A 68,908-nucleotide genomic window follows, 5' to 3' on the forward strand; every position below is an offset into this window, starting at 1 on the left:
CAAACCTACAAACGCAGGGAGGACGAACACTAAAAGAGGGCAGTGTTTTCCCAGTTGCGGAAAGGTGTTAGAACAAAGGCGGTCTCTAAGGCAGGTTGGAGACTCTGAGTGAAGTGCTCGCCAATGCGCCTCTACGCCAAGTTGCAAGCTCTGAGTAAAGTGCAGGCTAAGGCCCTTCTGCTTCCAAAACGTAGAAACGCTCTGAAGGCCAAGAGGCCTATGCGGCCGTGTGTTCCCATTACAGGAAAGAACTTAGAACCAAGGCCGACTAGAAGGCAGTTGGAGCTTCTGAGTTAAGTTGCCCGTCCAGTCCCTTGGGCTGCAAAGCGTGTCATCGCGCTTCAGGTGAAGTCTCCTCAGTGGCAGTGTGTTCCCAAGTGAAGGGAAGACTTGAGAAGAAGGGCGTACTAGAAGCTTGTTGAATACTCCGAGATAAGGGCACGCAAAGACGCTGCAGCTTCCAAAACGTGAACGAGACCTTCAAGGGAGGATTCCCAAATGGCAGTTTGCTCCCGGCTGTGGAAAGAAGTTGGAACCTGGGGCGCACCCTAGGCAAGTTGCACACTGCGATTTAAGTGCAGGCCCAGACCCTTAGGCTTCCACAACGGAAACTCGACCTGAAGTCAAGTTTCTTATGGGGCAGCGTGTTCCCTGCTGCGGAAAGAAGTTAGAGCAAGGCCGCACTGGAGGCAAGTTGGACACTCTCAGGGCAGGGCACCCCAGGTCCCCTTTTGCTTCCAAAACGTATCATCGCTCCTAAGGTGACGTCTCCTGGGGATGGGGGGGCGTGAGATCCCAGGGGAGGAAAGACCTTAGAACAGGGGCGGACTAGAGGCCTGTTGGCTACACCGAGTTGAGTTCCAGGGAAGGCCCTTAGGCTCCCCAAACCTACAAACGCAGCGAAGACGAACACTACAAAAGGGCAGTATTTTCCCAGTTGCGGAAAGGTGTTAGAACAAAGGGGGACTCTAAGGCAGGTTGGAGACTCTGAGTGAAGTGCTCGCCAATGCGCCTCTACGCCAAGTTGCAAGCTCTGAGTAAAGTGCAGGCTAAGGCCCTTCTGCTTCCAAAACGTAGAAACGCTCCGAAGGCCAAGAGGCCTATGCGGCCATGTGTTCCCATTGCAGGAAAGAACTTAGAAACAAGGCCGACTAGAAGGCAGTTGGAGCTTCTGAGTTAAGTTGCCCGTCCAGTCCCTTGGGCTGTAAAGCGTGTCATCGCGCTTCAGGTGAAGTCTCCTCAGTGGCAGTGTGTTCCCAAGTGAAGGGAAGACTTGAGAAGAAGGGCGTACTAGAAGCTTGTTGGATACTCCGAGTTAAGGGCGCGCAAAGACGCTGCGGCTTCCAAAACGTGAACGCGACCTTCAAGGGAGGATTCCCAAAGGGCAGTTTGCTCCCGGCTGTGGAAAGAAGTTGGAACCTGGGGCGCACCCTAGGCAAGTTGCACACTGCGAGTTAAGTGCAGGCCCAGACCCTTAGGCTTCCACAACGTAAACTCGACCTGAAGTCAAGTTTCCAATGGGGCAGCGTGTTCCCTGCTGTGGAAAGAAGTTAGAACAAGGCCGCACTGGAGGCAAGTTGGACACTCTCAGGGCAGGGCACCCCAGGTCCCCTTTTGCTTCCAAAACGTATCATCGCTCCTAAGGTGACGTCTCCCTGGGGGGGGGCGTGAGATCTCAGGGGAGGAAAGACCTTAGAACAGGGGCGGACTAGAGGCCTGTTGGCTACACCGAGTTGAATTCCAGCGAAGCCCCTTAGGCTCCCCAAACCTACAAACGCAGCGAGGACGAACACTACAAGAGGGCAGTGTTTTCCCAGTTGCGGAAAGGTGTTAGAACAAAGGCGTACTCTAAGGCAGGTTGGAGACTCTGAGTGAAGAGCTCGCCAATGCGCCTCTACGCCAAGTTGCAAGCTCTGAGTAAAGTGCAGGCTAAGGCCCTTCTGCTTCCAAAACGTAGAAACGCTCTGAAGGCCAAGAGGCCTATGCGGCCGTGTGTTCCCATTGCAGGAAAGAACTGAGAACCAAGGCCGACTAGAAGGCAGTTGGAGCTTCTGAGTTAAGTTGCCCGTCCAGTCCCTTGGGCTGCAAAGCGTGTCATCGCGCTTCAGGTGAAGTCTCCTCAGTGGCAGTGTGTTCCCAAGTTAAGGGAAGACTTGAGAAGAAGGGCGTATTAGAAGCTTGTTGGATATTCCGAGTAAAGGGTACGCAAAGACGCTGCGGCTTCCAAAACGTGAACGCGACCTTCAAGGGAGGATTCCCAAAGGGCAGTTTGCTCCCGGCTGTGGAAAGAAGTTGGAACCTGGGGCGCACCCTAGGCAAGTTGCACACTCCGAGTTAAGTGCGGGCCCAGACCCTTAGGCTTCCACAACGTAAACTCGACCTGAAGTCAAGTTTCCTATGGGGCAGCGTGTTCCCTGCTGTGGAAAGAAGTTAGAACAAGGCCACACAGGAGGCAAGTTGGACACTCTCAGGGCAGGGCACCCCAGGTCCCCTTTTGCTTCCAAAAGGTATCATCGCTCCTAAGGTGACGTCTCCTGGGGGGGGCGTGAGATCCCAGGGGAGGAAAGACCTTAGAACATGGGCGGACTAGAGGCCTGTTGGGTACACTGAGTTGAGTTCCAGGGAAGCCCCTTAGGCTCCCCAAACCTACAAACGCAGTGAAGACGAACACTACTAGAGGGCAGTGTTTCCCCAGTGGCGGAAAGGTGTTACAACAAAGGCGGACTCTAAGGCAGGTTGGAGACTCTGAGTGAAGTGCTCGCCAATGCGCCTCTACGCCAAGTTGCAAGCTCTGAATAAAGTGCAGGCTAAGGCCCTTCTGCTTCCAAAACGTAGAAACGCTCTGAAGGCCAAGAGGCCTATGCGGCCGTGTGTTCCCATTGCAGGAAAGAACTGAGAACCAAGGCCGACTAGAAGGCAGTTGGAGCTTCTGAGTTAAGTTGCCCGTCCAGTCCCTTGGGCTGCAAAGCGTGTCATCGCGCTTCAGGTGAAGTCTCCTCAGTGGCAGTGTGTTCCCAAGTGAAGGGAAGACTTGAGAAGAAGGGCGTACTAGAAGCTTGTTGGATACTCCGAGTTCAGGGCACGCAAAGACGCTGCGGCTTCCAAAACGTGAACGCGACCTTCAAGGGAGGATTCCCAAAGGGCAGTTTGCTCCCGGCTGTGGAAAGAAGTTGGAACCTGGGGCGCACCCTAGGCAAGTTGCACACTGCGAGTTAAGTGCAGGCCCAGACCCTTAGGCTTCCACAACGTAAACTCGACCTGAAGTCAAGTTTCCTATGGGGCAGCGTGTTCCCTGCTGTGGAAAGAAGTTAGAACAAGGCCGCACTGGAGGCAAGTTGGACACTCTCAGGGCAGGGCACCCCAGGTCCCCTTTTGCTTCCAAAACGTATCATCGCTCCTAAGGTGACGTCTCCTGGGGGGGGGGCGTGAGATCCCAGGGGAGGAAAGACCTTAGAACAGGGGCGGACTAGAGGCCTGTTGGCTACACCGAGTTGAATTCCAGCGAAGCCCCTTAGGCTCCCCAAACCTACAAACGCAGCGAGGACGAACACTACTAGAGGGCAGTGTTTTCCCAGTTGCGGAAAGGTGTTAGAACAAAGGCGGACTCTAAGGCAGGTTGGAGACTCTGAGTGAAGTGCTCGCCAATGCGCCTCTACGCCAAGTTGCAAGCTGTGAGTAAAGTGCAGGCTAAGGCCCTTCTGCTTCCAAAACGCAGAAACGCTCTGAAGGCCAAGAGGCCTATGCGGCCGTGTGTTCCCATTGCAGGAAAGAACTTAGAACCAAGGCCGACTAGAAGGCAGTTGGAGCTTCTGAGTTAAGTTGTCCGTCCAGTCCCTTGGGCTGCAAAGCGTGTCATCGCGCTTCAGGTGAAGTCTCCTCAGTGGCAGTGTGTTCCCAAGTGAAGGGAAGACTTGAGAAGAAGAGCGTACTAGAAGCTTGTTGGATACTCCGAGTTAAGGGCACGCAAAGACGCTGCGGCTTCCAAAACGTGAACGCGACCTTCAAAGGGAGGATTCCCAAAGGGCAGTTTGCTCCCAGCTGTGGAAAGAAGTTGGAACCTGGGGCGCACCCTAGGCAAGATGCACACTGCGAGTTAAGTGCAGGCCCAGACCCTTAGGCTTCCACAACGTAAACTCGACCTGAAGTCAAGTTTCCTATGGGGCAGCGTGTTCCCTGCTGTGGAAAGAAGTTAGAACAAGGCCGCACTGGAGGCAAGTTGGACACTCTCAGGGCAGGGCACCCCAGGTCCCCTTTTGCTTCCAAAACGTATCATCGCTCCTAAGTTGACGTCTCCTGGGGGGGGGGGCGTGAGATCCCAGGGGAGGAAAGACCTTAGAACAAGGGCGGACTAGAGGCCTGTTGGCTACACCGAGTTGAATTCCAGCGAAGCCCCTTAGGCTCCCCAAACCTACAAACGCAGCGAGGACGAACACTACAAGAGGGCAGTGTTTTCCCAGTTGCGGAAAGGTATTAGAACAAAGGCGTACTCTAAGGCAGTTGGAGACTCTGAGTGAAGTGCTCGCCAATGCGCCTCTACGCCAAGTTGCAAGCTCTGAGTAAAGTGCAGGCTAAGGCCCTTCTGCTTCCAAAACGCAGAAACGCTCTGAAGGCCAAGAGGCCTATGCGGCCGTGTGTTCCCATTGCAGGAAAGAACTTAGAACCAAGGCCGACTAGAAGGCAGTTGGAGCTTCTGAGTTAAGTTGCCCGTCCAGTCCCTTGGGCTGCAAAGCGTGTCATCGCGCTTCAGGTGAAGTCTCCTCAGTGGCAGTGTGTTCCCAAGTGAAGGGAAAACTTGAGAAGAAGGGCGTACTAGAAGCTTGTTGGATACTCCGAGTTAAGGGCACGCAAAGACGCTGCGGCTTCCAAAACGTGAACGCGACCTTCAAGGGAGGATTCCCAAAGGGCAGTTTGCTCCCGGCTGTGGAAAGAAGTTGGAACCTGGGGCGCACCGTAGGCAAGTTGCACACTGCGAGTTAAGTGCAGGCCCAGACCCTTAGGCTTCCACAACGTAAACTCGACCTGAAGTCAAGTTTCCTATGGGGCAGCGTGTTCCCTGCTGTGGAAAGAAGTTAGAACAAGGCCGCACTGGAGGCAAGTTGGACACTCTCAGGGCAGGGCACCCCAGGTCCCCTTTTGCTTCCAAAACGTATCATCGCTCCTAAGGTGACGTCTCCTGGGGGGGGGCGTGAGATCCCAGGGGAGGAAAGACCTTAGAACAGGGGCGGACTAGAGGCCTGTTGGCTACACCGAGTTGAATTCCAGCGAAGCCCCTTAGGCTCCCCAAACCTACAAACGCAGCGAGGACGAACACTACAAGAGGGCAGTGTTTTCCCAGTTGCGGAAAGGTGTTAGAACAAAGGCGTACTCTAAGGCAGGTTGGAGACTCTGAGTGAAGTGCTCGCCAATGCGCCTCTACGCCAAGTTGCAAGCTCTGAGTAAAGTGCAGGCTAAGGCCCTTCTGCTTCCAAAACGCAGAAACGCTCTGAAGGCCAAGAGGCCTATGCGGCCGTGTGTTCCCATTGCAGGAAAGAACTGAGAACCAAGGCCGACTAGAAGGCAGTTGGAGCTTCTGAGTTAAGTTGCCCGTCCAGTCCCTTGGGCTGCAAAGCGTGTCATCGCGCTTCAGGTGAAGTCTCCTCAGTGGCAGTGTGTTCCCAAGTGAAGGGAAGACTTGAGAAGAAGGGCGTACTAGAAGCTTGTTGGATACTCCGAGTTAAGGGCACGCAAAGACGCTGCGGCTTCCAAAACGTGAACGCGACCTTCAACGGAGGATTCCCAAAGGGCAGTTTGCTCCCGGCTGTGGAAAGAAGTTGGAACCTGGGGCGCACCCTAGGCAAGTTGCACACTGCGAGTTAAGTGCAGGCCCAGACCCTTAGGCTTCCACAACGTAAACTCGACCTGAAGTCAAGTTTCCTATGGGGCAGCGTGTTCCCTGCTGTGGAAAGAAGTTAGAACAAGGCCGCACTGGAGGCAAGTTGGACACTCTCAGGGCAGGGCACCCCAGGTCCCCTTTTGCTTCCAAAACGTATCATCGCTCCTAAGGTGACGTCTCCTGGGGGGGGGGCGTGAGATCCCAGGGGAGGAAAGACCTTAGAACAGGGGCGGACTAGAGACCTGTTGGCTACACCGAGTTGAATTCCAGCGAAGCCCCTTAGGCTCCCCAAACCTACAAACGCAGCGAGGACGAACACTACAAGAGGGCAGTGTTTTCCCAGTGGCGGAAAGGTATTAGAACAAAGGCGTACTCTAAGGCAGGTTGGAGACTCTGAGTGAAGTGCTCGCAAATGCGCCTCTACGCCAAGTTGCAAGCTCTGAGTAAAGTGCAGGCTAAGGCCCTTCTGCTTCCAAAACGCAGAAACGCTCTGAAGGCCAAGAGGCCTATGCGGCCGTGTGTTCCCATTGCAGGAAAGAACTTAGAACCAAGGCCGACTAGAAGGCAGTTGGAGCTTCTGAGTTAAGTTGCCCGTCCAGTCCCTTGGGCTGCAAAGCGTGTCATCGCGCTTCAGGTGAAGTCTCCTCAGTGGCAGTGTGTTCCCAAGTGAAGGGAAGACTTGAGAAGAAGGGCGTACTAGGAGCTTGTTGGATACTCCGAGTTAAGGGCACGCAAAGACGCTGCGGCTTCCAAAACGTGAACGCGACCTTCAAGGGAGGATTCCCAAAGGGCAGTTTGCTCCCGGCTGTGGAAAGAAGTTGGAACCTGGGGCGCACCCTAGGCAAGTTGCACACTGCGAGTTAAGTGCAGGCCCAGACCCTTAGGCTTCCACAACGTAAACTCGACCTGAAGTCAAGTTTCCAATGGGGCAGCGTGTTCCCTGCTGTGGAAAGAAGTTAGAACAAGGCCGCACTGGAGGCAAGTTGGACACTCTCAGGGCAGGGCACCCCAGGTCCCCTTTTGCTTCCAAAACGTATCATCGCTCCTAAGGTGACGTCTCCTGGGGGGGGCGTGAGATCTCAGGGGAGGAAAGACCTTAGAACAGGGGCGGACTAGAGGCCTGTTGGCTACACCGAGTTGAATTCCAGCGAAGCCCCTTAGGCTCCCCAAACCTACAAACGCAGCGAGGACGAACACTACAAGAGGGCAGTGTTTTCCCAGTTGCGGAAAGGTGTTAGAACAAAGGCGTACTCTAAGGCAGGTTGGAGACTCTGAGTGAAGTGCTCGCCAATGCGCCTCTACGCCAAGTTGCAAGCTGTGAGTAAAGTGCAGGCTAAGGCCCTTCTGCTTCCAAAACGCAGAAACGCTCTGAAGGCCAAGAGGCCTATGCGGCCGTGTGTTCCCATTGCAGGAAAGAACTTAGAACCAAGGCCGACTAGAAGGTAGTTGGAGCTTCTGAGTTAAGTTGTCCGTCCAGTCCCTTGGGCTGCAAAGCGTGTCATCGCGCTTCAGGTGAAGTCTCCTCAGTGGCAGTGTGTTCCCAAGTGAAGGGAAGACTTGAGAAGAAGGGCGTACTAGAAGCTTGTTGGATACTCCGAGTTAAGGGCACGCAAAGACGCTGCGGCTTCCAAAACGTGAACGCGACCTTCAAAGGGAGGATTCCCAAAGGGCAGTTTGCTCCCAGCTGTGGAAAGAAGTTGGAACCTGGGGCGCACCCTAGGCAAGTTGCACACTGCGAGTTAAGTGCAGGCCCAGACCCTTAGGCTTCCACAACGTAAACTCGACCTGAAGTCAAGTTTCCTATGGGGCAGCGTGTTCCCTGCTGTGGAAAGAAGTTAGAACAAGGCCGCACTGGAGGCAAGTTGGACACTCTCAGGGCAGGGCACCCCAGGTCCCCTTTTGCTTCCAAAACGTATCATCGCTCCTAAGTTGACGTCTCCTGGGGGGGGGCGTGAGATCCCAGGGGAGGAAAGACCTTAGAACAGGGGCGGACTAGAGGCCTGTTGGCTACACCGAGTTGAATTCCAGCGAAGCCCCTTAGGCTCCCCAAACCTACAAACGCAGCGAGGACGAACACTACAAGAGGGCAGTGTTTTCCCAGTTGCGGAAAGGTATTAGAACAAAGGCGTACTCTAAGGCAGTTGGAGACTCTGAGTGAAGTGCTCGCCAATGCGCCTCTACGCCAAGTTGCAAGCTCTGAGTAAAGTGCAGGCTAAGGCCCTTCTGCTTCCAAAACGCAGAAACGCTCTGAAGGCCAAGAGGCCTATGCGGCCGTGTGTTCCCATTGCAGGAAAGAACTTAGAACCAAGGCCGACTAGAAGGCAGTTGGAGCTTCTGAGTTAAGTTGCCCGTCCAGTCCCTTGGGCTGCAAAGCGTGTCATCGCGCTTCAGGTGAAGTCTCCTCAGTGGCAGTGTGTTCCCAAGTGAAGGGAAGACTTGAGAAGAAGGGCGTACTAGAAGCTTGTTGGATACTCCGAGTTAAGGGCACGCAAAGACGCTGCGGCTTCCAAAACGTGAACGCGACCTTCAAGGGAGGATTCCCAAAGGGCAGTTTGCTCCCGGCTGTGGAAAGAAGTTGGAACCTGGGGCGCACCCTAGGCAAGTTGCACACTGCGAGTTAAGTGCAGGCCCAGACCCTTAGGCTTCCACAACGTAAACTCGACCTGAAGTCAAGTTTCCTATGGGGCAGGGTGTTCCCTGCTGTGGAAAGAAGTTAGAACAAGGCCACACAGGAGGCAATTTGGACACTCTCAGGGCAGGGCACCCCAGGTCCCCTTTTGCTTCCAAAACGTATCATCGCTCCTAAGGTGACGTCTCCTGGGGGGGGGGCGTGAGATCCCAGGGGAGGAAAGACCTTAGAACAGGGGCGGACTAGAGGCCTGTTGGGTACTCCGAGTTGAGTTCCAGGGAAGCCCCTTAGGCTCCCCAAACCTACAAACGCAGCGAGGACGAACACTACAAGAGGGCAGTGTTTTCCCAGTTGCAGAAAGGTGTTAGAACAAAGGCGGACTCTAAGGCAGGTTGGAGACTCTGAGTGAAGTGCTCGCCAATGCGCCTCTACGCCAAGTTGCAAGCTCTGAGTAAAGTGCAGGCTAAGGCCCTTCTGCTTCCAAAACGTAGAAACGCTCTGAAGGCCAAGAGGCCTATGCGGCCGTGTGTTCCCATTGCAGGAAGGAAAGAACTTAGAACCAAGGCCGACTAGAAGGCAGATGGAGCTTCTGAGATAAGTTGCCCGTCCAGTCCCTTGGGCTGCAAAGCGTGTCATCGCGCTTCAGGTGAAGTCTCCTCAGGGGCAGTGTGTTCCCAAGCGAAGGGAAGACTTGAGAAGAAGGGCGTACTAGAAGCTTGTTGGATACTCCGAGTTAAGGGCACGCAAAGACGCTGCGGCTTCCAAAACGTGAACGCGACCTTCAAAGGGAGGATTCCCAAGGGGCAGTTTGCTCCCGGCTGTGGAAAGCAGTTGGAACCTGGGGCGCACCGTAGGCAAGTTGCACACTGCGAGTTAAGTGCAGGCCCAGACCCTTAGGCTTCCACAACGTAAACTCGACCTGAAGTCAAGTTTCCTATGGGGCAGCGTGTTCCCTGCTGTGGAAAGAAGTTAGAACAAGGCCGCACTGGAGGCAAGTTGGACACTCTCAGGGCAGGGCACCCCAGGTCCACTTTTGCTTCCAAAACGTATCATCGCTCCTCAGGTGACGTCTCCTGGGGGGGTGGCGTGAGATCCCAGGGGAGGAAAGACCTTAGAACAGGGGCGGACTAGAGGCCTGTTGGCTACACCGAGTTGAATTCCAGGGAAGCCCCTTAGGCTCCCCAAACCTACAAACGCAGCGAGGACGAACACTACAAGAGGGCAGTGTTTTCCCAGTTGCGGAAAGGTGTTAGAACAAAGGCGGACTCTAAGGCAGGTTGGAGACTCTGAGTGAAGTGCTCGCCAATGCGCCTCTACGCCAAGTTGCAAGCTCTGAGTAAAGTGCAGGCTAAGGCCCTTCTGCTTCCAAAACGTAGAAACGCTCTGAAGGCCAAGAGGCCTATGCGGCCGTGTGTTCCCATTGCAGGAAGGAAAGAACTTAGAACCAAGGCCGACTAGAAGGCAGATGGAGCTTCTGAGATAAGTTGCCCGTCCAGTCCCTTGGGCTGCAAAGCGTGTCATCGCGCTTCAGGTGAAGTCTCCTCAGGGGCAGTGTGTTCCCAAGCGAAGGGAAGACTTGAGAAGAAGGGCGTACTAGAAGCTTGTTGGATACTCCGAGTTAAGGGCACGCAAAGACGCTGCGGCTTCCAAAACGTGAACGCGACCTTCAAAGGGAGGATTCCCAAGGGGCAGTTTGCTCCCGGCTGTGGAAAGCAGTTGGAACCTGGGGCGCACCGTAGGCAAGTTGCACACTGCGAGTTAAGTGCAGGCCCAGACCCTTAGGCTTCCACAACGTAAACTCGACCTGAAGTCAAGTTTCCTATGGGGCAGCGTGTTCCCTGCTGTGGAAAGAAGTTAGAACAAGGCCGCACTGGAGGCAAGTTGGACACTCTCAGGGCAGGGCACCCCAGGTCCACTTTTGCTTCCAAAACGTATCATCGCTCCTCAGGTGACGTCTCCTGGGGGGGTGGCGTGAGATCCCAGGGGAGGAAAGACCTTAGAACAGGGGCGGACTAGAGGCCTGTTGGCTACACCGAGTTGAATTCCAGGGAAGCCCCTTAGGCTCCCCAAACCTACAAACGCAGCGAGGACGAACACTACAAGAGGGCAGTGTTTTCCCAGTTGCGGAAAGGTGTTAGAACAAAGGCGGACTCTAAGGCAGGTTGGAGACTCTGAGTGAAGTGCTCGCCAATGCGCCTCTACGCCAAGTTGCAAGCTCTGAGTAAAGTGCAGGCTAAGGCCCTTCTGCTTCCAAAACGTAGAAACGCTCTGAAGGCCAAGAGGCCTATGCGGCCGTGTGTTCCCATTGCAGGAAAGAACTTAGAACCAAGGCCGACTAGAAGGCAGTTGGAGCTTCTGAGTTAAGTTGCCCGTCCAGTCCCTTGGGCTGCAAAGCGTGTCATCGCGCTTCAGGTGAAGTCTCCTCAGTGGCAGTGTGTTCCCAAGTGAAGGGAAGACTTGAGAAGAAGGGCGTACTAGAACCTTGTTGGATACTCCGAGTTCAGGGCACGCAAAGACGCTGCGGCTTCCAAAACGTGAACGCGACCTTCAAGGGAGGATTCCCAAAGGGCAGTTTGCTCCCGGCTGTGGAACGAAGTTGGAACCTGGGGCGCACCCTAGGGAAGTTGCACACTGCGAGTTAAGTGCAGGCCCAGACCCTTAGGCTTCCACAACGTAAACTCGACCTGAAGTCAAGTTTCCTATGGGGCAGCATGTTCCCTGCTGTGGAAAGAAGTTAGAACAAGGCCACACAGGAGGCAAGTTGGACACTCTCAGGGCAGGGCACCCCAGGTCCCCTTTTGCTTCCAAAAGGTATCATCGCTCCTAAGGTGACGTCTCCTGGGGGTGGCGTGAGATCCCAGGGGAGGAAATACCTTAGAACAGGGGCGGACTAGAGGCCTGTTGGGTACTCCGAGTTGAGTTCCAGGGAAGCCCCTTAGGCTCCCCAAACCTACAAACTCAGCGAAGACGAACACTACTAGAGGGCAGTGTTTTCCCAGTTGCGGAAAGGTGTTAGAACAAAGGCGGACTCTAAGGCAGGTTGGAGACTCTGAGTGAAGTGCTCGCCAATGCGCCTCTACGCCAAGTTGCAAGCTCTGAGTAAAGTGCAGGCTAAGGCGTTTCTGCTTCCAAAACGTAGAAACGCTCTGAAGGCCAAGAGGCCTATGCGGCCGTGTGTTCCCATTGCAGGAAAGAACTTAGAACCAAGGCCGACTAGAAGGCAGTTGGAGCTTCTGAGTTAAGTTGCCCGTCCAGTCCCTTGGGCTGCAAAGCGTGTCATCGCGCTTCAGGTGAAGTCTCCTCAGTGGCAGTGTGTTCCCAAGCGAAGGGAAGACTTGAGAAGGAGGGCGTACTAGAAGCTTGTTGGATACTCCCAGTAAAGGGCACGCAAAGACGCTGCAGCTTCCAAAACGTGAACGCGACCTTCAAGGGAGGATTCCCAAAGGGCAGTTTGCTCCCGGCTGTGGAAAGAAGTTGGAACATGGGGCGCACCCTAGGCAAGTTGCACACTGCGAGTTAAGTGCAGGCCCAGACCCTTAGGCTTCCACAACGTAAACTCGACCTGAAGTCAAGTTTCCTATGGGGCAGCGTGTTCCCTGCTGTGGAAAGAAGTTAGAACAAGGCCGCACTGGAGGCAAGTTGGACACTCTCAGGGCAGGGCACCCCAGGTCCTCTTTTGCTTCCAAAACGTATCATCGCTCCTAAGGTGACGTCTCCTGGGGGGGGGCGTGAGATCCCAGGGGAGGAAAGACCTTAGAACAGGGGCGGACTAGAGGCCTGTTGGGTACACCGAGTTGAGTTCCAGGGAAGCCCCTTAGGCTCCCCAAACCTACAAACGCAGTGAAGACGAACACTACTAGAGGGCAGTGTTTTCCCAGTTGCGGAAAGGTGTTAGAACAAAGGCGGACTCTAAGGCAGGTTGGAGACTCTGAGTGAAGTGCTCGCCAATGCGCCTCTACGCCAAGTTGCAAGCTCTGAGTAAAGTGCAGGCTAAGACCCTTCTGCTTCCAAAACGTAGAAACGCTCTGAAGGCCAAGAGGCCTATGCGGCCGTGTGTTCCCATTGCAGGAAAGAACTTAGAACCAAGGCCGACTAGAAGGCAGTTGGAGCTTCTGAGTTAGTTGCCAGTCCAGTCCCTTGGGCTGCAAAGCGTGTCATCGCGCTTCAGGTGAAGTCTCCTCAGTGGCAGTGTGTTCCCAAGTGAAGGGAAGACTTGAGAAGAAGGGCGTACTAGAACCTTGTTGGATACTCCGAGTTAAGGGCACGCAAAGACGCTGCGGCTTCCAAAACGTGAACGCGACCTTCAAGGGAGGATTCCCAAAGGGCAGTTTGCTCCCGGCTGTGGAAAGAAGTTGGAACCTGGGGCGCAACCTAGGCAAGTTGCACACTGCGAGTTAAGTGCAGGCCCAGACCCTTAGGCTTCCACAACGTAAACTCGACCTGAAGTCAAGTATCCTATGGGGCAGCGTGTTGCCTGCTGCGGAAAGAAGTTAGAACAAGGCCGCACTGGAGGCAAGTTGGACACTCTCAGGGCAGGGCACCCCAGGACCCCTTTTGCTTCCAAAAGGTATCATCGCTCCTAAGGTGACGTCTCCTGGGGGGGGCGTGAGATCCCAGTGGAGGAAAGACCTTAGAACAGGGGAGGACTAGAGGCCTGTTGGCTACACCGAGTTGAATTCCAGGGAAGCCCCTTAGGCTCCCCAAACCTACAAACGCAGCGAAGACGAACACTACTAGAGGGCAGTGTTTTCCCAGTTGCGGAAAGGTGTTAGAACAAAGGCGGACTCTAACGCAGGTTGGAGACTCTGAGTGAAGTGCTCGCCAATGCGCCTCTACGCCAAGTTGCAAGCTCTGAGTAAAGTGCAGGCTAAGGCCCTTCTGCTTCCAAAACGTAGAAACGCTCTGAAGGCCAAGAGGCCTATGCGGCCGTGTGTTCCCATTGCAGGAAAGAACTTAGAACCAAGGCCGACTAGAAGGCAGTTGGAGCTTCTGAGTTAGTTGCCAGTCCAGTCCCTTGGGCTGCAAAGCGTGTCATCGCGCTTCAGGTGAAGTCTCCTCAGTGGCAGTGTGTTCCCAAGTGAAGGGAAGACTTGAGAAGAAGGGCGTACTAGAAGCTTGTTGGATACTCCGAGTAAAGGGCACGCAAAGACGCTGCGGCTTCCAAAACGTGAACGCGACCTTCAAGGGAGGATTCCCAAAGGGCAGTTTGCTCCCGGCTGTGGAAAGAAGTTGGAACCTGGGGCGCAACCTAGGCAAGTTGCACACTGCGAGTTAAGTGCAGGCCCAGACCCTTAGGCTTCTACAACGTAAACTCGACCTGAAGTCAAGTTTCCTATGGGGCAGGGTGTTCCCTGCTGTGGAAAGAAGTTAGAACAAGGCCACACAGGAGGCAATTTGGACACTCTCAGGGCAGGGCACCCCAGGTCCCCTTTTGCTTCCAAAACGTATCATCGCTCCTAAGGTGACGTCTCCTGGGGGGGGGCGTGAGATCCCAGGGGAGGAAAGACCTTAGAACAGGGGCGGACTAGAGGCCTGTTGGGTACTCCGAGTTGAGTTCCAGGGAAGCCCATTAGGCTCCCCAAACCTACAAACGCAGCGAGGACGAACACTACAAGAGGGCAGTGTTTTCCCAGTTGCGGAAAGGTGTTAGAACAAAGGCGGACTCTAAGGCAGGTTGGAGACTCTGAGTGAAGTGCTCGCCAATGCGCCTCTACGCCAAGTTGCAAGCTCTGAGTAAAGTGCAGGCTAAGGCCCTTCTGCTTCCAAAACGTAGAAACGCTCTGAAGGCCAAGAGGCCTATGCGGCCGTGTGTTCCCATTGCAGGAAGGAAAGAACTTAGAACCAAGGCCGACTAGAAGGCAGATGGAGCTTCTGAGTTAAGTTGCCCGTCCAGTCCCTTGCGCTGCAAAGCGTGTCATCGCGCTTCAGGTGAAGTCTCCTCAGGGGCAGTGTGTTCCCAAGCGAAGGGAAGACTTGAGAAGAAGGGCGTACTAGAAACTTGTTGGATACTCCGAGTTAAGGGCACGCAAAGACGCTGCGGCTTCCAAACCGTGAACGCGACCTTCAAAGGGAGGATTCTCAAGGGGCAGTTTGCTCCCGGCTGTGGAAAGCAGTTGGAACCTGGGGCGCACCCTAGGCAAGTTGCACACTGCGAGTTAAGTGCAGGCCCAGACCCTTAGGCTTCCACAACGTAAACTCGACCTGAAGTCAAGTTTCCTATGGGGCAGCGTGTTCCCTGCTGTGGAAAGAAGTTAGAACAAGGCCGCACTGGAGGCAAGTTGGACACTCTCAGGGCAGGGCACCCCAGGTCCACTTTTGCTTCCAAAACGTATCATCGCTCCTCAGGTGACGTCTCCTGGGGGGGTGGCGTGAGATCCCAGGGGAGGAAAGACCTTAGAACAGGGGCGGACTAGAGGCCTGTTGGCTACACCGAGTTGAATTCCAGGGAAGCCCCTTAGGCTCCCCAAACCTACAAACGCAGCGAGGACGAACACTACAAGAGGGCAGTGTTTTCCCAGTTGCGGAAAGGTGTTAGAACAAAGGCGGACTCTAAGGCAGGTTGGAGACTCTGAGTGAAGTGCTCGCCAATGCGCCTCTACGCCAAGTTGCAAGCTCTGAGTAAAGTGCAGGCTAAGGCCCTTCTGCTTCCAAAACGTAGAAACGCTCTGAAGGCCAAGAGGCCTATGCGGCCGTGTGTTCCCATTGCAGGAAAGAACTTAGAACCAAGGCCGACTAGAAGGCAGTTGGAGCTTCTGAGTTAAGTTGCCCGTCCAGTCCCTTGGGCTGCAAAGCGTGTCATCGCGCTTCAGGTGAAGTCTCCTCAGTGGCAGTGTGTTCCCAAGTGAAGGGAAGACTTGAGAAGAAGGGCGTACTAGAACCTTGTTGGATACTCCGAGTTCAGGGCACGCAAAGACGCTGCGGCTTCCAAAACGTGAACGCGACCTTCAAGGGAGGATTCCCAAAGGGCAGTTTGCTCCCGGCTGTGGAACGAAGTTGGAACCTGGGGCGCACCCTAGGGAAGTTGCACACTGCGAGTTAAGTGCAGGCCCAGACCCTTAGGCTTCCACAACGTAAACTCGACCTGAAGTCAAGTTTCCTATGGGGCAGCATGTTCCCTGCTGTGGAAAGAAGTTAGAACAAGGCCACACAGGAGGCAAGTTGGACACTCTCAGGGCAGGGCACCCCAGGTCCCCTTTTGCTTCCAAAAGGTATCATCGCTCCTAAGGTGACGTCTCCTGGGGGTGGCGTGAGATCCCAGGGGAGGAAAGACCTTAGAACAGGGGCGGACTAGAGGCCTGTTGGGTACTCCGAGTTGAGTTCCAGGGAAGCCCCTTAGGCTCCCCAAACCTACAAACGCAGCGAAGACGAACACTACAAGAGGGCAGTGTTTTCCCAGTTGCGGAAAGGTGTTAGAACAAAGGCGGACTCTAAGGCAGGTTGGAGACTCTGAGTGAAGTGCTCGCCAATGCGCCTCTACGCCAAGTTGCAAGCTCTGAGTAAAGTGCAGGCTAAGGCGTTTCTGCTTCCAAAACGTAGAAACGCTCTGAAGGCCAAGAGGCCTATGCGGCCGTGTGTTCCCATTGCAGGAAAGAACTTAGAACCAAGGCCGACTAGAAGGCAGTTGGAGCTTCTGAGTTAAGTTGCCCGTCCAGTCCCTTGGGCTGCAAAGCGTGTCATCGCGCTTCAGGTGAAGTCTCCTCAGTGGCAGTGTGTTCCCAAGCGAAGGGAAGACTTGAGAAGAAGGGCGTACTAGAAGCTTGTTGGATACTCCGAGTAAAGGGCACGCAAAGACGCTGCAGCTTCCAAAACGTGAACGCGACCTTCAAGGGAGGATTCCCAAAGGGCAGTTTGCTCCCGGCTGTGGAAAGAAGTTGGAACATGGGGCGCACCCTAGGCAAGTTGCACACTGCGAGTTAAGTGCAGGCCCAGACCCTTAGGCTTCCACAACGTAAACTCGACCTGAAGTCAAGTTTCCTATGGGGCAGCGTGTTCCCTGCTGTGGAAAGAAGTTAGAACAAGGCCGCACTGGAGGCAAGTTGGACACTCTCAGGGCAGGGCACCCCAGGTCCCCTTTTGCTTCCAAAACGTATCATCGCTCCTAAGGTGACGTCTACTGGGGGGGGGCGTGAGATCCCAGGGGAGGAAAGACCTTAGAACAGGGGCGGACTAGAGGCCTGTTGGGTACACCGAGTTGAGTTCCAGGGAAGCCCCTTAGGCTCCCCAAACCTACAAAGGCAGTGAAGACGAACACTACTAGAGGGCAGTGTTTTCCCAGTTGCGGAAAGGTGTTAGAACAAAGGCGGACTATAAGGCAGGTTGGAGACTCTGAGTGAAGTGCTCGCCAATGCGCCTCTACGCCAAGTTGCAAGCTCTGAGTAAAGTGCAGGCTAAGGCCCTTCTGCTTCCAAAACGTAGAAACGCTCTGAAGGCCAAGAGGCCTATGCGGCCGTGTGTTCCCATTGCAGGAAAGAACTTAGAACCAAGGCCGACTAGAAGGCAGTTGGAGCTTCTGAGTTAGTTGCCAGTCCAGTCCCTTGGGCTGCAAAGCGTGTCATCGCGCTTCAGGTGAAGTCTCCTCAGTGGCAGTGTGTTCCCAAGTGAAGGGAAGACTTGAGAAGAAGGGCGTACTAGAACCTTGTTGGATACTCCGAGTAAAGGGCACGCAAAGACGCTGCGGCTTCCAAAACGTGAACGCGACCTTCAAGGGAGGATTCCCAAAGGGCAGTTTGCTCCCGGCTGTGGAAAGAAGTTGGAACCTGGGGCGCAACCTAGGCAAGTTGCACACTGCGAGTTAAGTGCAGGCCCAGACCCTTAGGCTTCTACAACGTAAACTCGACCTGAAGTCAAGTTTCCTATGGGGCAGCGTGTTCCCTGCTGTGGAAAGAAGTTAGAACAAGGCCACACAGGAGGCAAGTTGGACACTCTCAGGGCAGGGCACCCCAGGTCCCCTTTTGCTTCCAAAACGTATCATCGCTCCTAAGGTGACGTCTCCTGGGGGGGGCCGTGAGATCCCAGGGGAGGAAAGACCTTAGAACAGGGGCGGACTAGAGGCCTGTTGGGTACTCCGAGTTGAGTTCCAGGGAAGCCCCTTAGGCTCCCCAAACCTACAAACGCAGCGAGGACGGACACTACAAGAGGGCAGTGTTTTCCCAGTTGCGGAAAGGTGTTAGAACAAAGGCGGACTCTAAGGCAGGTTGGAGACTCTGAGTGAAGTGCTCGCCAATGCGCCTCTACGCCAAGTTGCAAGCTCTGAGTAAAGTGCAGGCTAAGGCCCTTCTGCTTCCAAAACGTAGAAACGCTCTGAAGGCCAAGAGGCCTATGCGGCCGTGTGTTCCCATTGCAGGAAGGAAAGAACTTAGAACCAAGGCCGACTAGAAGGCAGATGGAGCTTCTGAGTTAAGTTGCCCGTCCAGTCCCTTGGGCTGCAAAGCGTGTCATCGTGCTTCAGGTGAAGTCTCCTCAGGGGCAGTGTGTTCCCAAGCGAAGGGAAGACTTGAGAAGAAGGGCGTACTAGAAGCTTGTTGGATACTCCGAGTTAAGGGCACGCAAAGACGCTGCGGCTTCCAAAACGTGAACGCGACCTTCAAAGGGAGGATTCCCAAGGGGCAGTTTGCTCCCGGCTGTGGAAAGCAGTTGGAACCTGGGGCGCACCCTAGGCAAGTTGCACACTGCGAGTTAAGTGCAGGCCCAGACCCTTAGGCTTCCACAACGTAAACTCGACCTGAAGTCAAGTTTCCTATGGGGCAGCGTGTTCCCTGCTGTGGAAAGAAGTTAGAACAAGGCCGCACTGGAGGCAAGTTGGACACTCTCAGGGCAGGGCACCCCAGGTCCACTTTTGCTTCCAAAACGTATCATCGCTCCTCAGGTGACGTCTCCTGGGGGGGTGGCGTGAGATCCCAGGGGAGGAAAGACCTTAAAACAGGGGCGGACTAGAGGCCTGTTGGCTACACCGAGTTGAATTCCAGGGAAGCCCCTTAGGCTCCCCAAACCTACAAACGCAGCGAGGACGAACACTACAAGAGGGCAGTGTTTTCCCAGTTGCGGAAAGGTGTTAGAACAAAGGCGGACTCTAAGGCAGGTTGGAGACTCTGAGTGAAGTGCTGCCAATGCGCCTCTACACCAAGTTGCAAGCTCTGAGTAAAGTGCAGGCTAAGGCCCTTCTGCTTCCAAAACGTAGAAACGCTCTGAAGGCCAAGAGGCCTATGCGGCCGTGTGTTCCCATTGCAGGAAAGAACTTAGAACCAAGGCCGACTAGAAGGCAGATGGAGCTTCTGAGTTAAGTTGCCCGTCCAATCCCTTGGGCTGCAAAGCGTGTCATCGCGCTTCAGGTGAAGTCTCCTCAGGGGCAGTGTGTTCCCAAGCGAAGGGAAGACTTGAGAAGAAGGGCGTACTAGAAGCTTGTTGGATACTCCGAGTTAAGGGCACGCAAAGACGCTGCGGCTTCCAAAACGTGAACGCGACCTTCAAAGGGAGGATTCCCAAGGGGCAGTTTGCTCCCGGCTGTGGAAAGCAGTTGGAACCTGGGGCGCACCCTAGGCAAGTTGCACACTGCGAGTTAAGTGCAGGCCCAGACCCTTAGGCTTCCACAACGTAAACTCGACCTGAAGTCAAGTTTCCTATGGGGCAGCGTGTTCCCTGCTGTGGAAAGAAGTTAGAACAAGGCCGCACTGGAGGCAAGTTGGACACTCTCAGGGCAGGGCACCCCAGGTCCACTTTTGCTTCCAAAACGTATCATCGCTCCTCAGGTGACGTCTCCTGGGGGGGTGGCGTGAGATCCCAGGGGAGGAAAGACCTTAGAACAGGGGCGGACTAGAGGCCTGTTGGCTACACCGAGTTGAATTCCAGGGAAGCCCCTTAGGCTCCCCAAACCTACAAACGCAGCGAGGACGAACACTACAAGAGGGCAGTGTTTTCCCAGTTGCGGAAAGGTGTTAGAACAAAGGCGGACTCTAAGGCAGGTTGGAGACTCTGAGTGAAGTGCTCGCCAATGCGCCTCTACGCCAAGTTGCAAGCTCTGAGTAAAGTGCAGGCTAAGGCCCTTCTGCTTCCAAAACGTAGAAACGCTCTGAAGGCCAAGAGGCCTATGCGGCCGTGTGTTCCCATTGCAGGAAAGAACTTAGAACCAAGGCCGACTAGAAGGCAGTTGGAGCTTCTGAGTTAAGTTGCCCGTCCAGTCCCTTGGGCTGCAAAGCGTGTCATCGCGCTTCAGGTGAAGTCTCCTCAGTGGCAGTGTGTTCCCAAGTGAAGGGAAGACTTGAGAAGAAGGGCGTACTAGAACCTTGTTGGATACTCCGAGTTCAGGGCACGCAAAGACGCTGCGGCTTCCAAAACGTGAACGCGACCTTCAAGGGAGGATTCCCAAAGGGCAGTTTGCTCCCGGCTGTGGAACGAAGTTGGAACCTGGGGCGCACCCTAGGGAAGTTGCACACTGCGAGTTAAGTGCAGGCCCAGACCCTTAGGCTTCCACAACGTAAACTCGACCTGAAGTCAAGTTTCCTATGGGGCAGCATGTTCCCTGCTGTGGAAAGAAGTTAGAACAAGGCCACACAGGAGGCAAGTTGGACACTCTCAGGGCAGGGCACCCCAGGTCCCCTTTTGCTTCCAAAAGGTATCATCGCTCCTAAGGTGACGTCTCCTGGGGGTGGCGTGAGATCCCAGGGGAGGAAAGACCTTAGAACAGGGGCGGACTAGAGGCCTGTTGGGTACTCCGAGTTGAGTTCCAGGGAAGCCACTTAGGCTCCCCAAACCTACAAACGCAGCGAAGACGAACACTACTAGAGGGCAGTGTTTTCCCAGTTGCGGAAAGGTGTTAGAACAAAGGCGGACTCTAAGGCAGGTTGGAGACTCTGAGTGAAGTGCTCGCCAATGCGCCTCTACGCCAAGTTGCAAGCTCTGAGTAAAGTGCAGGCTAAGGCGTTTCTGCTTCCAAAACGTAGAAACGCTCTGAAGGCCAAGAGGCCTATGCGGCCGTGTGTTCCCATTGCAGGAAAGAACTTAGAACCAAGGCCGACTAGAAGGCAGTTGGAGCTTCTGAGTTAAGTTGCCCGTCCAGTCCCTTGGGCTGCAAAGCGTGTCATCGCGCTTCAGGTGAAGTCTCCTCAGTGGCAGTGTGTTCCCAAGCGAAGGGAAGACTTGAGAAGAAGGGCGTACTAGAAGCTTGTTGGATACTCCGAGTAAAGGGCACGCAAAGACGCTGCAGCTTCCAAAACGTGAACGCGACCTTCAAGGGAGGATTCCCAAAGGGCAGTTTGCTCCCGGCTGTGGAAAGAAGTTGGAACATGGGGCGCACCCTAGGCAAGTTGCACACTGCGAGTTAAGTGCAGGCCCAGACCCTTAGGCTTCCACAACGTAAACTCGACCTGAAGTCAAGTTTCCTATGGGGCAGCGTGTTCCCTGCTGTGGAAAGAAGTTAGAACAAGGCCGCACTGGAGGCAAGTTGGACACTCTCAGGGCAGGGCACCCCAGGTCCCCTTTTGCTTCCAAAACGTATCATCGCTCCTAAGGTGACGTCTCCTGGGGGGGGGCGTGAGATCCCAGGGGAGGAAAGACCTTAGAACAGGGGCGGACTAGAGGCCTGTTGGGTACACCGAGTTGAGTTCCAGGGAAGCCCCTTAGGCTCCCCAAACCTACAAACGCAGTGAAGACGAACACTACTAGAGGGCAGTGTTTTCCCAGTTGCGGAAAGGTGTTAGAACAAAGGCGGACTCTAAGGCAGGTTGGAGACTCTGAGTGAAGTGCTCGCCAATGCGCCTCTACGCCAAGTTGCAAGCTCTGAGTAAAGTGCAGGCTAAGGCCCTTCTGCTTCCAAAACGTAGAAACGCTCTGAAGGCCAAGAGGCCTATGCGGCCGTGTGTTCCCATTGCAGGAAAGAACTTAGAACCAAGGCCGACTAGAAGGCAGTTGGAGCTTCTGAGTTAGTTGCCAGTCCAGTCCCTTGGGCTGCAAAGCGTGTCATCGCGCTTCAGGTGAAGTCTCCTCAGTGGCAGTGTGTTCCCAAGTGAAGGGAAGACTTGAGAAGAAGTGCGTACTAGAACCTTGTTGGATACTCCGAGTAAAGGGCACGCAAAGACGCTGCGGCTTCCAAAACGTGAACGCGACCTTCAAGGGAGGATTCCCAAAGGGCAGTTTGCTCCCGGCTGTGGAAAGAAGTTGGAACCTGGGGCGCAACCTAGGCAAGTTGCACACTGCGAGTTAAGTGCAGGCCCAGACCCTTAGGCTTCCACAACGTAAACTAGACCTGAAGTCAAGTATCCTATGGGGCAGCGTGTTGCCTGCTGCGGAAAGAAGTTAGAACAAGGCCGCACTGGAGGCAAGTTGGACACTCTCAGGGCAGGGCACCCCAGGACCCCTTTTGCTTCCAAAAGGTATCATCGCTCCTAAGGTGACGTCTCCTGGGGGGGGCGTGAGATCCCAGGGGAGGAAAGACCTTAGAACAGGGGAGGACTAGAGGCCTGTTGGCTACACCGAGTTGAATTCCAGGGAAGCCCCTTAGGCTCCCCAAACCTACAAACGCAGCGAGGACGAACACTACAAGAGGGCAGTGTTTTCCCAGTTGCGGAAAGGTGTTAGAACAAAGGCGGACTCTAAAGCAGGTTGGAGACTCTGAGTGAAGTGCTCGCCAATGCGCCTCTACGCCAAGTTGCAAGCTCTGAGTAAAGTGCAGGCTAAGGCCCTTCTGCTTCCAAAACGTAGAAACGCTCTGAAGGCCAAGAGGCCTATGCGGCCGTGTGTTCCCATTGCAGGAAAGAACTTAGAACCAAGGCCGACTAGAAGGCAGTTGGAGCTTCTGAGTTAGTTGCCAGTCCAGTCCCTTGGGCTGCAAAGCGTGTCATCGCGCTTCAGGTGAAGTCTCCTCAGTGGCAGTGTGTTCCCAAGTGAAGGGAAGACTTGAGAAGAAGGGCGTACTAGAAGCTTGTTGGATACTCCGAGTAAAGGGCACGCAGAGACGCTGCGGCTTCCAAAACGTGAACGCGACCTTCAAGGGAGGATTCCCAAAGGGCAGTTTGCTCCCGGCTGTGGAACGAAGTTGGAACCTGGGGCGCAACCTAGGCAAGTTGCACACTGCGAGTTAAGTGCAGGCCCAGACCCTTAGGCTTCTACAACGTAAACTCGACCTGAAGTCAAGTTTCCTATGGGGCAGCGTGTTCCCTGCTGTGGAAAGAAGTTAGAACAAGGCCACACAGGAGGCAAGTTGGACACTCTCAGGGCAGGGCACCCCAGGTCCCCTTTTGCTTCCAAAACGTATCATCGCTCCTAAGGTGACGTCTCCTGGGGGGGGCGTTAGATCCCAGGGGAGGAAAGACCTTAGAACAGGGGCGGACTAGAGGCCTGTTGGGTACACCGAGTTGCGTTCCAGGGAAGCCCCTTAGGCTCCCCAAACCTAGAAACGGAGCGAAGACGAACACTACTAGAGGGCAGTGTTTTCCCAGTTGCGGAAAGGTGTTAGAACAAAGGCGGACTCTAAGGCAGGTTGGAGACTCTGAGTGAAGTGCTCGCCAATGCGCCTCTACGCCAAGTTGCAAGCTCTAAGTAAAGTGCAGGCTAAGGCCCTTCTGCTTCCAAAACGTAGAAACGCTCTGAAGGCCAAGAGGCCTATGCGGCCGTGTGTTCCCATTGCAGGAAAGAACTTAGAACCAAGGCCGACTAGAAGGCAGTTGGAGCTTCTGAGTTAAGTTGCCCGTCCAGTCCCTTGGGCTGCAAAGCGTGTCATCGCGCTTCAGGTGAAGTCTCCTCAGTGGCAGTGTGTTCCCAAGTGAAGGGAAGACTTGAGAAGAAGGGCGTACTAGAAGCTTGCTGGATACTCCGAGTAAAGGGCACGCAAAGACGCTGCGGCTTCCAAAACGTGAACGCGACCTTCAAGGGAGGATTCCCAAAGGGCAGTTTGCTCCCGGCTGTGGAAAGAAGTTGGAACCTGGGGCGCACCCTAGGCAAGTTGCACACTGCGAGTTAAGTGCAGGCCCAGACCCTTAGGCTTCCACAACGTAAACTCGACCTGAAGTCAAGTTTCCTATGGGGCAGCATGTTCCCTGCTGTGGAAAGAAGTTAGAACAAGGCCGCACAGGAGGCAAGTTGGACACTCTCAGGGCAGGGCACCCCAGGTCCCCTTTTGCTTCCAAAAGGTATCATCGCTCCTAAGGTGACGTCTCCTGGGGGTGGCGTGAGATCCCAGGGGAGGAAAGACCTTAGAACAGGGGCGGACTAGAGGCCTGTTGGGTACTCCGAGTTGAGTTCCAGGGAAGCCCCTTAGGCTCCCCAAACCTACAAACGCAGCGAAGACGAACACTACTAGAGGGCAGTGTTTTCCCAGTTGCGGAAAGGTGTTAGAACAAAGGCGGACTCTAAGGCAGGTTGGAGACTCTGAGTGAAGTGCTCGCCAATGCGCCTCTACGCCAAGTTGCAAGCTCTGAGTAAAGTGCAGGCTAAGGCGTTTCTGCTTCCAAAACGTAGAAACGCTCTGAAGGCCAAGAGGCCTATGCGGCCGTGTGTTCCCATTGCAGGAAAGAACTTAGAACCAAGGCCGACTAGAAGGCAGTTGGAGCTTCTGAGTTAAGTTGCCCGTCCAGTCCCTTGGGCTGCAAAGCGTGTCATCGCGCTTCAGGTGAAGTCTCCTCAGTGGCAGTGTGTTCCCAAGCGAAGGGAAGACTTGAGAAGAAGGGCGTACTAGAAGCTTGTTGGATACTCCGAGTAAAGGGCACGCAAAGACGCTGCGGCTTCCAAAACGTGAACGCGACCTTCAAGGGAGGATTCCCAAAGGGCAGTTTGCTCCCGGCTGTGGAAAGAAGTTGGAACCTGGGGCGCAACCTAGGCAAGTTGCACACTGCGAATTAAGTGCAAGCCCAGACCCTTAGGCTTCGACAACGTAAACTCGACCTGAAGTCAAGTTTCCTATGGGGCAGCGTGTTCCCTGCTGTGGAAAGAAGTTAGAACAAGGCCACACAGGAGGCAAGTTGGACACTCTCAGGGCAGGGCACCCCAGGTCCCCTTTTGCTTCCAAAACGTATCATCGCTCCTAAGGTGACGTCTCCTGGGGGGGGGCGTGAGATCCCAGGGGAGGAAAGACCTTAGAACAGGGGCGGACTAGAGGCCTGTTGGGTACTCCGAGTTGAGTTCCAGGGAAGCCCCTTAGGCTCCCCAAACCTACAAACGCAGCGAGGACGGACACTACAAGAGGGCAGTGTTTTCCCAGTTGCGGAAAGGTGTTAGAACAAAGGCGGACTCTAAGGCAGGTTGGAGACTCTGAGTGAAGTGCTCGCCAATGCGCCTCTACGCCAAGTTGCAAGCTCTGAGTAAAGTGCAGGCTAAGGCCCTTCTGCTTCCAAAACGTAGAAACGCTCTGAAGGCCAAGAGGCCTATGCGGCCGTGTGTTCCCATTGCAGGAAGGAAAGAACTTAGAACCAAGGCCGACTAGAAGGCAGATGGAGCTTCTGAGTTAAGTTGCCCGTCCAGTCCCTTGGGCTGCAAAGCGTGTCATCGCGCTTCAGGTGAAGTCTCCTCAGGGGCAGTGTGTTCCCAAGCGAAGGGAAGACTTGAGAAGAAGGGCGTACTAGAAGCTTGTTGGATACTCCGAGTTAAGGGCACGCAAAGACGCTGCGGCTTCCAAAACGTGAACGCGACCTTCAAAGGGAGGATTCCCAAGGGGCAGTTTGCTCCCGGCTGTGGAAAGCAGTTGGAACCTGGGGCGCACCCTAGGCAAGTTGCACACTGCGAGTTAAGTGCAGGCCCAGACCCTTAGGCTTCCACAACGTAAACTCGACCTGAAGTCAAGTTTCCTATGGGGCAGCGTGTTCCCTGCTGTGGAAAGAAGTTAGAACAAGGCCGCACTGGAGGCAAGTTGGACACTCTCAGGGCAGGGCACCCCAGGTCCACTTTTGCTTCCAAAACGTATCATCGCTCCTCAGGTGACGTCTCCTGGGGGGGTGGCGTGAGATCCCAGGGGAGGAAAGACCTTAAAACAGGGGCGGACTAGAGGCCTGTTGGCTACACCGAGTTGAATTCCAGGGAAGCCCCTTAGGCTCCCCAAACCTACAAACGCAGCGTGGACGAACACTACAAGAGGGCAGTGTTTTCCCAGTTGCGGAAAGGTGTTAGAACAAAGGCGGACTCTAAGGCAGGTTGGAGACTCTGAGTGAAGTGCTCGCCAATGGGCCTCTACACCAAGTTGCAAGCTCTGAGTAAAGTGCAGGCTAAGGCCCTTCTGCTTCCAAAACGTAGAAACGCTCTGAAGGCCAAGAGGCCTATGCGGCCGTGTGTTCCCATTGCAGGAAAGAACTTAGAACCAAGGCCGACTAGAAGGCAGATGGAGCTTCTGAGTTAAGTTGCCAGTCCAGTCCCTTGGGCTGCAAAGCGTGTCATCGCGCTTCAGGTGAAGTCTCCTCAGGGGCAGTGTGTTCCCAAGCGAAGGGAAGACTTGAGAAGAAGGGCGTACTAGAAGCTTGTTGGATACTCCGAGTAAAGGGCACGCAAAGACGCTGCGGCTTCCAAAACGTGAACGCGACCTTCAAAGGGAGGATTCCCAAGGGGCAGTTTGCTCCCGGCTGTGGAAAGCAGTTGGAACCTGGGGCGCACCCTAGGCAAGTTGCACACTGCGAGTTAAGTGCAGGCCCAGACCCTTAGGCTTCCACAACGTAAACTCGACCTGAAGTCAAGTTTCCTATGGGGCAGCGTGTTCCCTGCTGTGGAAAGAAGTTAGAACAAGGCCGCACTGGAGGCAAGTTGGACACTCTCAGGGCAGGGCACCCCAGGTCCACTTTTGCTTCCAAAACGTATCATCGCTCCTCAGGTGACGTCTCCTGGGGGGGTGGCGTGAGATCCCAGGGGAGGAAAGACCTTAGAACAGGGGCGGACTAGAGGCCTGTTGGCTACACCGAGTTGAATTCCAGGGAAGCCCCTTAGGCTCCCCAAACCTACAAACGCAGCGAGGACGAACACTACAAGAGGGCAGTGTTTTCCCAGTTGCGGAAAGGTGTTAGAACAAAGGCGGACTCTAAGGCAGGTTGGAGACTCTGAGTGAAGTGCTCGCCAATGCGCCTCTACGCCAAGTTGCAAGCTCTGAGTAAAGTGCAGGCTAAGGCCCTTCTGCTTCCAAAACGTAGAAACGCTCTGAAGGCCAAGAGGCCTATGCGGCCGTGTGTTCCCATTGCAGGAAAGAACTTAGAACCAAGGCCGACTAGAAGGCAGTTGGAGCTTCTGAGTTAAGTTGCCCGTCCAGTCCCTTGGGCTGCAAAGCGTGTCATCGCGCTTCAGGTGAAGTCTCCTCAGTGGCAGTGTGTTCCCAAGTGAAGGGAAGACTTGAGAAGAAGGGCGTACTAGAACCTTGTTGGATACTCCGAGTTCAGGGCACGCAAAGACGCTGCGGCTTCCAAAACGTGAACGCGACCTTCAAGGGAGGATTCCCAAAGGGCAGTTTGCTCCCGGCTGTGGAACGAAGTTGGAACCTGGGGCGCACCCTAGGGAAGTTGCACACTGCGAGTTAAGTGCAGGCCCAGACCCTTAGGCTTCCACAACGTAAACTCGACCTGAAGTCAAGTTTCCTATGGGGCAGCATGTTCCCTGCTGTGGAAAGAAGTTAGAACAAGGCCACACAGGAGGCAAGTTGGACACTCTCAGGGCAGGGCACCCCAGGTCCCCTTTTGCTTCCAAAAGGTATCATCGCTCCTAAGGTGACGTCTCCTGGGGGTGGCGTGAGATCCCAGGGGAGGAAAGACCTTAGAACAGGGGCGGACTAGAGGCCTGTTGGGTACTCCGAGTTGAGTTCCAGGGAAGCCCCTTAGGCTCCCCAAACCTACAAACGCAGCGAAGACGAACACTACTAGAGGGCAGTGTTTTCCCAGTTGCGGAAAGGTGTTAGAACAAAGGCGGACTCTAAGGCAGGTTGGAGACTCTGAGTGAAGTGCTCGCCAATGCGCCTCTACGCCAAGTTGCAAGCTCTGAGTAAAGTGCAGGCTAAGGCGTTTCTGCTTCCAAAACGTAGAAACGCTCTGAAGGCCAAGAGGCCTATGCGGCCGTGTGTTCCCATTGCAGGAAAGAACTTAGAACCAAGGCCGACTAGAAGGCAGTTGGAGCTTCTGAGTTAAGTTGCCCGTCCAGTCCCTTGGGCTGCAAAGCGTGTCATCGCGCTTCAGGTGAAGTCTCCTCAGTGGCAGTGTGTTCCCAAGCGAAGGGAAGACTTGAGAAGAAGGGCGTACTAGAAGCTTGTTGGATACTCCGAGTAAAGGGCACGCAAAGACGCTGCAGCTTCCAAAACGTGAACGCGACCTTCAAGGGAGGATTCCCAAAGGGCAGTTTGCTCCCGGCTGTGGAAAGAAGTTGGAACATGGGGCGCACCCTAGGCAAGTTGCACACTGCGAGTTAAGTGCAGGCCCAGACCCTTAGGCTTCCACAACGTAAACTCGACCTGAAGTCAAGTTTCCTATGGGGCAGCGTGTTCCCTGCTGTGGAAAGAAGTTAGAACAAGGCCGCACTGGAGGCAAGTTGGACACTCTCAGGGCAGGGCACCCCAGGTCCCCTTTTGCTTCCAAAACGTATCATCGCTCCTAAGGTGACGTCTCCTGGGGGGGGGGCGTGAGATCCCAGGGGAGGAAAGACCTTAGAACAGGGGCGGACTAGAGGCCTGTTGGGTACACCGAGTTGAGTTCCAGGGAAGCCCCTTAGGCTCCCCAAACCTACAAACGCAGTGAAGACGAACACTACTAGAGGGCAGTGTTTTCCCAGTTGCAGAAAGGTGTTAGAACAAAGGCGGACTCTAAGGCAGGTTGGAGACTCTGAGTGAAGTGCTCGCCAATGCGCCTCTACGCCAAGTTGCAAGCTCTGAGTAAAGTGCAGGCTAAGGCCCTTCTGCTTCCAAAACGTAGAAACGCTCTGAAGGCCAAGAGGCCTATGCGGCCGTGTGTTCCCATTGCAGGAAAGAACTTAGAACCAAGGCCGACTAGAAGGCAGTTGGAGCTTCTGAGTTAGTTGCCAGTCCAGTCCCTTGGGCTGCAAAGCGTGTCATCGCGCTTCAGGTGAAGTCTCCTCAGTGGCAGTGTGTTCCCAAGTGAAGGGAAGACTTGAGAAGAAGGGCGTACTAGAACCTTGTTGGATACTCCGAGTAAAGGGCACGCAAAGACGCTGCGGCTTCCAAAACGTGAACGCGACCTTCAAGGGAGGATTCCCAAAGGGCAGTTTGCTCCCGGCTGTGGAAAGAAGTTGGAACCTGGGGCGCAACCTAGGCAAGTTGCACACTGCGAGTTAAGTGCAGGCCCAGACCCTTAGGCTTCTACAACGTAAACTCGACCTGAAGTCAAGTTTCCTATGGGGCAGCGTGTTCCCTGCTGTGGAAAGAAGTTAGAACAAGGCCACACAGGAGGCAAGTTGGACACTCTCAGGGCAGGGCACCCCAGGTCCCCTTTTGCTTCCAAAACGTATCATCGCTCCTAAGGTGACGTCTCCTGGGGGGGGGCGTGAGATCCCAGGGGAGGAAAGACCTTAGAACAGGGGCGGACTAGAGGCCTGTTGGGTACTCCGAGTTGAGTTCCAGGGAAGCCCCTTAGGCTCCCCAAACCTACAAACGCAGCGAGGACGGACACTACAAGAGGGCAGTGTTTTCCCAGTTGCGGAAAGGTGTTAGAACAAAGGCGGACTCTAAGGCAGGTTGGAGACTCTGAGTGAAGTGCTCGCCAATGCGCCTCTACGCCAAGTTGCAAGCTCTGAGTAAAGTGCAGGCTAAGGCCCTTCTGCTTCCAAAACGTAGAAACGCTCTGAAGGCCAAGAGGCCTATGCGGCCGTGTGTTCCCATTGCAGGAAGGAAAGAACTTAGAACCAAGGCTGACTAGAAGGCAGATGGAGCTTCTGAGTTAAGTTGCCCGTCCAGTCCCTTGGGCTGCAAAGCGTGTCATCGCGCTTCAGGTGAAGTCTCCTCAGGGGCAGTGTGTTCCCAAGCGAAGGGAAGACTTGAGAAGAAGGGCGTACTAGAAGCTTGTTGGATACTCCGAGTTAAGGGCACGCAAAGACGCTGCGGCTTCCAAAACGTGAACGCGACCTTCAAAGGGAGGATTCCCAAGGGGCAGTTTGCTCCCGGCTGTGGAAAGCAGTTGGAACCTGGGGCGCACCCTAGGCAAGTTGCACACTGCGAGTTAAGTGCAGGCCCAGACCCTTAGGCTTCCACAACGTAAACTCGACCTGAAGTCAAGTTTCCAATGGGGCAGCGTGTTCCCTGCTGTGGAAAGAAGTTAGAACAAGGCCGCACTGGAGGCAAGTTGGACACTCTCAGGGCAGGGCACCCCAGGTCCACTTTTGCTTCCAAAACGTATCATCGCTCCTCAGGTGACGTCTCCTGGGGGGGTGGCGTGAGATCCCAGGGGAGGAAAGACCTTAAAACAGGGGCGGACTAGAGGCCTGTTGGCTACACCGAGTTGAATTCCAGGGAAGCCCCTTAGGCTCCCCAAACCTACAAACGCAGCGAGGACGAACACTACAAGAGGGCAGTGTTTTCCCAGTTGCGGAAAGGTGTTAGAACAAAGGCGGACTCTAAGGCAGGTTGGAGACTCTGAGTGAAGTGCTCGCCAATGCGCCTCTACACCAAGTTGCAAGCTCTGAGTAAAGTGCAGGCTAAGGCCCTTCTGCTTCCAAAACGTAGAAACGCTCTGAAGGCCAAGAGGCCTATGCGGCCGTGTGTTCCCATTGCAGGAAAGAACTTAGAACCAAGGCCGACTAGAAGGCAGTTGGAGCTTCTGAGTTAAGTTGCCCGTCCAGTCCCTTGGGCTGCAAAGCGTGTCATCGCGCTTCAGGTGAAGTCTCCTCAGGGGCAGTGTGTTCCCAAGTGAAGGGAAGACTTGAGAAGAAGGGCGTACTAGAACCTTGTTGGATACTCCGAGTTCAGGGCACGCAAAGACGCTGCGGCTTCCAAAACGTGAACGCGACCTTCAAGGGAGGATTCCCAAAGGGCAGTTTGCTCCCGGCTGTGGAACGAAGTTGGAACCTGGGGCGCACCCTAGGCAAGTTGCACACTGCGAGTTAAGTGCAGGCCCAGACCCTTAGGCTTCCACAACGTAAACTCGACCTGAAGTCAAGTTTCCTATGGGGCAGCGTGTTCCCTGCTGTGGAAAGAAGTTAGAACAAGGCCGCACTGGAGGCAAGTTGGACACTCTCAGGGCAGGGCACCCCAGGTCCACTTTTGCTTCCAAAACGTATCATCGCTCCTCAGGTGACGTCTCCTGGGGGGGTGGCGTGAGATCCCAGGGGAGGAAAGACCTTAGAACAGGGGCGGACTAGAGGCCTGTTGGCTACTATGAGATGAATTCCAGGGAAGCCGCTTAGGCTCCCCAAACCTACAAACGCAGCGAGGACGAACACTACAAGAGGGCAGTGTTTTCCCAGTTGCGGAAAGGTGTTAGAACAAAGGGGGACTCTAAGGCAGGTTGGAGACTCTGAGTGAAGTGCTCGCCAATGCGCCTCTACGCCAAGTTGCAAGCTCTGAGTAAAGTGCAGGCTAAGGCCCTTCTGCTTCCAAAACGTAGAAACGCTCTGAAGGCCAAGAGGCCTATGCGGCCGTGTGTTCCCATTGTTGGAAAGAACTTAGAACCAAGGCCGACTAGAACGCAGTTGGAGCTTCTGAGTTAAGTTGCCCGTCCAGTCCCTTGGGCTGCAAAGCGTGTCATCGCGCTTCAGGTGAAGTCTCCTCAGTGGCAGTGTGTTCCCAAGTGAAGGGAAGACTTGAGAAGAAGGGCGTACTAGAAGCTTGCTGGATACTCCGAGTAAAGGGCACGCAAAGACGCTGCGGCTTCCAAAACGTGAACGCGACCTTCAAGGGAGGATTCCCAAAGGGCAGTTTGCTCCCGGCTGTGGAAAGAAGTTGGAACCTGGGGCGCACCCTAGGCAAGTTGCACACTGCGAGTTAAGTGCAGGCCCAGACCCTTAGGCTTCCACAACGTAAACTCGACCTGAAGTCAAGTTTCCTATGGGGCAGCGTGTTCCCTGCTGTGGAAAGAAGTTAGAACAAGGTCGCACAGGAGGCAAGTTGGACACTCTCAGGGCAGGGCACCCCAGGTCCCCTTTTGCTTCCAAAACGTATCATCGCTCCTAAGGTGACGTCTCCTGGGGGGGGGCGTGAGATCCCAGGGGAGGAAAGACCTTAGAACAGGGGCGGACTAGAGGCCTGTTGGCTACAACGAGTTGAGTTCCAGGGAAGCCCCTTAGGCTCCCCAAACCTACAAACGCAGGGAGGACGAACACTAAAAGAGGGCAGTGTTCTCCCAGTTGCGGAAAGGTGTTAGAACAAAGGCCGTCTCTAAGGCAGGTTGGAGACTCTGAGTGAAGTGCTCGCCAATGCGCCTCTACGCCAAGTTGCAAGCTCTGAGTAAAGTGCAGGCTAAGGCCCTTCTGCTTCCAAAACGTAGAAACGCTCTGAAGGCCAAGAGGCCTATGCGGCCGTGTGTTCCCATTACAGGAAAGAACTTAGAACCAAGGCCGACTAGAAGGCAGTTGGAGCTTCTGAGTTAAGTTGCCCGTCCAGTCCCTTGGGCTGCAAAGCGTGTCATCGCGCTTCAGGTGAAGTCTCCTCAGTGGCAGTGTGTTCCCAAGTGAAGGGAAGACTTGAGAAGAAGGGCGTACTAGAAGCTTGTTGAATACTCCGAGATAAGGGCACGCAAAGACGCTGCAGCTTCCAAAACGTGAACGAGACCTTCAAGGGAGGATTCCCAAATGGCAGTTTGCTCCCGGCTGTGGAAAGAAGTTGGAACCTGGGGCGCACCCTAGGCAAGTTGCACACTGCGATTTAAGTGCAGGCCCAGACCCTTAGGCTTCCACAACGTAAACTCGACCTGAAGTCAAGTTTCCTATGGGGCAGCGTGTTCCCTGCTGTGGAAAGAAGTTAGAACAAGGCCGCACTGGAGGCAAGTTGGACACTCTCAGGGCAGGGCACCCCAGGTCCCCTTTTGCTTCCAAAACGTATCATCGCTCCTAAGGTGACGTCTCCCTGGGGGGGGGCGTGAGATCTCAGGGGAAGAAAGACCTTAGAACAGGGGCGGACTAGAGGCCTGTTGGCTACACCGAGTTGAGTTCCAGGGAAGGCCCTTAGGCTCCCCAAACCTACAAACGCAGCGAAGACGAACACTACAAGAGGGCAGTATTTTCCCAGTTGCGGAAAGGTTTTAGAACAAAGGGGGACTCTAAGGCAGGTTGGAGACTCTGAGTGAAGTGCTCGCCAATGCGCCTCTACGCCAAGTTGCAAGCTCTGAGTGAAGTGAAGGCTAAGGCCCTTCTGCTTCCAAAATGTAGAAACGCTCTGAAGGCCAAGAGGCCTATGCGGCCGTGTGTTCCCATTGCAGGAAAGAACTTAGAAACAAGGCCGACTAGAAGGCATTTGGAGCTTCTGAGTTAAGTTGCCCGTACAGTCCCTTGGGCTGCAAAGCATGTCATCGCGCTTCAGGTGAAGTCTCCTCAGTGGCAGTGTGTTCCCAAGTGAAGGGAAGACTTGAGAAGAAGGGCGTACTAGAAGCTTGTTGGATACTCCGAGTTAAGGGCGCGCAAAGACGCTGCGGCTTCCAAAACGTGAACGCGACCTTCAAGGGAGGATTCCCAAAGGGCAGTTTGCTCCCGGCTTTGGAAAGAAGTTGGAACCTGGGGCGCACCCTAGGCAAGTTGCACACTGCGAGTTAAGTGCAGGCCCAGACCCTTAGGCTTCCACAACGTAAACTCGACCTGAAGTCAAGTTTCCTATGGGGCAGCGTGTTCCCTGCTGTGGAAAGAAGTTAGAACAAGGCCGCACAGGAGGCAAGTTGGACACTCTCAGGGCAGGGCACCCCAGGTCCCCTTTTGCTTCCAAAACGTATCATCGCTCCTAAGGTAACGTCTCCTGGGGGGGGGCGTGAGATCCCAGGGGAGGAAAGACCTTAGAACAGGGGCGGACTAGAGGCCTGTTGGCTACAACGAGTTGAGTTCCAGGGAAGCCACTTAGGCTCCCCAAACCTACAAACGCAGGGAGGACGAACACTAAAAGAGGGCAGTGTTTTCCCAGTTGCGGAAAGGTGTTAGAACAAAGGCGGACTCTAAGGCAGGTTGGAGACTCTGAGTGAAGTGCTCGCCAATGCGCCTCTACGCCAAGTTGCAAGCTCTGAGTAAAGTGCAGGCTAAGGCCCTTCTGCTTCCAAAACGCAGAAACGCTCTGAAGGCCAAGAGGCCTATGCGGCCGTGTGTTCCCATTGCAGGAAAGAACTGAGAACCAAGGCCGACTAGAAGGCAGTTGGAGCTTCTGAGTTAAGTTGCCCGTCCAGTCCCTTGGGCTGCAAAGCGTGTCATCGCGCTTCAGGTGAAGTCTCCTCAGTGGCAGTGTGTTCCCAAGTGAAGGGAAGACTTGAGAAGAAGGGCGTACTAGAAGCTTGTTGGATACTCCGAGTTAAGGGCACGCAAAGACGCTGCGGCTTCCAAAACGTGAACGCGACCTTCAAGGGAGGATTCCCAAAGGGCAGTTTGCTCCCGGCTGTGGAAAGAAGTTGGAACCTGGGGCGCACCCTAGGCAAGTTGCACACTGCGAGTTAAGTGCAGGCCCAGACCCTTAGGCTTCCACAACGTAAACTCGACCTGAAGTCAAGTTTCCTATGGGGCAGCGTGTTCCCTGCTGTGGAAAGAAGTTAGAACACGGCCGCACTGGAGGCAAGTTGGACACTCTCAGGGCAGGGCACCCCAGGTCCCCTTTTGCTTCCAAAACGTATCATCGCTCCTAAGGTGACGTCTCCTGGGGGGGGGGGCGTGAGATCCCAGGGGAGGAAAGACCTTAGAACAGGGGCGGACTAGAGGCCTGTTGGCTACACCGAGTTGAATTCCAGCGAAGCCCCTTAGGCTCCCCAAACCTACAAACGCAGGGAGGACGAACACTAAAAGAGGGCAGTGTTTTCCCAGTTGCGGAAAGGTGTTAGAACAAAGGCGGTCTCTAAGGCAGGTTGGAGACTCTGAGTGAAGTGCTCGCCAATGCGCCTCTACGCCAAGTTGCAAGCTGTGAGTAAAGTGCAGGCTAAGGCCCTTCTGCTTCCAAAACGCAGAAACGCTCTGAAGGCCAAGAGGCCTATGCGGCCGTGTGTTCCCATTGCAGGAAAGAACTTAGAACCAAGGCCGACTAGAAGGCAGTTGGAGCTTCTGAGTTAAGTTGTCCGTCCAGTCCCTTGGGCTGCAAAGCGTGTCATCGCGCTTCAGGTGAAGTCTCCTCAGTGGCAGTGTGTTCCCAAGTGAAGGGAAGACTTGAGAAGAAGGGCGTACTAGAAGCTTGTTGGATACTCCGAGTTAAGGGCACGCAAAGACGCTGCGGCTTCCAAAACGTGAACGCGACCTTCAAAGGGAGGATTCCCAAAGGGCAGTTTGCTCCCAGCTGTGGAAAGAAGTTGGAACCTGGGGCGCACCCTAGGCAAGTTGCACACTGCGAGTTAAGTGCAGGCCCAGACCCTTAGGCTTCCACAACGTAAACTCGACCTGAAGTCAAGTTTCCTATGGGGCAGCGTGTTCCCTGCTGTGGAAAGAAGTTAGAACAAGGCCGCACTGGAGGCAAGTTGGACACTCTCAGGGCAGGGCACCCCAGGTCCCCTTTTGCTTCCAAAACGTATCACCGCTCCTAAGTTGACGTCTCCTGGGGGGGGGGGCGTGAGATCCCAGGGGAGGAAAGACCTTAGAACAGGGGCGGACTAGAGGCCTGTTGGCTACACCGAGTTGAATTCCAGCGAAGCCCCTTAGGCTCCCCAAACCTACAAACGCAGCGAGGACGAACACTACAAGAGGGCAGTGTTTTCCCAGTTGCGGAAAGGTATTAGAACAAAGGCGTACTCTAAGGCAGTTGGAGACTCTGAGTGAAGTGCTCGCCAATGCGCCTCTACGCCAAGTTGCAAGCTCTGAGTAAAGTGCAGGCTAAGGCCCTTCTGCTTCCAAAACGTAGAAACGCTCTGAAGGCCAAGAGGCCTATGCGGCCGTGTGTTCTCATTGCAGGAAAGAACTTAGAACCAAGGCCGACTAGAAGGCAGTTGGAGCTTCTGAGTTAAGTTGCCCGTCCAGTCCCTTGGGCTGCAAAGCGTGTCATCGCGCTTCAGGTGAAGTCTCCTCAGTGGCAGTGTGTTCCCAAGTGAAGGGAAGACTTGAGAAGAAGGGCGTACTAGAAGCTTGTTGGATACTCCGAGTTAAGGGCACGCAAAGACGCTGCGGCTTCCAAAACGTGAACGCGACCTTCAAGGGAGGATTCCCAAAGGGCAGTTTGCTCCCGGCTGTGGAAAGAAGTTGGAACCTGGGGCGCACCCTAGGCAAGTTGCACACTGCGAGTTAAGTGCAGGCCCAGACCCTTAGGCTTCCACAACGTAAACTCGACCTGAAGTCAAGTTTCCTATGGGGCAGCGTGTTCCCTGCTGTGGAAAGAAGTTAGAACAAGGCCGCACTGGAGGCAAGTTGGACACTCTCAGGGCAGGGCACCCCAGGTCCCCTTTTGCTTCCAAAACGTATCATCGCTCCTAAGGTGACGTCTCCTGGGGGGGTGCGTGAGATCCCAGGGGAGGAAAGACCTTAGAACAGGGGCGGACTAGAGGCCTGTTGGCTACACCGAGTTGAATTCCAGCGAAGCCCCTTAGGCTCCCCAAACCTACAAACGCAGCGAGGACGAACACTACAAGAGGGCAGTGTTTTCCCAGTTGCGGAAAGGTATTAGAACAAAGGCGTACTCTAAGGCAGGTTGGAGACTCTGAGTGAAGTGCTCGCCAATGCGCCTCTACGCCAAGTTGCAAGCTCTGAGTAAAGTGCAGGCTAAGGCCCTTCTGCTTCCAAAACGTAGAAACGCTCTGAAGGCCAAGAGGCCTATGCGGCCGTGTGTTCCCATTGCAGGAAAGAACTTAGAACCAAGGCCGACTAGAAGGCAGTTGGAGCTTCTGAGTTAAGTTGCCCGTCCAGTCCCTTGGGCTGCAAAGCGTGTCATCGCGCTTCAGGTGAAGTCTCCTCAGTGGCAGTGTGTTCCCAAGTGAAGGGAAGACTTGAGAAGAAGGGCGTACTAGGAGTTTGTTGGATACTCCGAGTAAAGGGCACGCAAAGACGCTGCGGCTTCCAAAACGTGAACGCGACCTTCAACGGAGGATTCCCAAAGGGCAGTTTGCTCCCGGCTGTGGAAAGAAGTTGGAACCTGGGGCGCACCCTAGGCAAGTTGCACACTGCGAGTTAAGTGCAGGCCCAGACCCTTAGGCTTCCACAACGTAAACTCGACCTGAAGTCAAGTTTCCAATGGGGCAGCGTGTTCCCTGCTGTGGAAAGAAGTTAGAACAAGGCCGCACTGGAGGCAAGTTGGACACTCTCAGGGCAGGGCACCCCAGGTCCCCTTTTGCTTCCAAAACGTATCATCGCTCCTAAGGTGACGTCTCCCTGGGGGGGGGCGTGAGATCTCAGGGGAGGAAAGACCTTAGAACAGGGGCGGACTAGAGGCCTGTTGGCTACACCGAGTTGAATTCCAGCGAAGCCCCTTAGGCTCCCCAAACCTACAAACGCAGCGAGGACGAACACTACAAGAGGGCAGTGTTTTCCCAGTTGCGGAAAGGTGTTAGAACAAAGGCGTACTCTAAGGCAGGTTGGAGACTCTGAGTGAAGTGCTCGCCAATGCGCCTCTACGCCAAGTTGCAAGCTCTGAGTAAAGTGCAGGCTAAGGCCCTTCTGCTTCCAAAACGTAGAAACGCTCTGAAGGCCAAGAGGCCTATGCGGCCGTGTGTTCCCATTGCAGGAAAGAACTGAGAACCAAGGCCGACTAGAAGGCAGTTGGAGCTTCTGAGTTAAGTTGCCCGTCCAGTCCCTTGGGCTGCAAAGCGTGTCATCGCGCTTCAGGTGAAGTCTCCTCAGTGGCAGTGTGTTCCCAAGTTAAGGGAAGACTTGAGAAGAAGGGCGTATTAGAAGCTTGTTGGATATTCCGAGTAAAGGGTACGCAAAGACGCTGCGGCTTCCAAAACGTGAACGCGACCTTCAAGGGAGGATTCCCAAAGGGCAGTTTGCTCCCGGCTGTGGAAAGAAGTTGGAACCTGGGGCGCACCCTAGGCAAGTTGCACACTCCGAGTTAAGTGCGGGCCCAGACCCTTAGGCTTCCACAACGTAAACTCGACCTGAAGTCAAGTTTCCTATGGGGCAGCGTGTTCCCTGCTGTGGAAAGAAGTTAGAACAAGGCCACACAGGAGGCAAGTTGGACACTCTCAGGGCAGGGCACCCCAGGTCCCCTTTTGCTTCCAAAAGGTATCATCGCTCCTAAGGTGACGTCTCCTGGGGGGGGCGTGAGATCCCAGGGGAGGAAAGACCTTAGAACAGGGGCGGACTAGAGGCCTGTTGGGTACACCGAGTTGAGTTCCAGGGAAGCCCCTTAGGCTCCCCAAACCTACAAACGCAGTGAAGACGAACACTACTAGAGGGCAGTGTTTCCCCAGTGGCGGAAAGGTGTTACAACAAAGGCGGACTCTAAGGCAGGTTGGAGACTCTGAGTGAAGTGCTCGCCAATGCGCCTCTACGCCAAGTTGCAAGCTCTGAATAAAGTGCAGGCTAAGGCCCTTCTGCTTCCAAAACGTAGAAACGCTCTGAAGGCCAAGCGGCCTATGCGGCCGTGTGTTCCCATTGCAGGAAAGAACTGAGAACCAAGGCCGACTAGAAGGCAGTTGGAGCTTCTGAGTTAAGTTGCCCGTCCAGTCCCTTGGGCTGCAAAGCGTGTCATCGCGCTTCAGGTGAAGTCTCCTCAGTGGCAGTGTGTTCCCAAGTGAAGGGAAGACTTGAGAAGAAGGGCGTACTAGAAGCTTGTTGGATACTCCGAGTTAAGGGCACGCAAAGACGCTGCGGCTTCCAAAACGTGAACGCGACCTTCAAGGGAGGATTCCCAAAGGGCAGTTTGCTCCCGGCTGTGGAAAGAAGTTGGAACCTGGGGCGCACCCTAGGCAAGTTGCACACTGCGAGTTAAGTGCAGGCCCAGACCCTTAGGCTTCCACAACGTAAACTCGACCTGAAGTCAAGTTTCCTATGGGGCAGCGTGTTCCCTGCTGTGGAAAGAAGTTAGAACAAGGCCGCACTGGAGGCAAGTTGGACACTCTCAGGGCAGGGCACCCCAGGTCCCCTTTTGCTTCCAAAACGTATCATCGCTCCTAAGGTGACGTCTCCTGGGGGGGGGGGCGTGAGATCCCAGGGGAGGAAAGACCTTAGAACAGGGGCGGACTAGAGGCCTGTTGGCTACACCGAGTTGAATTCCAGCGAAGCCCCTTAGGCTCCCCAAACCTACAAACGCAGCGAGGACGAACACTACTAGAGGGCAGTGTTTTCCCAGTTGCGGAAAGGTGTTAGAACAAAGGCGTACTCTAAGGCAGGTTGGAGACTCTGAGTGAAGTGCTCGCCAATGCGCCTCTACGCCAAGTTGCAAGCTGTGAGTAAAGTGCAGGCTAAGGCCCTTCTGCTTCCAAAACGCAGAAACGCTCTGAAGGCCAAGAGGCCTATGCGGCCGTGTGTTCCCATTGCAGGAAAGAACTTAGAACCAAGGCCGACTAGAAGGCAGTTGGAGCTTCTGAGTTAAGTTGTCCGTCCAGTCCCTTGGGCTGCAAAGCGTGTCATCGCGCTTCAGGTGAAGTCTCCTCAGTGGCAGTGTGTTCCCAAGTGAAGGGAAGACTTGAGAAGAAGAGCGTACTAGAAGCTTGTTGGATACTCCGAGTTAAGGGCACGCAAAGACGCTGCGGCTTCCAAAACGTGAACGCGACCTTCAAAGGGAGGATTCCCAAAGGGCAGTTTGCTCCCAGCTGTGGAAAGAAGTTGGAACCTGGGGCGCACCCTAGGCAAGATGCACACTGCGAGTTAAGTGCAGGCCCAGACCCTTAGGCTTCCACAACGTAAACTCGACCTGAAGTCAAGTTTCCTATGGGGCAGCGTGTTCCCTGCTGTGGAAAGAAGTTAGAACAAGGCCGCACTGGAGGCAAGTTGGACACTCTCAGGGCAGGGCACCCCAGGTCCCCTTTTGCTTCCAAAACATATCATCGCTCCTAAGGTGACGTCTCCTGGGGGGGGGCGTGAGATCCCAGGGGAGGAAAGACCTTAGAACAGGGGCGGACTAGAGGCCTGTTGGCTACACCGAGTTGAATTCCAGCGAAGCCCCTTAGGCTCCCCAAACCTACAAACGCAGCGAGGACGAACACTACAAGAGGGCAGTGTTTTCCCAGTTGCGGAAAGGTATTAGAACAAAGGCGTACTCTAAGGCAGGTTGGAGACTCTGAGTGAAGTGCTCGCCAATGCGCCTCTACGCCAAGTTGCAAGCTCTGAGTAAAGTGCAGGCTAAGGCCCTTCTGCTTCCAAAACGCAGAAACGCTCTGAAGGCCAAGAGGCCTATGCGGCCGTGTGTTCCCATTGCAGGAAAGAACTGAGAACCAAGGCCGACTAGAAGGCAGTTGGAGCTTCTGAGTTAAGTTGCCCGTCCAGTCCCTTGGGCTGCAAAGCGTGTCATCGCGCTTCAGGTGAAGTCTCCTCAGTGGCAGTGTGTTCCCAAGTGAAGGGAAGACTTGAGAAGAAGGGCGTACTAGAAGCTTGTTGGATACTCCGAGTTAAGGGCACGCAAAGACGCTGCGGCTTCCAAAACGTGAACGCGACCTTCAACGGAGGATTCCCAAAGGGCAGTTTGCTCCCGGCTGTGGAAAGAAGTTGGAACCTGGGGCGCACCCTAGGCAAGTTGCACACTGCGAGTTAAGTGCAGGCCCAGACCCTTAGGCTTCCACAACGTAAACTCGACCTGAAGTCAAGTTTCCTATGGGGCAGCGTGTTCCCTGCTGTGGAAAGAAGTTAGAACAAGGCCGCACTGGAGGCAAGTTGGACACTCTCAGGGCAGGGCACCCCAGGTCCCCTTTTGCTTCCAAAACGTATCATCGCTCCTAAGGTGACGTCTCCTGGGGGGGGGCGTGAGATCCCAGGGGAGGAAAGACCTTAGAACAGGGGCGGACTAGAGACCTGTTGGCTACACCGAGTTGAATTCCAACGAAGCCCCTTAGGCTCCCCAAACCTACAAACGCAGCGAGGACGAACACTACAAGAGGGCAGTGTTTTCCCAGTGGCGGAAAGGTATTAGAACAAAGGCGTACTCTAAGGCAGGTTGGAGACTCTGAGTGAAGTGCTCGCAAATGCGCCTCTACGCCAAGTTGCAAGCTCTGAGTAAAGTGCAGGCTAAGGCCCTTCTGCTTCCAAAACGCAGAAACGCTCTGAAGGCCAAGAGGCCTATGCGGCCGTGTGTTCCCATTGCAGGAAAGAACTTAGAACCAAGGCCGACTAGAAGGCAGTTGGAGCTTCTGAGTTAAGTTGCCCGTCCAGTCCCTTGGGCTGCAAAGCGTGTCATCGCGCTTCAGGTGAAGTCTCCTCAGTGGCAGTGTGTTCCCAAGTGAAGGGAAGACTTGAGAAGAAGGGCGTACTAGGAGCTTGTTGGATACTCCGAGTTAAGGGCACGCAAAGACGCTGCGGCTTCCAAAACGTGAACGCTACCTTCAAGGGAGGATTCCCAAAGGGCAGTTTGCTCCCGGCTGTGGAAAGAAGTTGGAACCTGGGGCGCACCCTAGGCAAGTTGCACACTGCGAGTTAAGTGCAGGCCCAGACCCTTAGGCTTCCACAACGTAAACTCGACCTGAAGTCAAGTTTCCAATGGGGCAGCGTGTTCCCTGCTGTGGAAAGAAGTTAGAACAAGGCCGCACTGGAGGCAAGTTGGACACTCTCAGGGCAGGGCACCCCAGGTCCCCTTTTGCTTCCAAAACGTATCATCGCTCCTAAGGTGACGTCTCCTGGGGGGGGCGTGAGATCTCAGGGGAGGAAAGACCTTAGAACAGGGGCGGACTAGAGGCCTGTTGGCTACACCGAGTTGAATTCCAGCGAAGCCCCTTAGGCTCCCCAAACCTACAAACGCAGCGAGGACGAACACTACAAGAGGGCAGTGTTTTCCCAGTTGCGGAAAGGTGTTAGAACAAAGGCGTACTCTAAGGCAGGTTGGAGACTCTGAGTGAAGTGCTCGCCAATGCGCCTCTACGCCAAGTTGCAAGCTGTGAGTAAAGTGCAGGCTAAGGCCCTTCTGCTTCCAAAACGCAGAAACGCTCTGAAGGCCAAGAGGCCTATGCGGCCGTGTGTTCCCATTGCAGGAAAGAACTTAGAACCAAGGCCGACTAGAAGGTAGTTGGAGCTTCTGAGTTAAGTTGTCCGTCCAGTCCCTTGGGCTGCAAAGCGTGTCATCGCGCTTCAGGTGAAGTCTCCTCAGTGGCAGTGTGTTCCCAAGTGAAGGGAAGACTTGAGAAGAAGGGCGTACTAGAAGCTTGTTGGATACTCCGAGTTAAGGGCACGCAAAGACGCTGCGGCTTCCAAAACGTGAACGCGACCTTCAAAGGGAGGATTCCCAAAGGGCAGTTTGCTCCCAGCTGTGGAAAGAAGTTGGAACCTGGGGCGCACCCTAGGCAAGTTGCACACTGCGAGTTAAGTGCAGGCCCAGACCCTTAGGCTTCCACAACGTAAACTCGACCTGAAGTCAAGTTTCCTATGGGGCAGCGTGTTCCCTGCTGTGGAAAGAAGTTAGAACAAGGCCGCACTGGAGGCAAGTTGGACACTCTCAGGGCAGGGCACCCTAGGTCCCCTTTTGCTTCCAAAACGTATCATCGCTCCTAAGTTGACGTCTCCTGGGGGGGGGCGTGAGATCCCAGGGGAGGAAAGACCTTAGAACAGGGGCGGACTAGAGGCCTGTTGGCTACACCGAGTTGAATTCCAGCGAAGCCCCTTAGGCTCCCCAAACCTACAAACGCAGCGAGGACGAACACTACAAGAGGGCAGTGTTTTCCCAGTTGCGGAAAGGTGTTAGAACAAAGGCGTACTCTAAGGCAGTTGGAGACTCTGAGTGAAGTGCTCGCCAATGCGCCTCTACGCCAAGTTGCAAGCTCTGAGTAAAGTGCAGGCTAAGGCCCTTCTGCTTCCAAAACGCAGAAACGCTCTGAAGGCCAAGAGGCCTATGCGGCCGTGTGTTCCCATTGCAGGAAAGAACTTAGAACCAAGGCCGACTAGAAGGCAGTTGGAGCTTCTGAGTTAAGTTGCCCGTCCAGTCCCTTGGGCTGCAAAGCGTGTCATCGCGCTTCAGGTGAAGTCTCCTCAGTGGCAGTGTGTTCCCAAGTGAAGGGAAGACTTGAGAAGAAGGGCGTACTAGAAGCTTGTTGGATACTCCGAGTTAAGGGCACGCAAAGACGCTGCGGCTTCCAAAACGTGAACGCGACCTTCAAGGGAGGATTCCCAAAGGGCAGTTTGCTCCCGGCTGTGGAAAGAAGTTGGAACCTGGGGCGCACCCTAGGCAAGTTGCACACTGCGAGTTAAGTGCAGGCCCAGACCCTTAGGCTTCCACAACGTAAACTCGACCTGAAGTCAAGTTTCCTATGGGGCAGGGTGTTCCCTGCTGTGGAAAGAAGTTAGAACAAGGCCACACAGGAGGCAATTTGGACACTCTCAGGGCAGGGCACCCCAGGTCCCCTTTTGCTTCCAAAACGTATCATCGCTCCTAAGGTGACGTCTCCTGGGGGGGGGGCGTGAGATCCCAGGGGAGGAAAGACCTTAGAACAGGGGCGGACTAGAGGCCTGTTGGGTACTCCGAGTTGAGTTCCAGGGAAGCCCCTTAGGCTCCCCAAACCTACAAACGCAGCGAGGACGAACACTACAAGAGGGCAGTGTTTTCCCAGTTGCGGAAAGGTGTTAGAACAAAGGCGGACTCTAAGGCAGGTTGGAGACTCTGAGTGAAGTGCTCGCCAATGCGCCTCTACGCCAAGTTGCAAGCTCTGAGTAAAGTGCAGGCTAAGGCCCTTCTGCTTCCAAAACGTAGAAACGCTCTGAAGGCCAAGAGGCCTATGCGGCCGTGTGTTCCCATTGCAGGAAGGAAAGAACTTAGAACCAAGGCCGACTAGAAGGCAGATGGAGCTTCTGAGTTAAGTTGCCCGTCCAGTCCCTTGGGCTGCAAAGCGTGTCATCGCGCTTCAGGTGAAGTCTCCTCAGGGGCAGTGTGTTCCCAAGCGAAGGGAAGACTTGAGAAGAAGGGCGTACTAGAAGCTTGTTGGATACTCCGAGTTAAGGGCACGCAAAGACGCTGCGGCTTCCAAAACGTGAACGCGACCTTCAAAGGGAGGATTCCCAAGGGGCAGTTTGCTCCCGGCTGTGGAAAGCAGTTGGAACCTGGGGCGCACCGTAGGCAAGTTGCACACTGCGAGTTAAGTGCAGGCCCAGACCCTTAGGCTTCCACAACGTAAACTCGACGTGAAGTCAAGTTTCCTATGGGGCAGCGTGTTCCCTGCTGTGGAAAGAAGTTAGAACAAGGCCGCACTGGAGGCAAGTTGGACACTCTCAGGGCAGGGCACCCCAGGTCCACTTTTGCTTCCAAAACGTATCATCGCTCCTCAGGTGACGTCTCCTGGGGGGGTGGCGTGAGATCCCAGGGGAGGAAAGACCTTAGAACAGGGGCGGACTAGAGGCCTGTTGGCTACACCGAGTTGAATTCCAGGGAAGCCCCTTAGGCTCCCCAAACCTACAAACGCAGCGAGGACGAACACTACAAGAGGGCAGTGTTTTCCCAGTTGCGGAAAGGTGTTAGAACAAAGGCGGACTCTAAGGCAGGTTGGAGACTCTGAGTGAAGTGATCGCCAATGCGCCTCTACGCCAAGTTGCAAGCTCTGAGTAAAGTGCAGGCTAAGGCCCTTCTGCTTCCAAAACGTAGAAACGCTCTGAAGGCCAAGAGGCCTATGCGGCCGTGTGTTCCCATTGCAGGAAAGAACTTAGAACCAAGGCCGACTAGAAGGCAGTTGGAGCTTCTGAGTTAAGTTGCCCGTCCAGTCCCTTGGGCTGCAAAGCGTGTCATCGCGCTTCAGGTGAAGTCTCCTCAGTGGCAGTGTGTTCCCAAGTGAAGGGAAGACTTGAGAAGAAGGGCGTACTAGAACCTTGTTGGATACTCCGAGTTCAGGGCACGCAAAGACGCTGCGGCTTCCAAAACGTGAACGCGACCTTCAAGGGAGGATTCCCAAAGGGCAGTTTGCTCCCGGCTGTGGAAAGAAGTTGGAACATGGGGCGCACCCTAGGCAAGTTGCACACTGCGAGTTAAGTGCAGGCCCAGACCCTTAGGCTTCCACAACGTAAACTCGACCTGAAGTCAAGTTTCCTATGGGGCAGCGTGTTCCCTGCTGTGGAAAGAAGTTAGAACAAGGCCGCACTGGAGGCAAGTTGGACACTCTCAGGGCAGGGCACCCCAGGTCCTCTTTTGCTTCCAAAACGTATCATCGCTCCTAAGGTGACGTCTCCTGGGGGGGGGCGTGAGATCCCAGGGGAGGAAAGACCTTAGAACAGGGGCGGACTAGAGGCCTGTTGGGTACACCGAGTTGAGTTCCAGGGAAGCCCCTTAGGCTCCCCAAACCTACAAACGCAGTGAAGACGAACACTACTAGAGGGCAGTGTTTTCCCAGTTGCGGAAAGGTGTTAGAACAAAGGCGGACTCTAAGGCAGGTTGGAGACTCTGAGTGAAGTGCTCGCCAATGCGCCTCTACGCCAAGTTGCAAGCTCTGAGTAAAGTGCAGGCTAAGACCCTTCTGCTTCCAAAACGTAGAAACGCTCTGAAGGCCAAGAGGCCTATGCGGCCGTGTGTTCCCATTGCAGGAAAGAACTTAGAACCAAGGCCGACTAGAAGGCAGTTGGAGCTTCTGAGTTAGTTGCCAGTCCAGTCCCTTGGGCTGCAAAGCGTGTCATCGCGCTTCAGGTGAAGTCTCCTCAGTGGCAGTGTGTTCCCAAGTGAAGGGAAGACTTGAGAAGAAGGGCGTACTAGAACCTTGTTGGATACTCCGAGTAAAGGGCACGCAAAGACGCTGCGGCTTCCAAAACGTGAACGCGACCTTCAAGGGAGGATTCCCAAAGGGCAGTTTGCTCCCGGCTGTGGAAAGAAGTTGGAACCTGGGGCGCAACCTAGGCAAGTTGCACACTGCGAGTTAAGTGCAGGCCCAGACCCTTAGGCTTCCACAACGTAAACTCGACCTGAAGTCAAGTTTCCTATGGGGCAGCGTGTTCCCTGCTGTGGAAAGAAGTTAGAACAAGGCCGCACTGGAGGCAAGTTGGACACTCTCAGGGCAGGGCACCCCAGGTCCACTTTTGCTTCCAAAACGTATCATCGCTCCTCAGGTGACGTCTCCTGGGGGGGTGGCGTGAGATCCCAGGGGAGGAAAGACCTTAAAACAGGGGCGGACTAGAGGCCTGTTGGCTACACCGAGTTGAATTCCAGGGAAGCCCCTTAGGCTCCCCAAACCTACAAACGCAGCGTGGACGAACACTACAAGAGGGCAGTGTTTTCCCAGTTGCGGAAAGGTGTTAGAACAAAGGCGGACTCTAAGGCAGGTTGGAGACTCTGAGTGAAGTGCTCGCCAATGGGCCTCTACACCAAGTTGCAAGCTCTGAGTAAAGTGCAGGCTAAGGCCCTTCTGCTTCCAAAACGTAGAAACGCTCTGAAGGCCAAGAGGCCTATGCGGCCGTGTGTTCCCATTGCAGGAAAGAACTTAGAACCAAGGCCGACTAGAAGGCAGATGGAGCTTCTGAGTTAAGTTGCCCGTCCAGTCCCTTGGGCTGCAAAGCGTGTCATCGCGCTTCAGGTGAAGTCTCCTCAGGGGCAGTGTGTTCCCAAGCGAAGGGAAGACTTGAGAAGAAGGGCGTACTAGAAGCTTGTTGGATACTCCGAGTTAAGGGCACGCAAAGACGCTGCGGCTTCCAAAACGTGAACGCGACCTTCAAAGGGAGGATTCCCAAGGGGCAGTTTGCTCCCGGCTGTGGAAAGCAGTTGGAACCTGGGGCGCACCCTAGGCAAGTTGCACACTGCGAGTTAAGTGCAGGCCCAGACCCTTAGGCTTCCACAACGTAAACTCGACCTGAAGTCAAGTTTCCTATGGGGCAGCGTGTTCCCTGCTGTGGAAAGAAGTTAGAACAAGGCCGCACTGGAGGCAAGTTGGACACTCTCAGGGCAGGGCACCCCAGGTCCACTTTTGCTTCCAAAACGTATCATCGCTCCTCAGGTGACGTCTCCTGGGGGGGTGGCGTGAGATCCCAGGGGAGGAAAGACCTTAGAACAGGGGCGGACTAGAGGCCTGTTGGCTACACCGAGTTGAATTCCAGGGAAGCCCCTTAGGCTCCCCAAACCTACAAACGCAGCGAGGACGAACACTACAAGAGGGCAGTGTTTTCCCAGTTGCGGAAAGGTGTTAGAACAAAGGCGGACTCTAAGGCAGGTTGGAGACTCTGAGTGAAGTGCTCGCCAATGCGCCTCTACGCCAAGTTGCAAGCTCTGAGTAAAGTGCAGGCTAAGGCCCTTCTGCTTCCAAAACGTAGAAACGCTCTGAAGGCCAAGAGGCCTATGCGGCCGTGTGTTCCCATTGCAGGAAAGAACTTAGAACCAAGGCCGACTAGAAGGCAGTTGGAGCTTCTGAGTTAAGTTGCCCGTCCAGTCCCTTGGGCTGCAAAGCGTGTCATCGCGCTTCAGGTGAAGTCTCCTCAGTGGCAGTGTGTTCCCAAGTGAAGGGAAGACTTGAGAAGAAGGGCGTACTAGAACCTTGTTGGATACTCCGAGTTCAGGTCACGCAAAGACGCTGCGGCTTCCAAAACGTGAACGCGACCTTCAAGGGAGGATTCCCAAAGGGCAGTTTGCTCCCGGCTGTGGAACGAAGTTGGAACCTGGGGCGCACCCTAGGGAAGTTGCACACTGCGAGTTAAGTGCAGGCCCAGACCCTTAGGCTTCCACAACGTAAACTCGACCTGAAGTCAAGTTTCCTATGGGGCAGCATGTTCCCTGCTGTGGAAAGAAGTTAGAACAAGGCCACACAGGAGGCAAGTTGGACACTCTCAGGGCAGGGCACCCCAGGTCCCCTTTTGCTTCCAAAAGGTATCATCGCTCCTAAGGTGACGTCTCCTGGGGGTGGCGTGAGATCCCAGGGGAGGAAAGACCTTAGAACAGGGGCGGACTAGAGGCCTGTTGGGTACTCCGAGTTGAGTTCCAGGGAAGCCCCTTAGGCTCCCCAAACCTACAAACGCAGCGAAGACGAACACTACTAGAGGGCAGTGTTTTCCCAGTTGCGGAAAGGTGTTAGAACAAAGGCGGACTCTAAGGCAGGTTGGAGACTCTGAGTGAAGTGCTCGCCAATGCGCCTCTACGCCAAGTTGCAAGCTCTGAGTAAAGTGCAGGCTAAGGCGTTTCTGCTTCCAAAACGTAGAAACGCTCTGAAGGCCAAGAGGCCTATGCGGCCGTGTGTTCCCATTGCAGGAAAGAACTTAGAACCAAGGCCGACTAGAAGGCAGTTGGAGCTTCTGAGTTAAGTTGCCCGTCCAGTCCCTTGGGCTGCAAAGCGTGTCATCGCGCTTCAGGTGAAGTCTCCTCAGTGGCAGTGTGTTCCCAAGCGAAGGGAAGACTTGAGAAGAAGGGCGTACTAGAAGCTTGTTGGATACTCCGAGTAAAGGGCACGCAAAGACGCTGCAGCTTCCAAAACGTGAACGCGACCTTCAAGGGAGGATTCCCAAAGGGCAGTTTGCTCCCGGCTGTGGAAAGAAGTTGGAACATGGGGCGCACCCTAGGCAAGTTGCACACTGCGAGTTAAGTGCAGGCCCAGACCCTTAGGCTTCCACAACGTAAACTCGAGCTGAAGTCAAGTTTCCTATGGGGCAGCGTGTTCCCTGCTGTGGAAAGAAGTTAGAACAAGGCCGCACTGGAGGCAAGTTGGACACTCTCAGGGCAGGGCACCCCAGGTCCCCTTTTGCTTCCAAAACGTATCATCGCTCCTAAGGTGACGTCTCCTGGGGGGGGGCGTGAGATCCCAGGGGAGGAAAGACCTTAGAACAGGGGCGGACTAGAGGCCTGTTGGGTACACCGAGTTGAGTTCCAGGGAAGCCCCTTAGGCTCCCCAAACCTACAAACGCAGTGAAGACGAACACTACTAGAGGGCAGTGTTTTCCCAGTTGCGGAAAGGTGTTAGAACAAAGGCGGACTCTAAGGCAGGTTGGAGACTCTGAGTGAAGTGCTCGCCAATGCGCCTCTACGCCAAGTTGCAAGCTCTGAGTAAAGTGCAGGCTAAGGCCCTTCTGCTTCCAAAACGTAGAAACGCTCTGAAGGCCAAGAGGCCTATGCGGCCGTGTGTTCCCATTGCAGGAAAGAACTTAGAACCAAGGCCGACTAGAAGGCAGTTGGAGCTTCTGAGTTAGTTGCCAGTCCAGTCCCTTGGGCTGCAAAGCGTGTCATCGCGCTTCAGGTGAAGTCTCCTCAGTGGCAGTGTGTTCCCAAGTGAAGGGAAGACTTGAGAAGAAGGGCGTACTAGAACCTTGTTGGATACTCCGAGTAAAGGGCACGCAAAGACGCTGCGGCTTCCAAAACGTGAACGCGACCTTCAAGGGAGGATTCCCAAAGGGCAGTTTGCTCCCGGCTGTGGAAAGAAGTTGGAACCTGGGGCGCAACCTAGGCAAGTTGCACACTGCGAGTTAAGTGCAGGCCCAGACCCTTAGGCTTCTACAACGTAAACTCGACCTGAAGTCAAGTTTCCTATGGGGCAGCGTGTTCCCTGCTGTGGAAAGAAGTTAGAACAAGGCCACACAGGAGGCAAGTTGGACACTCTCAGGGCAGGGCACCCCAGGTCCCCTTTTGCTTCCAAAACGTATCATCGCTCCTAAGGTGACGTCTCCTGGGGGGGGGCGTGAGATCCCAGGGGAGGAAAGACCTTAGAACAGGGGAGGACTAGAGGCCTGTTGGGTACTCCGAGTTGAGTTCCAGGGAAGCCCCTTAGGCTCCCCAAACCTACAAACGCAGCGAGGACGGACACTACAAGAGGGCAGTGTTTTCCCAGTTGCGGAAACGTGTTAGAACAAAGGCGGACTCTAAGGCAGGTTGGAGACTCTGAGTGAAGTGCTCGCCAATGCGCCTCTACGCCAAGTTGCAAGCTCTGAGTAAAGTGCAGGCTAAGGCCCTTCTGCTTCCAAAACGTAGAAACGCTCTGAAGGCCAAGAGGCCTATGCGGCCGTGTGTTCCCATTGCAGGAAGGAAAGAACTTAGAACCAAGGCCGACTAGAAGGCAGATGGAGCTTCTGAGTTAAGTTGCCCGTCCAGTCCCTTGGGCTGCAAAGCGTGTCATCGTGCTTCAGGTGAAGTCTCCTCAGGGGCAGTGTGTTCCCAAGCGAAGGGAAGACTTGAGAAGAAGGGCGTACTAGAAGCTTGTTGGATACTCCGAGTTAAGGGCACGCAAAGACGCTGCGGCTTCCAAAACGTGAACGCGACCTTCAAAGGGAGGATTCCCAAGGGGCAGTTTGCTCCCGGCTGTGGAAAGCAGTTGGAACCTGGGGCGCACCCTAGGCAAGTTGCACACTGCGAGTTAAGTGCAGGCCCAGACCCTTAGGCTTCCACAACGTAAACTCGACCTGAAGTCAAGTTTCCTATGGGGCAGCGTGTTCCCTGCTGTGGAAAGAAGTTAGAACAAGGCCGCACTGGAGGCAAGTTGGACACTCTCAGGGCAGGGCACCCCAGGTCCACTTTTGCTTCCAAAACGTATCATCGCTCCTCAGGTGACGTCTCCTGGGGGGGTGGCGTGAGATCCCAGGGGAGGAAAGACCTTAAAACAGGGGCGGACTAGAGGCCTGTTGGCTACACCGAGTTGAATTCCAGGGAAGCCCCTTAGGCTCCCCAAACCTACAAACGCAGCGAGGACGAACACTACAAGAGGGCAGTGTTTTCCCAGTTGCGGAAAGGTGTTAGAACAAAGGCGGACTCTAAGGCAGGTTGGAGACTCTGAGTGAAGTGCTCGCCAATGCGCCTCTACACCAAGTTGCAAGCTCTGAGTAAAGTGCAGGCTAAGGCCCTTCTGCTTCCAAAACGTAGAAACGCTCTGAAGGCCAAGAGGCCTATGCGGCCGTGTGTTCCCATTGCAGGAAAGAACTTAGAACCAAGGCCGACTAGAAGGCAGATGGAGCTTCTGAGTTAAGTTGCCCGTCCAATCCCTTGGGCTGCAAAGCGTGTCATCGCGCTTCAGGTGAAGTCTCCTCAGGGGCAGTGTGTTCCCAAGCGAAGGGAAGACTTGAGAAGAAGGGCGTACTAGAAGCTTGTTGGATACTCCGAGTTAAGGGCACGCAAAGACGCTGCGGCTTCCAAAACGTGAACGCGACCTTCAAAGGGAGGATTCCCAAGGGGCAGTTTGCTCCCGGCTGTGGAAAGCAGTTGGAACCTGGGGCGCACCCTAGGCAAGTTGCACACTGCGAGTTAAGTGCAGGCCCAGACCCTTAGGCTTCCACAACGTAAACTCGACCTGAAGTCAAGTTTCCTATGGGGCAGCGTGTTCCCTGCTGTGGAAAGAAGTTAGAACAAGGCCGCACTGGAGGCAAGTTGGACACTCTCAGGGCAGGGCACCCCAGGTCCACTTTTGCTTCCAAAACGTATCATCGCTCCTCAGGTGACGTCTCCTGGGGGGGTGGCGTGAGATCCCAGGGGAGGAAAGACCTTAGAACAGGGGCGGACTAGAGGCCTGTTGGCTACACCGAGTTGAATTCCAGGGAAGCCCCTTAGGCTCCCCAAACCTACAAACGCAGCGAGGACGAACACTACAAGAGGGCAGTGTTTTCCCTGTTGCGGAAAGGTGTTAGAACAAAGGCGGACTCTAAGGCAGGTTGGAGACTCTGAGTGAAGTGCTCGCCAATGCGCCTCTACGCCAAGTTGCAAGCTCTGAGTAAAGTGCAGGCTAAGGCCCTTCTGCTTCCAAAACGTAGAAACGCTCTGAAGGCCAAGAGGCCTATGCGGCCGTGTGTTCCCATTGCAGGAAAGAACTTAGAACCAAGGCCGACTAGAAGGCAGTTGGAGCTTCTGAGTTAAGTTGCCCGTCCAGTCCCTTGGGCTGCAAAGCGTGTCATCGCGCTTCAGGTGAAGTCTCCTCAGTGGCAGTGTGTTCCCAAGTGAAGGGAAGACTTGAGAAGAAGGGCGTACTAGAACCTTGTTGGATACTCCGAGTTCAGGGCACGCAAAGACGCTGCGGCTTCCAAAACGTGAACGCGACCTTCAAGGGAGGATTCCCAAAGGGCAGTTTGCTCCCGGCTGTGGAACGAAGTTGGAACCTGGGCTGCACCCTAGGGAAGTTGCACACTGCGAGTTAAGTGCAGGCCCAGACCCTTAGGCTTCCACAACGTAAACTCGACCTGAAGTCAAGTTTCCTATGGGGCAGCATGTTCCCTGCTGTGGAAAGAAGTTAGAACAAGGCCGCACTGGAGGCAAGTTGGACACTCTCAGGGCAGGGCACCCCAGGTCCCCTTTTGCTTCCAAAACGTATCATCGCTCCTAAGGTGACGTCTCCTGGGGGGGGGGCGTGAGATCCCAGGGGAGGAAAGACCTTAGAACAGGGGCGGACTAGAGGCCTGTTGGGTACACCGAGTTGAGTTCCAGGGAAGCCCCTTAGGCTCCCCAAACCTACAAACGCAGTGAAGACGAACACTACTAGAGGGCAGTGTTTTCCCAGTTGCGGAAAGGTGTTAGAACAAAGGCGGACTCTAAGGCAGGTTGGAGACTCTGAGTGAAGTGCTCGCCAATGCGCCTCTACGCCAAGTTGCAAGCTCTGAGTAAAGTGCAGGCTAAGGCCCTTCTGCTTCCAAAACGTAGAAACGCTCTGAAGGCCAAGAGGCCTATGCGGCCGTGTGTTCCCATTGCAGGAAAGAACTTAGAACCAAGGCCGACTAGAAGGCAGTTGGAGCTTCTGAGTTAGTTGCCAGTCCAGTCCCTTGGGCTGCAAAGCGTGTCATCGCGCTTCAGGTGAAGTCTCCTCAGTGGCAGTGTGTTCCCAAGTGAAGGGAAGACTTGAGAAGAAGGGCGTACTAGAACCTTGTTGGATACTCCGAGTAAAGGGCACGCAAAGACGCTGCGGCTTCCAAAACGTGAACGCGACCTTCAAGGGAGGATTCCCAAAGGGCAGTTTGCGCCCGGCTGTGGAAAGAAGTTGGAACCTGGGGCGCAACCTAGGCAAGTTGCACACTGCGAGTTAAGTGCAGGCCCAGACCCTTAGGCTTCTACAACGTAAACTCGACCTGAAGTCAAGTTTCCTATGGGGCAGCGTGTTCCCTGCTGTGGAAAGAAGTTAGAACAAGGCCACACAGGAGGCAAGTTGGACACTCTCAGGGCAGGGCACCCCAGGTCCCCTTTTGCTTCCAAAACGTATCATCGCTCCTAAGGTGACGTCTCCTGGGGGGGGGCGTGAGATCCCAGGGGAGGAAAGACCTTAGAACAGGGGCGGACTAGAGGCCTGTTGGGTACTCCGAGTTGAGTTCCAGGGAAGCCCCTTAGGCTCCCCAAACCTACAAACGCAGCGAGGACGGACACTACAAGAGGGCAGTGTTTTCCCAGTTGCGGAAAGGTGTTAGAACAAAGGCGGACTCTAAGGCAGGTTGGAGACTCTGAGTGAAGTGCTCGCCAATGCGCCTCTACGCCAAGTTGCAAGCTCTGAGTAAAGTGCAGGCTAAGGCCCTTCTGCTTCCAAAACGTAGAAACGCTCTGAAGGCCAAGAGGCCTATGCGGCCGTGTGTTCCCATTGCAGGAAGGAAAGAACTTAGAACCAAGGCCGACTAGAAGGCAGATGGAGCTTCTGAGTTAAGTTGCCCGTCCAGTCCCTTGGGCTGCAAAGCGTGTCATCGCGCTTCAGGTGAAGTCTCCTCAGGGGCAGTGTGTTCCCAAGCGAAGGGAAGACTTGAGAAGAAGGGCGTACTAGAAGCTTGTTGGATACTCCGAGTTAAGGGCACGCAAAGACGCTGCGGCTTCCAAAACGTGAACGCGACCTTCAAAGGGAGGATTCCCAAGGGGCAGTTTGCTCCCGGCTGTGGAAAGCAGTTGGAACCTGGGGCGCACCCTAGGCAAGTTGCACACTGCGAGTTAAGTGCAGGCCCAGACCCTTAGGCTTCCACAACGTAAACTCGACCTGAAGTCAAGTTTCCTATGGGGCAGCGTGTTCCCTGCTGTGGAAAGAAGTTAGAACAAGGCCGCACTGGAGGCAAGTTGGACACTCTCAGGGCAGGGCACCCCAGGTCCACTTTTGCTTCCAAAACGTATCATCGCTCCTCAGGTGACGTCTCCTGGGGGGGTGGCGTGAGATCCCAGGGGAGGAAAGACCTTAAAACAGGGGCGGACTAGAGGCCTGTTGGCTACACCGAGTTGAATTCCAGGGAAGCCCCTTAGGCTCCCCAAACCTACAAACGCAGCGAGGACGAACACTACAAGAGGGCAGTGTTTTCCCAGTTGCGGAAAGGTGTTAGAACAAAGGCGGACTCTAAGGCAGGTTGGAGACTCTGAGTGAAGTGCTCGCCAATGCGCCTCTACACCAAGTTGCAAGCTCTGAGTAAAGTGCAGGCTAAGGCCCTTCTGCTTCCAAAACGTAGAAACGCTCTGAAGGCCAAGAGGCCTATGCGGCCGTGTGTTCCCATTGCAGGAAAGAACTTAGAACCAAGGCCGACTAGAAGGCAGTTGGAGCTTCTGAGTTAAGTTGCCCGTCCAGTCCCTTGGGCTGCAAAGCGTGTCATCGCGCTTCAGGTGAAGTCTCCTCAGTGGCAGTGTGTTTCCAAGTGAAGGGAAGACTTGAGAAGAAGGGCGTACTAGAACCTTGTTGGATACTCCGAGTTCAGGGCACGCAAAGACGCTGCGGCTTCCAAAACGTGAACGCGACTTTCAAGGGAGGATTCCCAAAGGGCAGTTTGCTCCCGGCTGTGGAACGAAGTTGGAACCTGGGGCGCACCCTAGGCAAGTTGCACACTGCGAGTTAAGTGCAGGCCCAGACCCTTAGGCTTCCACAACGTAAACTCGACCTGAAGTCAAGTTTCCTATGGGGCAGCGTGTTCCCTGCTGTGGAAAGAAGTTAGAACAAGGCCGCACTGGAGGCAAGTTGGACACTCTCAGGGCAGGGCACCCCAGGTCCACTTTTGCTTCCAAAACGTATCATCGCTCCTCAGGTGACGTCTCCTGGGGGGGTGGCGTGAGATCCCAGGGGAGGAAAGACCTTAGAACAGGGGCGGACTAGAGGCCTGTTGGCTACTATGAGATGAATTCCAGGGAAGCCCCTTAGGCTCCCCAAACCTACAAACGCAGCGAGGACGAACACTACAAGAGGGCAGTGTTTTCCCAGTTGCGGAAAGGTGTTAGAACAAAGGGGGACTCTAAGGCAGGTTGGAGACTCTGAGTGAAGTGCTCGCCAATGCGCCTCTACGCCAAGTTGCAAGCTCTGAGTAAAGTGCAGGCTAAGGCCCTTCTGCTTCCAAAACGTAGAAACGCTCTGAAGGCCAAGAGGCCTATGCGGCCGTGTGTTCCCATTGTTGGAAAGAACTTAGAACCAAGGCCGACTAGAACGCAGTTGGAGCTTCTGAGTTAAGTTGCCCGTCCAGTCCCTTGGGCTGCAAAGCGTGTCATCGCGCTTCAGGTGAAGTCTCCTCAGTGGCAGTGTGTTCCCAAGTGAAGGGAAGACTTGAGAAGAAGGGCGTACTAGAAGCTTGCTGGATACTCCGAGTAAAGGGCACGCAAAGACGCTGCGGCTTCCAAAACGTGAACGCGACCTTCAAGGGAGGATTCCCAAAGGGCAGTTTGCTCCCGGCTGTGGAAAGAAGTTGGAACCTGGGGCGCACCCTAGGCAAGTTGCACACTGCGAGTTAAGTGCAGGCCCAGACCCTTAGGCTTCCACAACGTAAACTCGACCTGAAGTCAAGTATCCTATGGGGCAGCGTGTTGCCTGCTGCGGAAAGAAGTTAGAACAAGGCCGCACTGGAGGCAAGTTGGACACTCTCAGGGCAGGGCACCCCAGGACCCCTTTTGCTTCCAAAAGGTATCATCGCTCCTAAGGTGACGTCTCCTGGGGGGGGCGTGAGATCCCAGGGGAGGAAAGACCTTAGAACAGGGGAGGACTAGAGGCCTGTTGGCTACACCGAGTTGAATTCCAGGGAAGCCCCTTAGGCTCCCCAAACCTACAAACGCAGCGAGGACGAACACTACAAGAGGGCAGTGTTTTCCCAGTTGCGGAAAGGTGTTAGAACAAAGGCGGACTCTAAAGCAGGTTGGAGACTCTGAGTGAAGTGCTCGCCAATGCGCCTCTACGCCAAGTTGCAAGCTCTGAGTAAAGTGCAGGCTAAGGCCCTTCTGCTTCCAAAACGTAGAAACGCTCTGAAGGCCAAGAGGCCTATGCGGCCGTGTGTTCCCATTGCAGGAAAGAACTTAGAACCAAGGCCGACTAGAAGGCAGTTGGAGCTTCTGAGTTAGTTGACAGTCCAGTCCTTTGGGCTGCAAAGCGTGTCATTGCGCTTCAGGTGAAGTCTCCTCAGTGGCAGTGTGTTCCCAAGTGAAGGGAAGACTTGAGAAGAAGGGCGTACTAGAAGCTTGTTGGATACTCCGAGTAAAGGGCACGCAAAGACGCTGCGGCTTCCAAAACGTGAACGCGACCTTCAAGGGAGGATTCCCAAAGGGCAGTTTGCTCCCGGCTGTGGAAAGAAGTTGGAACCTGGGGCGCAACCTAGGCAAGTTGCACACTGCGAGTTAAGTGCAGGCCCAGACCCTTAGGCTTCTACAACGTAAACTCGACCTGAAGTCAAGTTTCCTATGGGGCAGGGTGTTCCCTGCTGTGGAAAGAAGTTAGAACAAGGCCACACAGGAGGCAATTTGGACACTCTCAGGGCAGGGCACCCCAGGTCCCCTTTTGCTTCCAAAACGTATCATCGCTCCTAAGGTGACGTCTCCTGGGGGGGGGGCGTGAGATCCCAGGGGAGGAAAGACCTTAGAACAGGGGCGGACTAGAGGCCTGTTGGGTACTCCGAGTTGAGTTCCAGGGAAGCCCCTTAGGCTCCCCAAACCTACAAACGCAGTGAAGACGAACACTACTAGAGGGCAGTGTTTTCCCAGTTGCGGAAAGGTGTTAGAACAAAGGCGGACTCTAAGGCAGGTTGGAGACTCTGAGTGAAGTGCTCGCCAATGCGCCTCTACGCCAAGTTGCAAGCTCTGAGTAAAGTGCAGGCTAAGGCCCTTCTGCTTCCAAAACGTAGAAACGCTCTGAAGGCCAAGAGGCCTATGCGGCCGTGTGTTCCCATTGCAGGAAAGAACTTAGAACCAAGGCCGACTAGAAGGCAGTTGGAGCTTCTGAGTTAGTTGCCAGTCCAGTCCCTTGGGCTGCAAAGCCTGTCATCGCGCTTCAGGTGAAGTCTCCTCAGTGGCAGTGTGTTCCCAAGTGAAGGGAAGACTTGAGAAGAAGGGCGTACTAGAACCTTGTTGGATACTCCGAGTAAAGGGCACGCAAAGACGCTGCGGCTTCCAAAACGTGAACGCGACCTTCAAGGGAGGATTCCCAAAGGGCAGTTTGCTCCCGGCTGTGGATAGAAGTTGGAACCTGGGGCGCAACCTAGGCAAGTTGCACACTGCGAGTTAAGTGCAGGCCCAGACCCTTACGCTTCTACAACGTAAACTCGACCTGAAGTCAAGTTTCCTATGGGGCAGCGTGTTCCCTGCTGTGGAAAGAAGTTAGAACAAGGCCACACAGGAGGCAAGTTGGACACTCTCAGGGCAGGGCACCCCAGGTCCCCTTTTGCTTCCAAAACGTATCATCGCTCCTAAGGTGACGTCTCCTGGGGGGGGGGCGTGAGATCCCAGGGGAGGAAAGACCTTAGAACAGGGGCGGACTAGAGGCCTGTTGGGTACTCCGAGTTGAGTTCCAGGGAAGCCCCTTAGGCTCCCCAAACCTACAAACGCAGCGAGGACGGACACTACAAGAGGGCAGTGTTTTCCCAGTTGCGGAAAGGTGTTAGAACAAAGGCGGACTCTAAGGCAGGTTGGAGACTCTGAGTGAAGTGCTCGCCAATGCGCCTCTACGCCAAGTTGCAAGCTCTGAGTAAAGTGCAGGCTAAGGCCCTTCTGCTTCAAAAACGTAGAAACGCTCTGAAGGCCAAGAGGCCTATGCGGCCGTGTGTTCCCATTGCAGGAAGGAAAGAACTTAGAACCAAGGCCGACTAGAAGGCAGATGGAGCTTCTGAGTTAAGTTGCCCGTCCAGTCCCTTGGGCTGCAAAGCGTGTCATCGCGCTTCAGGTGAAGTCTCCTCAGGGGCAGTGTGTTCCCAAGCGAAGGGAAGACTTGAGAAGAAGGGCGTACTAGAAGCTTGTTGGATACTCCGAGTTAAGGGCACGCAAAGACGCTGCGGCTTCCAAAACGTGAACGCGACCTTCAAGGGAGGATTCCCAAAGGGCAGTTTGCTCCCGGCTGTGGAAAGAAGTTGGAACCTGGGGCGCACCCTAGGCAAGTTGCACACTGCGAGTTAAGTGCAGGCCCAGACCCTTAGGCTTCCACAACGTAAACTCGACCTGAAGTCAAGTTTCCTATGGGGCAGCGTGTTCCCTGCTGTGGAAAGAAGTTAGAACAAGGCCGCACTGGAGGCAAGTTGGACACTCTCAGGGCAGGGCACCCCAGGTCCCCTTTTGCTTCCAAAACGTATCATCGCTCCTAAGGTGACGTCTCCTGGGGGGGGGCGTGAGATCCCAGGGGAGGAAAGACCTTAGAACAGGGGCGGACTAGAGGCCTGTTGGGTACACCGAGTTGAGTTCCAGGGAAGCCCCTTAGGCTCCCCAAACCTACAAACGCAGTGAAGACGAACACTACTAGAGGGCAGTGTTTTCCCAGTTGCGGAAAGGTGTTAGAACAAAGGCGGACTCTAAGGCAGGTTGGAGACTCTGAGTGAAGTGCTCGCCAATGCGCCTCTACGCCAAGTTGCAAGCTCTGAGTAAAGTGCAGGCTAAGGCCCTTCTGCTTCCAAAACGTAGAAACGCTCTGAAGGCCAAGAGGCCTATGCGGCCGTGTGTTCCCATTGCAGGAAAGAACTTAGAACCAAGGCCGACTAGAAGGCAGTTGGAGCTTCTGAGTTAGTTGCCAGTCCAGTCCCTTGGGCTGCAAAGCGTGTCATCGCGCTTCAGGTGAAGTCTCCTCAGTGGCAGTGTGTTCCCAAGTGAAGGGAAGACTTGAGAAGAAGGGCGTACTAGAACCTTGTTGGATACTCCGAGTAAAGGGCACGCAAAGACGCTGCGGCTTCCAAAACGTGAACGCGACCTTCAAGGGAGGATTCCCAAAGGGCAGTTTGCTCCCGGCTGTGGAAAGAAGTTGGAACCTGGGGCGCAACCTAGGCAAGTTGCACACTGCGAGTTAAGTGCAGGCCCAGACCCTTAGGCTTCCACAACGTAAACTAGACCTGAAGTCAAGTATCCTATGGGGCAGCGTGTTGCCTGCTGCGGAAAGAAGTTAGAACAAGGCCGCACTGGAGGCAAGTTGGACACTCTCAGGGAAGGGCACCCCAGGACCCCTTTTGCTTCCAAAAGGTATCATCGCTCCTAAGGTGACGTCTCCTGGGGGGGGCGTGAGATCCCAGGGGAGGAAAGACCTTAGAACAGGGGAGGACTAGAGGCCTGTTGGCTACACCGAGTTGAATTCCAGGGAAGCCCCTTAGGCTCCCCAAACCTACAAACGCAGCGAGGACGAACACTACAAGAGGGCAGTGTTTTCCCAGTTGCGGAAAGGTGTTAGAACAAAGGCGGACTCTAAAGCAGGTTGGAGACTCTGAGTGAAGTGCTCGCCAATGCGCCTCTACGCCAAGTTGCAAGCTCTGAGTAAAGTGCAGGCTAAGGCCCTTCTGCTTCCAAAACGTAGAAACGCTCTGAAGGCCAAGAGGCCTATGCGGCCGTGTGTTCCCATTGCAGGAAAGAACTTAGAACCAAGGCCGACTAGAAGGCAGTTGGAGCTTCTGAGTTAGTTGCCAGTCCAGTCCCTTGGGCTGCAAAGCGTGTCATCGCGCTTCAGGTGAAGTCTCCTCAGTGGCAGTGTGTTCCCAAGTGAAGGGAAGACTTGAGAAGAAGGGCGTACTAGAAGCTTGTTGGATACTCCGAGTAAAGGGCACGCAGAGACGCTGCGGCTTCCAAAACGTGAACGCGACCTTCAAGGGAGGATTCCCAAAGGGCAGTTTGCTCCCGGCTGTGGAAAGAAGTTGGAACCTGGGGCGCAACCTAGGCAAGTTGCACACTGCGAGTTAAGTGCAGGCCCAGACCCTTAGGCTTCTACAACGTAAACTCGACCTGAAGTCAAGTTTCCTATGGGGCAGCGTGTTCCCTGCTGTGGAAAGAAGTTAGAACAAGGCCACACAGGAGGCAAGTTGGACACTCTCAGGGCAGGGCACCCCAGGTCCCCTTTTGCTTCCAAAACGTATCATCGCTCCTAAGGTGACGTCTCCTGGGGGGGGCGTTAGATCCCAGGGGAGGAAAGACCTTAGAACAGGGGCGGACTAGAGGCCTGTTGGGTACACCGAGTTGCGTTCCAGGGAAGCCCCTTAGGCTCCCCAAACCTAGAAACGGAGCGAAGACGAACACTACTAGAGGGCAGTGTTTTCCCAGTTGCGGAAAGGTGTTAGAACAAAGGCGGACTCTAAGGCAGGTTGGAGACTCTGAGTGAAGTGCTCGCCAATGCGCCTCTACGCCAAGTTGCAAGCTCTGAGTAAAGTGCAGGCTAAGGCCCTTCTGCTTCCAAAACGTAGAAACGCTCTGAAGGCCAAGAGGCCTATGCGGCCGTGTGTTCCCATTGCAGGAAAGAACTTAGAACCAAGGCCGACTAGAAGGCAGTTGGAGCTTCTGAGTTAAGTTGCCCGTCCAGTCCCTTGGGCTGCAAAGCGTGTCATCGCGCTTCAGGTGAAGTCTCCTCAGTGGCAGTGTGTTCCCAAGTGAAGGGAAGACTTGAGAAGAAGGGCGTACTAGAAGCTTGCTGGATACTCCGAGTAAAGGGCACGCAAAGACGCTGCGGCTTCCAAAACGTGAACGCGACCTTCAAGGGAGGATTCCCAAAGGGCAGTTTGCTCCCAGCTGTGGAAAGAAGTTGGAACCTGGGGCGCACCCTAGGCAAGTTGCACACTGCGAGTTAAGTGCAGGCCCAGACCCTTAGGCTTCCACAACGTAAACTCGACCTGAAGTCAAGTTTCCTATGGGGCAGCATGTTCCCTGCTGTGGAAAGAAGTTAGAACAAGGCCGCACAGGAGGCAAGTTGGACACTCTCAGGGCAGGGCACCCCAGGTCCCCTTTTGCTTCCAAAAGGTATCATCGCTCCTAAGGTGACGTCTCCTGGGGGTGGCGTGAGATCCCAGGGGAGGAAAGACCTTAGAACAGGGGCGGACTAGAGGCCTGTTGGGTACTCCGAGTTGAGTTCCAGGGAAGCCCCTTAGGCTCCCCAAACCTACAAACGCAGCGAAGACGAACACTACTAGAGGGCAGTGTTTTCCCAGTTGCGGAAAGGTGTTAGAACAAAGGCGGACTCTAAGGCAGGTTGGAGACTCTGAGTGAAGTGCTCGCCAATGCGCCTCTACGCCAAGTTGCAAGCTCTGAGTAAAGTGCAGGCTAAGGCGTTTCTGCTTCCAAAACGTAGAAACGCTCTGAAGGCCAAGAGGCCTATGCGGCCGTGTGTTCCCATTGCAGGAAAGAACTTAGAACCAAGGCCGACTAGAAGGCAGTTGGAGCTTCTGAGTTAAGTTGCCCGTCCAGTCCCTTGGGCTGCAAAGCGTGTCATCGCGCTTCAGGTGAAGTCTCCTCAGTGGCAGTGTGTTCCCAAGCGAAGGGAAGACTTGAGAAGAAGGGCGTACTAGAAGCTTGTTGGATACTCCGAGTAAAGGGCACGCAAAGACGCTGCAGCTTCCAAAACGTGAACGCGACCTTCAAGGGAGGATTCCCAAAGGGCAGTTTGCTCCCGGCTGTGGAAAGAAGTTGGAACATGGGGCGCACCCGAGGCAAGTTGCACACTGCGAGTTAAGTGCAGGCCCAGACCCTTAGGCTTCCACAACGTAAACTCGACCTGAAGTCAAGTTTCCTATGGGGCAGCGTGTTCCCTGCTGTGGAAAGAAGTTAGAACAAGGCCGCACTGGAGGCAAGTTGGACACTCTCAGGGCAGGGCACCCCAGGTCCCCTTTTGCTTCCAAAACGTATCATCGCTCCTAAGGTGACGTCTCCTGGGGGGGGGCGTGAGATCCCAGGGGAGGAAAGACCTTAGAACAGGGGCGGACTAGAGGTCTGTTGGGTACACCGAGTTGAGTTCCAGGGAAGCCCCTTAGGCTCCCCAAACCTACAAACGCAGTGAAGACGAACACTACTAGAGGGCAGTGTTTTCCCAGTTGCGGAAAGGTGTTAGAACAAAGGCGGACTCTAAGGCAGGTTGGAGACTCTGAGTGAAGTGCTCGCCAATGCGCCTCTACGCCAAGTTGCAAGCTCTGAGTAAAGTGCAGGCTAAGGCCCTTCTGCTTCCAAAACGTAGAAACGCTCTGAAGGCCAAGAGGCCTATGCGGCCGTGTGTTCCCATTGCAGGAAAGAACTTAGAACCAAGGCCGACTAGAAGGCAGTTGGAGCTTCTGAGTTTGTTGCCCGTCCAGTCCCTTGGGCTGCAAAGCGTGTCATCGCGCTTCAGGTGAAGTCTCCTCAGTGGCAGTGTGTTCCCAAGTGAAGGGAAGACTTGAGAAGAAGGGCGTACTAGAACCTTGTTGGATACTCCGAGTAAAGGGCACGCAAAGACGCTGCGGCTTCCAAAACGTGAACGCGACCTTCAAGGGAGGATTCCCAAAGGGCAGTTTGCTCCCGGCTGTGGAAAGAAGTTGGAACCTGGGGCGCAACCTAGGCAAGTTGCACACTGCGAATTAAGTGCAGGCCCAGACCCTTAGGCTTCTACAACGTAAACTCGACCTGAAGTCAAGTTTCCTATGGGGCAGCGTGTTCCCTGCTGTGGAAAGAAGTTAGAACAAGGCCACACAGGAGGCAAGTTGGACACTCTCAGGGCAGGGCACCCCAGGTCCCCTTTTGCTTCCAAAACGTATCATCGCTCCTAAGGTGACGTCTCCTGGGGGGGGGCGTGAGATCCCAGGGGAGGAAAGACCTTAGAACAGGGGCGGACTAGAGGCCTGTTGGGTACTCCGAGTTGAGTTCCAGGGAAGCCCCTTAGGCTCCCCAAACCTACAAACGCAGCGAGGACGAACACTACAAGAGGGCAGTGTTTTCCCAGTTGCGGAAAGGTGTTAGAACAAAGGCGGACTCTAAGGCAGGTTGGAGACTCTGAGTGAAGTGCTCGCCAATGCGCCTCTACGCCAAGTTGCAAGCTCTGAGTAAAGTGCAGGCTAAGGCCCTTCTGCTTCCAAAACGTAGAAACGCTCTGAAGGCCAAGAGGCCTATGCGGCCGTGTGTTCCCATTGCAGGAAAGAACTTAGAACCAAGGCCGACTAGAAGGCAGTTGGAGCTTCTGAGTTAGTTGCCAGTCCAGTCCCTTGGGCTGCAAAGCGTGTCATCGCGCTTCAGGTGAAGTCTCCTCAGTGGCAGTGTGTTCCCAAGTGAAGGGAAGACTTGAGAAGAAGGGCGTACTAGAACCTTGTTGGATACTCCGAGTAAAGGGCACGCAAAGACGCTGCGGCTTCCAAAACGTGAACGCGACCTTCAAGGGAGGATTCCCAAAGGGCAGTTTGCTCCCGGCTGTGGAAAGAAGTTGGAACCTGGGGCGCAACCTAGGCAAGTTGCACACTGCGAGTTAAGTGCAGGCCCAGACCCTTAGGCTTCTACAACGTAAACTCGACCTGAAGTCAAGTTTCCTATGGGGCAGCGTGTTCCCTGCTGTGGAAAGAAGTTAGAACAAGGCCACACAGGAGGCAAGTTGGACACTCTCAGGGCAGGGCACCCCAGGTCCCCTTTTGCTTCCAAAACGTATCATCGCTCCTAAGGTGACGTCTCCTGGGGGGGGGCGTGAGATCCCAGGGGAGGAAAGACCTTAGAACAGGGGCGGACTAGAGGCCTGTTGGGTACTCCGAGTTGAGTTCCAGGGAAGCCCCTTAGGCTCCCCAAACCTACAAACGCAGCGAGGACGGACACTACAGGAGGGCAGTGTTTTCCCAGTTGCGGAAAGGTGTTAGAACAAAGGCGGACTCTAAGGCAGGTTGGAGACTCTGAGTGAAGTGCTCGCCAATGCGCCTCTACGCCAAGTTGCAAGCTCTGAGTAAAGTGCAGGCTAAGGCCCTTCTGCTTCCAAAACGTAGAAACGCTCTGAAGGCCAAGAGGCCTATGCGGCCGTGTGTTCCCATTGCAGGAAGGAAAGAACTTAGAACCAAGGCCGACTAGAAGGCAGATGGAGCTTCTGAGTTAAGTTGCCCGTCCAGTCCCTTGGGCTGCAAAGCGTGTCATCGCGCTTCAGGTGAAGTCTCCTCAGGGGCAGTGTGTTCCCAAGCGAAGGGAAGACTTGAGAAGAAGGGCGTACTAGAAGCTTGTTGGATACTCCGAGTTAAGGGCACGCAAAGACGCTGCGGCTTCCAAAACGTGAACGCGACCTTCAACGGGAGGATTCCCAAGGGGCAGTTTGCTCCCGGCTGTGGAAAGCAGTTGGAACCTGGGGCGCACCCTAGGCAAGTTGCACACTGCGAGTTAAGTGCAGGCCCAGACCCTTAGGCTTCCACAACGTAAACTCGACCTGAAGTCAAGTTTCCTATGGGGCAGCGTGTTCCCTGCTGTGGAAAGAAGTTAGAACAAGGCCGCACTGGAGGCAAGTTGGACACTCTCAGGGCAGGGCACCCCAGGTCCACTTTTGCTTCCAAAACGTATCATCGCTCCTCAGGTGACGTCTCCTGGGGGGGTGGCGTGAGATCCCAGGGGAGGAAAGACCTTAAAACAGGGGCGGACTAGAGGCCTGTTGGCTACACCGAGTTGAATTCCAGGGAAGCCCCTTAGGCTCCCCAAACCTACAAACGCAGCGAGGACGAACACTACAAGAGGGCAGTGTTTTCCCAGTTGCGGAAAGGTGTTAGAACAAAGGCGGACTCTAAGGCAGGTTGGAGACTCTGAGTGAAGTGCTCGCCAATGCGCCTCTACACCAAGTTGCAAGCTCTGAGTAAAGTGCAGGCTAAGGCCCTTCTGCTTCCAAAACGTAGAAACGCTCTGAAGGCCAAGAGGCCTATGCGGCCGTGTGTTCCCATTGCAGGAAAGAACTTAGAACCAAGGCCGACTAGAAGGCAGTTGGAGCTTCTGAGTTAAGTTGCCCGTCCAGTCCCTTGGGCTGCAAAGCGTGTCATCGCGCTTCAGGTGAAGTCTCCTCAGTGGCAGTGTGTTCCCAAGTGAAGGGAAGACTTGAGAAGAAGGGCGTACTAGAACCTTGTTGGATACTCCGAGTAAAGGGCACGCAAAGACGCTGCGGCTTCCAAAACGTGAACGCGACCTTCAAGGGAGGATTCCCAAAGGGCAGTTTGCTCCCGGCTGTGGAACGAAGTTGGAACCTGGGGCGCACCCTAGGCAAGTTGCACACTGCGAGTTAAGTGCAGGCCCAGACCCTTAGGCTTCCACAATGTAAACTCGACCTGAAGTCAAGTTTCCTATGGGGCAGCGTGTTCCCTGCTGTGGAAAGAAGTTAGAACAAGGCCGCACTGGAGGCAAGTTGGACACTCTCAGGGCAGGGCACCCCAGGTCCACTTTTGCTTCCAAAACGTATCATCGCTCCTCAGGTGACGTCTCCTGGGGGGGTGGCGTGAGATCCCAGGGGAGGAAAGACCTTAGAACAGGGGCGGACTAGAGGCCTGTTGGCTACTATGAGATGAATTCCAGGGAAGCCGCTTAGGCTCCCCAAACCTACAAACGCAGCGAGGACGAACACTACAAGAGGGCAGTGTTTTCCCAGTTGCGGAAAGGTGTTAGAACAAAGGGGGACTCTAAGGCAGGTTGGAGACTCTGAGTGAAGTGCTCGCCAATGCGCCTCTACGCCAAGTTGCAAGCTCTGAGTAAAGTGCAGGCTAAGGCCCTTCTGCTTCCAAAACGTAGAAACGCTCTGAAGGCCAAGAGGCCTATGCGGCCGTGTGTTCCCATTGTTGGAAAGAACTTAGAACCAAGGCCGACTAGAACGCAGTTGGAGCTTCTGAGTTAAGTTGCCCGTCCAGTCCCTTGGGCTGCAAAGCGTGTCATCGCGCTTCAGGTGAAGTCTCCTCAGTGGCAGTGTGTTCCCAAGTGAAGGGAAGACTTGAGAAGAAGGGCGTACTAGAAGCTTGCTGGATACTCCGAGTAAAGGGCACGCAAAGACGCTGCGGCTTCCAAAACGTGAACGCGACCTTCAAGGGAGGATTCCCAAAGGGCAGTTTGCTCCCGGCTGTGGAAAGAAGTTGGAACCTGGGGCGCACCCTAGGCAAGTTGCACACTGCGAGTTAAGTGCAGGCCCAGACCCTTAGGCTTCCACAACGTAAACTCGACCTGAAGTCAAGTATCCTATGGGGCAGCGTGTTGCCTGCTGCGGAAAGAAGTTAGAACAAGGCCGCACTGGAGGCAAGTTGGACACTCTCAGGGCAGGGCACCCCAGGACCCCTTTTGCTTCCAAAAGGTATCATCGCTCCTAAGGTGACGTCTCCTGGGGGGGGCGTGAGATCCCAGGGGAGGAAAGACCTTAGAACAGGGGAGGACTAGAGGCCTGTTGGCTACACCGAGTTGAATTCCAGGGAAGCCCCTTAGGCTCCCCAAACCTACAAACGCAGCGAGGACGAACACTACAAGAGGGCAGTGTTTTCCCAGTTGCGGAAAGGTGTTAGAACAAAGGCGGACTCTAACGCAGGTTGGAGACTCTGAGTGAAGTGCTCGCCAATGCGCCTCTACGCCAAGTTGCAAGCTCTGAGTAAAGTGCAGGCTAAGGCCCTTCTGCTTCCAAAACGTAGAAACGCTCTGAAGGCCAAGAGGCCTATGCGGCCGTGTGTTCCCATTGCAGGAAAGAACTTAGAACCAAGGCCGACTAGAAGGCAGTTGGAGCTTCTGAGTTAGTTGCCAGTCCAGTCCTTTGGGCTGCAAAGCGTGTCATCGCGCTTCAGGTGAAGTCTCCTCAGTGGCAGTGTGTTCCCAAGTGAAGGGAAGACTTGAGAAGAAGGGCGTACTAGAAGCTTGTTGGATACTCCGAGTAAAGGGCACGCAAAGACGCTGCGGCTTCCAAAACGTGAACGCGACCTTCAAGGGAGGATTCCCAAAGGGCAGTTTGCTCCCGGCTGTGGAAAGAAGTTGGAACCTGGGGCGCAACCTAGGCAAGTTGCACACTGCGAGTTAAGTGCAGGCCCAGACCCTTAGGCTTCTACAACGTAAACTCGACCTGAAGTCAAGTTTCCTATGGGGCAGGGTGTTCCCTGCTGTGGAAAGAAGTTAGAACAAGGCCACACAGGAGGCAATTTGGACACTCTCAGGGCAGGGCACCCCGGTCCCCTTTTGCTTCCAAAACGTATCATCGCTCCTAAGGTGACGTCTCCTGGGGGGGGGGCGTGAGATCCCAGGGGAGGAAAGACCTTAGAACAGGGGCGGACTAGAGGCCTGTTGGGTACTCCGAGTTGAGTTCCAGGGAAGCCCCTTAGGCTCCCCAAACCTACAAACGCAGCGAGGACGAACACTACAAGAGGGCAGTGTTTTCCCAGTTGCGGAAAGGTGTTAGAACAAAGGCGGACTCTAAGGCAGGTTGGAGACTCTGAGTGAAGTGCTCGCCAATGCGCCTCTACGCCAAGTTGCAAGCTCTGAGTAAAGTGCAGGCTAAGGCCCTTCTGCTTCCAAAACGTAGAAACGCTCTGAAGGCCAAGAGGCCTATGCGGCCGTGTGTTCCCATTGCAGGAAGGAAAGAACTTAGAACCAAGGCCGACTAGAAGGCAGATGGAGCTTCTGAGTTAAGTTGCCCGTCCAGTCCCTTGGGCTGCAAAGCGTGTCATCGCGCTTCAGGTGAAGTCTCCTCAGTGGCAGTGTGTTCCCAAGTGAAGGGAAGACTTGAGAAGAAGGGCGTACTAGAACCTTGTTGGATACTCCGAGTAAAGGGCACGCAAAGACGCTGCGGCTTCCAAAACGTGAACGCGACCTTCAAGGGAGGATTCCCAAAGGGCAGTTTGCTCCCGGCTGTGGAAAGAAGTTGGAACCTGGGGCGCAACCTAGGCAAGTTGCACACTGCGAGTTAAGTGCAGGCCCAGACCCTTAGGCTTCCACAACGTAAACTAGACCTGAAGTCAAGTATCCTATGGGGCAGCGTGTTGCCTGCTGCGGAAAGAAGTTAGAACAAGGCCGCACTGGAGGCAAGTTGGACACTCTCAGGGCAGGGCACCCCAGGACCCCTTTTGCTTCCAAAAGGTATCATCGCTCCTAAGGTGACGTCTCCTGGGGGGGGCGTGAGATCCCAGGGGAGGAAAGACCTTAGAACAGGGGAGGACTAGAGGCCTGTTGGCTACACCGAGTTGAATTCCAGGGAAGCCCCTTAGGCTCCCCAAACCTACAAACGCAGCGAGGACGAACACTACAAGAGGGCAGTGTTTTCCCAGTTGCGGAAAGGTGTTAGAACAAAGGCGGACTCTAAAGCAGGTTGGAGACTCTGAGTGAAGTGCTCGCCAATGCGCCTCTACGCCAAGTTGCAAGCTCTGAGTAAAGTGCAGGCTAAGGCCCTTCTGCTTCCAAAACGTAGAAACGCTCTGAAGGCCAAGAGGCCTATGCGGCCGTGTGTTCCCATTGCAGGAAGGAAAGAACTTAGAACCAAGGCCGACTAGAAGGCAGATGGAGCTTCTGAGTTAAGTTGCCCGTCCAGTCCCTTGGGCTGCAAAGCGTGTCATCGCGCTTCAGGTGAAGTCTCCTCAGGGGCAGTGTGTTCCCAAGCGAAGGGAAGACTTGAGAAGAAGGGCGTACTAGAAGCTTGTTGGATACTCCGAGTTAAGGGCACGCAAAGACGCTGCGGCTTCCAAAACGTGAAAGCGACCTTCAAAGGGAGGATTCCCAAGGGGCAGTTTGCTCCCGGCTATGGAAAGCAGTTGGAACCTGGGGCGCACCGTAGGCAAGTTGCACACTGCGAGTTAAGTGCAGGCCCAGACCCTTAGGCTTCCACAACGTAAACTCGACCTGAAGTCAAGTTTCCTATGGGGCAGCATGTTCCCTGCTGTGGAAAGAAGTTAGAACAAGGCCACACAGGAGGCAAGTTGGACACTCTCAGGGCAGGGCACCCCAGGTCCCCTTTTGCTTCCAAAAGGTATCATCGCTCCTAAGGTGACGTCTCCTGGGGGTGGCGTGAGATCCCAGGGGAGGAAAGACCTTAGAACAGGGGCGGACTAGAGGCCTGTTGGGTACTCCGAGTTGAGTTCCAGGGAAGCCCCTTAGGCTCCCCAAACCTACAAACGCAGCGAAGACGAACACTACTAGAGGGCAGTGTTCTCCCAGTTGCGGAAAGGTGTTAGAACAAAGGCGGACTCTAAGGCAGGTTGGAGACTCTGAGTGAAGTGCTCGCCAATGCGCCTCTACGCCAAGTTGCAAGCTCTGAGTAAAGTGCAGGCTAAGGCCCTTCTGCTTCCAAAACGTAGAAACGCTCTGAAGGCCAAGAGGCCTATGCGGCCGTGTGTTCCCATTGCAGGAAAGAACTTAGAACCAAGGCCGACTAGAA

This window comes from Meles meles, chromosome 9 (assembly GCF_922984935.1).
Source record: "Meles meles chromosome 9, mMelMel3.1 paternal haplotype, whole genome shotgun sequence".
Taxonomy (NCBI): Eukaryota; Metazoa; Chordata; class Mammalia; order Carnivora; family Mustelidae; genus Meles; species Meles meles.